This window comes from Acomys russatus, chromosome 21 (assembly GCF_903995435.1).
Source record: "Acomys russatus chromosome 21, mAcoRus1.1, whole genome shotgun sequence".
NCBI lineage: Eukaryota > Metazoa > Chordata > Mammalia > Rodentia > Muridae > Acomys > Acomys russatus.
The window spans coordinates 12,064,242-12,134,961 of NC_067157.1; the positions used below are offsets into that span (position 1 = coordinate 12,064,242).

General features: G+C 43.9%; 4 protein-coding genes across 4 annotated transcripts in view; 2 read left to right on the plus strand and 2 right to left on the minus strand.

Moving 5' to 3' along the window:
* Positions 1–11,883: 11,883 nt before the first annotated feature.
* Ccn6 (cellular communication network factor 6) lies at positions 11,884–24,825 on the plus strand. The gene is made up of 5 exons (XM_051164320.1): positions 11,884–12,083; positions 17,618–17,915; positions 20,059–20,295; positions 22,952–23,145; positions 24,544–24,825. The coding sequence occupies exons 1-5, from the start codon at positions 12,036–12,038 to the stop codon at positions 24,823–24,825; spliced, it is 1,059 nt and encodes a 352-aa protein (XP_051020277.1). The 5' UTR covers positions 11,884–12,035.
* Positions 24,826–25,780: 955 nt separating this feature from the next.
* Positions 25,781–41,309, minus strand: Tube1 (tubulin epsilon 1). The gene is made up of 12 exons (XM_051164175.1): positions 41,198–41,309; positions 41,022–41,095; positions 40,348–40,400; positions 39,675–39,732; positions 36,403–36,518; positions 34,900–35,021; positions 31,876–32,063; positions 31,519–31,694; positions 30,337–30,477; positions 27,751–27,891; positions 27,232–27,406; positions 25,781–26,464 (listed from the first exon to the last, which is right to left on the minus strand). The coding sequence occupies exons 1-12, from the start codon at positions 41,220–41,222 to the stop codon at positions 26,306–26,308; spliced, it is 1,428 nt and encodes a 475-aa protein (XP_051020132.1). The 5' UTR covers positions 41,223–41,309; the 3' UTR covers positions 25,781–26,305.
* Positions 41,310–52,158: 10,849 nt separating this feature from the next.
* Fam229b (family with sequence similarity 229 member B) lies at positions 52,159–55,973 on the plus strand. Its single transcript, XM_051164204.1, has 3 exons — positions 52,159–52,354; positions 53,998–54,136; positions 55,321–55,973. The coding sequence occupies exons 2-3, from the start codon at positions 54,012–54,014 to the stop codon at positions 55,436–55,438; spliced, it is 243 nt and encodes an 80-aa protein (XP_051020161.1). The 5' UTR covers positions 52,159–52,354; positions 53,998–54,011; the 3' UTR covers positions 55,439–55,973.
* Positions 55,974–63,122: 7,149 nt separating this feature from the next.
* Lama4 (laminin subunit alpha 4) overlaps positions 63,123–70,720 on the minus strand; it is a 152,599-nt gene continuing 145,001 nt past the window's right edge. The window contains exons 36-38 of the mRNA XM_051164581.1: positions 69,388–69,481; positions 68,858–68,977; positions 63,123–63,311 (exon numbers count right to left, since the gene is read on the minus strand). Coding sequence (XP_051020538.1) covers positions 63,166–63,311; positions 68,858–68,977; positions 69,388–69,481 — 360 coding nt within the window. The 3' untranslated portion in view covers positions 63,123–63,165. The remainder of the gene's footprint in view (positions 63,312–68,857; positions 68,978–69,387; positions 69,482–70,720) is intronic.

Below are 70,720 nucleotides of genomic sequence, written 5' to 3' on the forward strand. Positions count from 1 at the left end.
CTAAAGTTCAGTCCTTCAGAGGTAGGGCTGTGGCTAGGCACAGAGGTAGGCACAGAGGTAGGCAGCCTGTGTTTGGTGCTGCGGCTGACAGGTATGGTGTAAGCTCTCGGGGCTTCCTACAACAACGGTCATGGACTGACTCTCTGAAACTGCAAGCAAGCCCCCAGTTAAATGCTTTCTCTTGTCTGTTGCCTTGGTCATGGCATCTCTTCACAGCGATAGAGCAGTAACTAAGATGTTAGTGGACACACCCTGCTAACTGGGGAGATGGCGAGTGTGGGGCTCTGGAGGTAGCGCAGCTGTTTTCAGGGACTGATGTTGCCGGGAAGCCGAACAGTCTTTAACTGCATGTTGCAACCCGGCCTTTTCTGAGGGGCGTCTTGGTTTTCTTTGCAGAAATTTAGAGATGCGTTTAACTTTCAAAGGCAGCAGCACAGCCGTTTTAATGCATTGCGAGCATCTTTGATCACTGTAGTAGTCCTCTTCTCTCATGCTGTTTTTTGGTTTTTGTTTGTTTCTTTGTTGTTTTTGGTTTTGGCAGACTGTCTTAGAATAATCGTGCAGATAGGGGACATAGAAATCACTGGTTAAAAATGGAAGCCACTAGCCACATGTGGCTACTTAAATTTAGTTAATTAAATTAACTCTGATTACAGTGTTATTTCCTCATTCACACTAGTCACAGGTTCAGTGCTTAGGGGCACACTAGCATTATGCACTGTATGGAACATTCCGGCCACTTCACGTTGCTTTGCTGTCTAGGGCAGTTACTGATCCCAACAACAGTGCAGACAGCATGTGAAATGAGCTCGGTGGCGGAAGTGGCCCGTGACCAGGGGTGGCGGAAGTGACCCCATAACCGGGAGTGGCTCTTCTGCTCCCAGGGGGTGTGGCACCCAGCTTCTTTCCCACCACCACGCTTCCTGTTGACTGTTTCCTGACAAGCACCCACGTGCATTTTCTCAAGGCCAATATTTGCATCCTGTGACCTTAAGTTATTTCTTCACTAGCGCACGGAAGGCATACAGCTGTAATAGCAGTTTCTTGTACTTGCTTAACTAGAGGCGGGATCGAAGGACCCTTTAAACAGGAAGCGTTTAGAGGTGAAATGCTTCAAGATCCCCCAAAAGGGAGTTCCCGCGGTCTCCATGGTGGGAACCTTTCTGTCTCTCCTTTTACAGCTTTCCAGAAATGACAGGCTACTCACGACAGGGGAACTGTGATTCTGTACCCTTACCTTGTTATCCTCGCAGGGACAAAACTCACTTCACTGCACCGTCAACCCACAGACTCAGTTTCTGGAACCCTTTGGTTCTGCTGTGGACAGGAGGGGGTTCTGCAGTCTGACAGGCGACTCCTGTCCTAGCACAGGAAGAAAGGACGTCTTTCAGGGTCTTCGGGCTTCAAGGGAACCATGGGGGGCGGGGGGAGGACAATGTGACCTGCAGGCTGCAGAATCTGGAATCCGGATCCAGATCAGGATGGAGAAGGCGAAGCTGGGGCCACAGGGAACTTCAATGTAAAGGATTCTAAATGTATCTGACATTTCTTGGATACTTGGGCTTAAGAATGAAAATTCTTGGTTGCTGCAGTTGTATATACTAAGGTCGGATAAAAAGCCTTGAGACGCTCCCTGGTGGTCCCAAGCACCCAAATGACATTTCAGTGGCCGCATCCAGGACTGAAGCAATCTGCTTTCCACATTGAAATCTTTTTGTTTGCTTTTCAAGACAGGGTTTCTCACTGTGTAGACCACGCTGGCCTCGAACTCCCATTGCTCCACCTGCCTCTGCCTCCGTAGTGCTGGGATTAAAGGCCTGCGCCACCACATTGGGCTCCACTTGGAAATCTTGGCGTGGGCTTATTTGGGACAATCTTTTGTGGAAGGCTCTGTCAACTGATTGTCCGCTGTGTATAAACATGAGCTCAGTTAGGATCCGCTTCAAAGCAAAGGAAGGCGTGTTTCCAGTGAATGTCTGTGTAATGCTTTGGAAGATTCCAGGAAGTGAAGCCTCCCGAAGTTGGTGAGCTGTACTTGAAGGCTGTAAGTACCAAACCTCTAGAACTGGTGAGCTGACTTGCTCTGCGCTGCATTTAAAAGCTAGTTTCGTTTAGGAAAATTCAAATGAGACAACATAAAGACGCCTCCTAAGTCTGATTTGCAAACAAAGAGAACAATACAGCGTTCTAATCTGCAGGTCCATAGTCAAAAAGGAAACACTGACCAAATAAAAGGACTGCTGCGTTAACAGAATTCTGGCTTAGACGGAAATGTTGCGTGTTTGCATTGTCTGAGAGTCCCATTTGATCGATCGCCCTCTACTGGTCAGAAGGGTGAGTAGCCACCCAAGGGATCACGTGCAGGCCCCACCCACGGTTGAATGTCAGAGCATTTCTGTCTGTCCAATTGTGCAAATTTCCGGCGACAATGATGGGTGAACACATGTCTGTGGTTAAATCGACACAGCGAGACAATTTCATGTGGAGAGTACTTTCGTCTGTGTTTTGTGATTGGAAAACCAAAAGGATTGATGGGCACCCCGCCCCGCCCTACGATTTCATTGTCTTTCTCCTGCTGGTATAATATGTATCACCACTCCGTAGCATATTAAAACAGATGTGGCTCTAAAGGCAGCGGCTTCCAAATGCTCCAGCTGCTGTTCAGAGTGCAGTGTGAGATAAATATGATTCTCACTACAGAGGGATCTGCTCTTGGTATGGGGAATGAAAACAGTCGAATGCTTGCGGCAGAGAAAGCTCTCTCCCTATCCAACGGGGGCGGGGGGCTCTTTTGTAGGGATGGGAAAACCTCCTGCAGCCACCATCCTAGCTCTACTGCAGGAGACTTGGCGAGATGGCGGCGGGCTCCTCCCACCTCTGCGGCAGCCGAGATCAATAATTCAAGGCTCTGCGGCAAACACGCGCCTCCTTTCTTCCCTGGCAGCGGCCATCAAGAGCGTGCGGCTGCAACATTGATCCATTGCGCCATCTAGCGTCCTTCGGGGTCCAGTGCAGCTTTTTGAGCTGCAAAGTCCGGAAAACAGCTTGCAAGCTGCATGCATGGGGTGAAGGGAGTTTTCAACAGCTGATCTCATTTTAAAAAAGACAAAGGATATAAATAGTGCGTCTGTTTACCTGTGAAAATTAACGTGAAGGCAAGAAGCTCCTAATGCCAATAATCACACGAAGTAAAAGACTTGTTATGTTTTATGCCTCATGTCTTAGTCAGGGTTCCTATTGCTGTAATGAAACACCATGGCCAAAACAACTTGGTGAGGAAAGGGTTTACTTATCTTATTCGTCCACGTAGAAAGAAGTCAGGACAAAAATTCAGGCAGAGCAGAAACCCAGAGGCAGGAGCAGATGCAAAAAGCTGCTTACTGGCTTGTTTTTTCTTTCTTTTTTTTTCTTTCTTTCTTTCTTTCTTTCTTTCTTTCTTTCTTTCTTTCTAGACAAGGTGTCTCTGTGTTAGCCTTGACTTCCTGAACTGTCTTTGTAGACCAGCCTGGCTTCAAATTCACAGCGATCCACCTGCCTCTGCCTCCTGAGTGCTGGGATTAAAGGCACGTGCCACCACTGGCTTATTTCGTTGTTTGTTTGTTTTAAAATATATTTTATTAATTTATTCATATTACATCTCAATTGTTATCTGATCCCTTCTATCCTCCCATCCCCCCCTCCCTCCCATTCTCCCCTTACTCCCCTCCCCTATGACTGTGACTGAGGGGGACTTCCTCCCCCTGTATATGCTCATAGGGTATCAAGTCTTTTCTTTGTAGCCTGCTATCCTTCCTCTGAGTGCCACCAGGCCTCCCCATCCAGGGGACGTGGTCAAACATGGGGCACCAGAGTTCATGTGAAAGTCAGACCCCACTCTCGGCTTGTTTCTTGCTGGTTTGCTCTGCCTGCTTTCTTACAGCACGCAGGGTCCACAGCCCAAGGGTGGCACCACCTACAATGGGCTGGGCTCTCCCTCATCAATCACTAATTAAGCAAATATCCCGTAGGCTTGCCTACAGCCCCGTCTTTTATGTTGGCAGTTTTTCAATTGAGGTTCCCTCCTCTCCTGATGACCCTAATTAGTGTCAAATTGAGATAAAAGTTACTAGCATAAGACGAAGTAGTCTGTTTCCTATTATAATCCAGGCTAATAGGAAAACCCAGTACGAGCATATCTGGCCACATTTGAATTTCAGGTTAAAAACCAATAATTATTTAGCATAGGCATGTCATATATACATTAAAGCATTTCACTGGGCATCTGTCATGATCATTACCTTTGGTTTTATCAGCCAAGGCTGACAGCCCTCTCTATAAACATAATTGTCAGTACAGGTTTTTCAAGGGCTGGTAGCACGGCTAGACTACTTGAGGCATTTTGCTGTGGGTGCCCTCTTCTGGCTTTCATGGGTACTGCATTCAATAGACATGTTTGAAAAACTAAGTTAAAAAGAAAGCCAGAAACTAACTGCATTATGCATGCTTTTCTTTCCCTTTGACATTAGCTCCACCCAGGCTTGGGAGCATGGCTAATCTTTGGTCCTCTTCTTTCCTTCCTTTCTTTTCACGTGGTAGTTTTCTGTGCCTCTGTCTAATTAACTCAGCTCTCTTTCCCACTCAGAGCTCCCTCTGCAAACCAGACTAACCTAGGCAGGTGACAAAGTGAATTATCCTGTGCTTGCAGCTCGTGGCCCTGTTTTCCTTATGCCCTTGGAATGAAGGCGCAGGCTTATTTTCAAGAGGCTCTGACCCAGGGCCCACACGGGTGACAGGGAGGGGTTATCTTGTGGTTTGAGGGTTGTTAGGGACCTGGCTCACTAAAAGCCGAGCAGAATGTGGTAACTGTCCACTCCTCATGCATGGGGAGGGACACTGCAAGCCCTGGACCCTCTCGTGTTGGTTACCCAGGCCTCGTGCAGGTTAGTGGAGGAAGAGAGACCACGCCCTCTCTCATGCTTGTGACACTGCGGTCATGTTGGAATCTTGAAACTAGAGCTTGGCAAATTTTGGAGATGTATTTGAGAGAAGGACTTGACAATTCATCTCAGCAAGTGGACACAAAAGCAAACAACCAGTAAATGTATGCAAAATTATACACGTGGGGCTGGAGAGATGGCTCAGTGGTTAAGGAGAACACCCGCTGCCCTTCTAGAGGACCCGGGTCCAATTCCCAGCACTCACATGGCAGCTCGCAATTGTCTTTAACTCAAGTGCCAGTGGATCCAACTCCCTCACACAGACATACATGTTGACCAAACACAAAATGTACATAAAAATAATTAATTGATTGATTAAAAAATTATGCATGTGTTTAACATTGGTAGTTAAAATGTTAGTTCCAAAAAAAATTTGTTTTCAATTTCCAGAAAGTTTGTATTATGTTTCTACTATATGAATTCATACCTTCAGCATTGTTGGTCCTGTGGTATCAAACCTTGCTGAAAGAGTCATTGAATTAAAAAAAAAAAAAGAAAGAAAGAAAAAAAGAAAAGAAAGAAGAGGAAAAGGAAAGTCAGGCATGATGGTGCATTCCTTTAATCCCAGCACTTGGGAGGCAGACGCAGTGAGATCTCCTTGAGTTTGAGGCCAGCCTGGTCTACAAAGAGAGTCCAGGACAGCCAAGGCTACACAGAGAAACCCTGTCTTAAATCCGCCCTCCTCCCCCCCCCCAAAGAAAGAAAGAAAGAAAGAAAGAAAGAAAAGTTTATTATAGATATGTGGGAGAGCATAGCTAGAGGCAGGGACATCTGAAAGAGTCCAGAGTGGACATGACCCTGAGCTGTGCCATGTGGGGAGAAGGAGGAGGGGGAAGGCGAGGGAAGAAAGGGAAACCAGGTGCAGCAGTCTAGGAGGCTCAAAGGTTCAAGAAGAGCAGATATCCAAAATGGTTGGATTATACAGGGGAGATCCCAGTGTGTGTGTGTGTGTGTGTGTGTGTGGGGAGGGGTTGGTATATGCCAGCCAGGAGGGCCCAGTAACAGGCAAGGGTGAGGGATGCTGGGAGAACCCTTTGGCCAGGCCCAATTTGATATGTTAAATAGCCATTAATCTCAGGTTTGAACCCTAACAGTCGTCCAGCTGTGTAGGTCGCTGTCTGTATGAGTTGGTCTTCCTATTGCTCTGATAAAATGCACTGGAGCCGGGCGTGGTGGTGCACGCCTTTAATCCCAGCACTCGGGAGGCAGAGGCAGGCGTATCGCTGTGAGTTCAAGGCCAGCCTGGTCTACAAAGTGAGTCCAGGATGGCCAAGGCTACACAGAGAAACCCTGTCTCGAAAAACCAAAAAAAAAAAAAAAAAAAAAAAAAAAAAAAAAGCACTGGTACAGTAACTTAATTTTGGCTACAGCCTAAGGGTGGCTCACAGTCCTAGGGTGGCTCACAGTCTAGGATGGCTCACAGTCCCAGGGTGGCTCACAGTCCTAGGGTGGCTCACAGCCTAAGGATGGCTCACAGTCCTAGGGTGGCTCACAGCCTAAGCATGGCTCACAGTCCTAGGGTGGCTCACAGCCTAAGCATGGCTCACAGTCCTAGGGTGGCTCACAGTCTAGGATGGCTCACAGTCTAGGATGGCTCACAGTCCTAGGGTGGCTCACAGTCCCAGGGTGGCTCACAGTCCTAGGGTGGCTCACAGTCTAAGGGTGGCTCACAGCCTAAGCATGGCTCACAGTCCTAGGGTGGCTCACAGCCTAAGCATGGCTCACAGTCCTAGGGTGGCTCACAGCCTAAGCATGGCTCACAGTCCTAGGGTGGCTCACAGTCTAGGATGGCTCACAGTCCTAGGGTGGCTCACAGTCTAGGATGGCTCACAGTCCTAGGGTGGCTCACAGTCTAAGGGTGGCTCACAGCCTAAGCATGGCTCACAGTCCTAGGGTGGCTCACAGTCTAGGATGGCTCACAGTCCCAGGGTGGCTCACAGTCCTAGGGTGGCTCACAGTCTAGGATGGCTCACAGTCCTAGGGTGGCTCACAGTCTAGGATGGCTCACAGTCCTAGGGTGGCTCACAGTCCCAGGGTGGCTCACAGTCTAAGGGTGGCTCACAGTCCTAGGGTGGCTCACAGCCTAAGCATGGCTCACAGTCCTAGGGTGGCTCACAGTCTAGGATGGCTCACAGTCCCAGGGTGGCTCACAGTCCCAGGGTGGCTCACAGTCTAAGGATGGCTCACAGTCCTAGGGTGGCTCACAGCCTAAGCATGGCTCACAGTCCTAGGGTGGCTCACAGTCTAAGGGTGGCTCACAGTCCTAGGGTGGCTCACAGCCTAAGCGTGGCTCACAGTCCTAGGGTGGCTCACAGCCTAAGCATGGCTCACAGTCCTAGGGTGGCTCACAGCCTAAGCATGGCTCACAGTCCTAGGGTGGCTCACAGCCTAAGCATGGCTCACAGTCCTAGGGTGGCTCACAGCCTAAGCATGGCTCACAGTCCTAGGGTGGCTCACAGCCTAAGCATGGCTCACAGTCCTAGGGTGGCTCACAGTCTAAGAGTGCCCTCTATTGTGACGGGGAAAGTCCTGGGGGCAGGAGCTGAAGTGATAGCCAAGGAGCAAAAGGCCACAAAGGCTAGTGCTCAGCTACCTTCTTTTCACACACATGGTCTAAAGTCAGATGCCCTAGCGCTGGGTTTGATCCTGAGGCTTGAAGAGTTTCAAATTACAAGACATGGAATCATGCGTGTTCTTGGGATTTATAGAAACAACGAATATGGCCCTAATAAGTTCACTTGGCCCGATTCTAACACTCAAACCCCCACCAAAGCATTGATGGCTCCACAAGCTCTTTTTTTTTTTTTTCTTCTGTAAATCTCCTCCTTCACCCCTACTTAAGGATTGTTGGCTCCAGAAGCTCATTTCTCTGGCTCTAACTCTCCACCCTCACCCCTACCCGAGGATGAACTTTTTCTAATGGGTCAGTGGTGTACCTTCCCTCCTCATCTCCAACACCACCACCACCTACACTACTTCCACCGCTAGTAGAGGCTGAACACCCCTATGCTGGAGGCCTAGAGGATACCTTGACAAGAGACCAGGCCTATGAGCTTCACTCCCCAAGTTTGCTGACTACCCTTGCATTTTCCACCTCTGCAGGCAGGCACCTCAGGCCGTGCGCCCGTCCTTGTAAAGTTTTCCGTGGAAGTTTGCCGACACCGGCACCACTGGGATCATGTGACTCTCCTAACACACCACAGAAGCCAAGTCCTACCAGGCTTTTGCTCCCTCCCTGGGGTCACTCACTAGTGGGGGCCAGAACATCATGTCCTCACGCACACCTCAGACTTTGTTCCTCTCCTTCTCACCAACTCCCAACGTCACCTTCAATGAGATCAAGACAGGACTTCAAGTGACAGAATAAACCATTTCAGTGGCTTCTGTTTTCTTTTAGGGGTGTGTGCGTGTGGGGGCGGGGCTTGATGGAAAAGCCCGCCTCCCTGAGTTCTTGAAACCTAAGAGGAGACCAGGAGAAAGAAAAATACTGAAGAAAAAAAAAAAAAAAAAAAAAGCAAGGAAAAAATTAGCATGCTGTGGGCTTCTGTGTGTGGGCTTCTGTGTGATGTACAGTCTCTGTGGTGAGTCTGTGGGGTATGGCAAGCTGACAGAAAGCTTGTGGTCCTGGCCCCACCATTTGCTGTTATTATTATCCAGTCTACTTTTGCTGGCGGGAACATAGACCCTCCCTTTCCAGTAGATCACTTCACAGTAATCCCTGTCTCTCTTTCAGACATACAGCGATGTACTGCCCTCTCTATAAGCAAAGATACTGGAAAGGAAAGGAAAGAAGGAAGGAAGGAAGGAAGGGGCTTATCCTGCGCGAAGCTTGCTGACTAAGATGATGGTTTCTGATTTTTGTCTCCCCAGAAAGCTGATGGTGATGGACACGGGACTAGACTAGCTAGGAAGATGCCCTTAACAGAAGGACCAGCAATGGGATGTGTTCCTTGCTTATGGAGTTCTCATCAGTGGCGGCATGCATCCCGCCTGAGCACTGAGGCAAAAGCCCTCCCTTCGACTGACGTCATCCTTGAACTTTTGAAGCCAATTGCTCAGTGCTCCCCCACTCTGCCTACAATGCAAGTTAGCTCCTGCCCCTTGTGATTTCTGAGCTTCTTTTGTGTTATTAGCCTTTATTCAATTTTTCATGATGGATCTTTTGTGTGTTTATTTATTCAAGGTCTGCTCTGCCAGTGGATTGCATAGCTCTAGAGGGCAAGGCTTAAGAGTGCTTTATTGACCGAACACAACGACTTAGCTTTAACTTTTTAATCTGTTAACCGAGGACAGCAATACTGCTTTTGTCCACCTCACTGAGCTGTGAAATTAAAAGACATAATACATGGGAAGCGTCCTTGTAAGTCATGAAATGTGCTTCACACATTAGTTATGCTTACGGCTGTGTCTGTTTGAGGGGGCATCCCAGGCTGAGTCCTTATGAATGAGATAAAAGTGAGAGAGGTGAGGGCAATAATAGAAAGTGCTTGGAAATGGATACATGCTGTGACAGCTTTCACTGCATAAAGCTGAACGAAGCGCTTCCAACCTCTAAAAATACCCCGTTCTCTCAGTTCACCCAGTCGGGACTGAAATAGTTAAACAGCAGAGCCTGCTGGAGAAGGTGGGTGTGGGTGGCAGTGAGTGGGTGGCAGTGAGTAACCCCTGAAGCTAGTGGGGTCTCTTAACAGCACCAGCACGAGGCTTTGTTAGCTAGTTCTTCCTTTTCTACTGAGAGGCAAGGGCAGGCAGACAGTATGACATCCTCCCTGAGCCACAACGGGTGAAGAGGGCAGACTGAAGGAAGCCCGGTCCAGAAAAATGGCTGCCGATGGATGCCAGTTTCTCACAAAGATCAAGCAGGACAAGCGAGTGTGGCTCTCCGCAAGTCCAGTCGCTGCATTTGAAACAACAGGGAGCCAGAGAGCAGTAAATTACCTAGGCCCACGGTCAGTTTGGGGCAGGAATCACTGCGCTCGAGGATCCGAATGCTAAAGAATCATGAAGCCAGAAAAATCAAAAGAGAAAGATCGGACTGGACCAAAAGCAGATACTCAGCCATTCCGGGACTTTGTCTGTCGCTCAAGGAGCAAGATACCCAAGGGATAGTTAGTTCTGACTGACAACTCCGCAGGCTCTGGGATCAATTAAGAAATAAGAGTGGGGCTCGGTTGGTGGGGTGCATGACTTTAATCCCAGCACTCCGGGAGGCAGGCAGAGGCAGGTGGATCTCTGAGTTGGTGAGTTCCAGGACAGTCAAAGCTACCCAGTCTCAAAAAACAAAAAACAAACTAAAAAGAAATAATAAAAGAAATAAATCCTTCCTTGGATCTGTAGTGGTGTTCTAGAAAGGATTAGCTGAGGTGGGAAAACCTGCCCTGATATAAGCAGAACCAGTCCGTACACTGGAGTCCTGACCTGAATAAAAAGGGAAGGCATCTCCACTTCCAGGCTGTGAAACCAGTGTGAGCAGAGGTGTCACGCTCCTGCCATGACTTCCTCCCCTCCCTTCAAAGTGGGAACTAACATAAGCCCTTCTTCCTCTTTGTCAAGCATTTTATCACAATGCGGAGAGAAGTAATTGTTCCAAGGCCTCAGGGAGGCAGCTGTGTAGGGTGTCGTCTGGGTTGCCCGGTGTGCATATAGCTGCTTGTACACTTCCTTATGACACTACTGGCTCGGTGGGGACATCAGACTCCCGGTGGTCGCCTTCTTCTCCCTGCCTCACTTATGTGTAACTTCGCGATTATAGAGGTGAGAAAATGAGTTCAGGAGAAGAAAGACATCAGACTTGGTAGGGTAGGTGACAGGCCAAAGGGAGGCTAGGTGTAGGAAGGTAGCTTTTGCCTGCTTGATCGTCGAGAAAGCAAAGCTCTGATAGAGAAAGAACAAAGGGCCAGAAGGGTGCACGGAGGTCCCAGTGACAACACAGGAGGAGACAGGACGTGTGTGTGTGTGTGTGTGTGTGTGTGTGTGTGTGTGTGTGTGTGTATGTGTGTGTGTGCGTCTCGGGGGCAGGGATAAGGAGAAAAGGTACAAATTCATAATAACTTACTTTTTAGATTTTTAAAAGGTTGTTTTAACTGATACATAAAAACATAAAATTGTATATATTAATGGGTATCTTGCAGCATTTGATAAATTAAAAAACAATCACTATTTTTATGAATTTGAATGTTTGGCCCTAGACTGGGAAAATCTGGAGCTAACTTTTCTGTCATTTTCCATGACCCTGCTACGGCAGAAATGGGCCTAAGTTTAGGCACAATGCACTATGGGAGTCCACCCACACAGGCTAGGCCTACTCCTTAATGTCTCCCAGGGGTGAGATTCGCCTTGTACTACAAGACACCTGGCGTGGAGTGGGGGGCCGGGGGGTGGCTCAGAGACAGTGAACTGGGAGCTACCAGCTCAGGAAAGGCCTCTAGAAGCTGTTTTTGGTAGGGCATGAAACTCAGGTGGCGCCTAAAGGGGAGAGGCCAGACAGAGAAATCACACACACACACACACAGAGAGACAGAGAGAGAGAGAGACAGAGAGAGAGAGAGAGACACGGATGGACGGACAGAGAGAAAGAGAGAGAGAGAGAGAGAGAGAGAGAGAGAGACAGACAGACAGACAGACAGACAGACAGACAGACAGACAGACAGACACAGACACAGACACAGACACAGAGAGAAAGAGAGACTGAGAGAGACCAAGGCAGGGAGAAGAAGGTATAAAATGCTCCCCATCTCCTGGAAGACAGGCTCAGATCTCTGGAAGAGGGCGGGAGCCCTCCCTCAGAGAACCACCTCCGCTTGATCTTGCAGAGTCGCTGCAGGAAGGTGCTGGCCTCTCCTGACACTAGCTGTACAGACCAAAGGTGCTTCTAGATGTCCAATGAACTAAGCAGGGCACTGGAACGGATCCTCAGACGGAAAGTGCAGCCTGGGAGTTGGAAGCCCAGGAGGTGGAGACGTGGTTCCCTGGGCAGGAGACAGGGGAGCTTTGTGCCCTAAGCAAGGAGCTCGCGCCAGGGTTTCCCCGTCTCTCCATCCTCCCACGGGGTCGCCCATCATGCACGGGCTTTTCTTTTGCCCTCTGCTCCTTACTGGACTGGCACAGGTAAGGTCCTTGTTTCACTCTCAAGTCTCAGCTGTACTTTTTCTGGACTGAAATAAAACAGCAAGGTAGAGATGGGGAAGAGGTATGGGTAACTATTTAATGAGAAACGGGGAGCCATTTTTCCTTTCCAGAAAGTTCTGTTTTAGCTCAGTATCTTCGTAAGAAACGCTCTACATTTCCTCCTTTGAAGTGTACACTCTGAAGCTTTCTTGCGACGTGTGCACGTCTGTTTACAGAAGTCAGCCCCAGCCTTCGGGTAGTGCTGGTGACCACAGCCGTAAAGTTCTCATCGTGTGGGGTTAGAGGCGCCGGGCGGGCTCATCTTTCCACAGCTTGCAGTGTGCAAAGAGCCCTGTTAAAACGGGTTTTGGTAATATTTCTATTTCTTCTTCTTCTTCTTCTTCTTCTTCTTCTTCTTCTTCTTCTTCTTCTTCTTCTTCTTCTTCTTCTTCTTCTTCTTCTTCTTCTTCTTCTTCTTCTCCTCCTCCTCCTCTCCTCCTCCTCCTCCTCCTCCTCCTCCTCCTTATTATTATTATTATTATTGTTATTGTTATTATTATTATTATTCCTCTCCTCCTCCTGCTAAGCCTGTCCTTGTTTGAAAGGAGCATTTGGAAGGAACATTCAGCTTTTAAAAATGCACTATTTCTTTGTCTTTTCTCCAGCCTTGGTTCTCTTGCTTTTTGTGAGTGAATTTGCCTATGGGAGGTCAAAATATTTCAGAGGACAGACCAAAGGAAGTCTAATTTAATATAAGCAATTCATTGCCTTAGTGGTTTTTTTTTTTTCCTTAGTGTTTTTGATGTGTGTGGTTTGTTGTTGTTGTTGTTGTTTTGTTTGTTTGGTTTGGTTTGGTTTTTTGTTTTTTGAGACAGAGTTTCTCTGTGTAACAGCCCTGGTATCCTGGACTCACTTGGTAGACCAAGCTGGCCTGGAACTCACAGAAATCTGCTTGCCTTTCTGTCTCCCAAGTGCTGGGACTAAGGGCGTGCACCACCTTGCCCGGCTTGTCTTAGTGTTTTTGAATGGGAAGATTAAAGCAGGTAACTTGTTGATTTATTTACATGGTCAAGGTTACTGCTGGCACAGAGGACAGAGCCCTATCCTTTTCTGCTTATTTAGAAACTGTGGAAAGGTGTGGAGTTGAGAGCTAATCTTGGCCTGGGCAGCAGGGATATTTTAAACAATAAGGGAAGTTGTTATACTGTTTGGGGGTGCCAGGTTTCAAAAGGATCCTAAGGGGGACCTCAGTTATGGGATCTTCCTGCTGTGGCAGTTGAAATCCATTTCTTTAATAGATGTGCACCCTGTTCAAGATTCTAAGGAGAGGCAGGTGGTACTGTCAACTAAGGGCCAAGACATATAGTTTTTTGTTTGTTTGTTTTCTGTTTTGTTTTGTTTTTCCAGACAGGGTTTCTCCGTGTAACAGCTCTCGCTGTCCTGGGACAGACTCACTCTATAGACCAGGCTGGCCTCAAACTCACAGAGATCCACCAGCCTCTGCCTCCCGAGTGCTGGGATTAAAGGCGTGCATCACCACGCCTGTCTTACCAGGACATATTCTTAAACAGAAAAATGTACCCACACAGAGAGATATGAACAGATCACATTATAGACAGTTGTGAGCTACCATGTGGTTGTGGAAATTGAACTCAGAACCTCCAGAAGAACAGTCAGTGCTCTTAACCTCCGAGCCATCTAGGAAACAAGTGCACACACAAAAAGATAGTGCACTTAGAGCTGAAAGTATCATTTTGTGTTTAATTTTGCCTTGATGATGATTTTTTTTTTTAAATCACTGTGATAAAATACCTGAAAAACAATGGAAAGAAGGAAGCTGGGCGTGGTGGCGCACGCCTTTAATCCCAGCACTCGGGAGGCAGAGTCAGGTGGATCACTGTGAGTTCGAGGCCAGCCTGGTCTACAAAGTGAGTCCAGGACAGCCAAGGCTACACAGAGAAACCCTGTTTCGAAAAAAAAAAAAAAAAAAACAAAAAAAAAAAAAAAAAAAAAAAAAAAAAAAAAAAAAAAAACCAAGAAAAAAACCAAAAAAAACCAATGGAAAGAAGGGAAGGCTTTTGTCTCAGTTTCAGAGGCGTTGGTCCATGGTTCTTGTCTGGCTCATTTCAGCCTCTGGAGGCAGCAGAAGCATGTGATAGGGGAGGCAACTTAGCTCAGAAGCAGAGAGAAAACAATCAGAGGGAGAGGCAGGAGATAAGATGTCGTGGCACCCCCGCCCCAGTGATGCACATCAGAGTACCACCTTCCAGTTGTCCATTCAACTGAGAATCCACGAATGGGTGGATCTGTAGGTAAAGTCAGCATTCTCATGACACAGTCACGTCCTCAGAGTCCACTTGTGAGCAATGGTGACCCAGCTGGCGTGTGTGCATAAGACATACACATGTGTGCACATGTGTGCGGGTGCTTGCGTCTGTGTGTACGGTCAGAGTATGGCGTTGAGTGCTTGCGTCTGTAACTCTCCACCTTATTTTTTTGAGTCAGGGTTTCTCACTGAGACTGGGGCTTTGCAGTTTCATTTAGCCTGGCTGCCCGCAAGCCTGGGAGACTGAGTCTTCTGTCTCTACCAAGCTTTCCAAACATAACCAAGGGTTTGATGACGTCTCCCACATTGAAGAGCCAACAGATGCCAAACACCATGCCAGATGTTTAGTCCATATCTGTATCACCTGAACTGTCAAGACAGCCGCACCGAGTGTACACTCATCTCATTTCTCCAAGCACTGATGCTCAAAGCGAATAATAGGAAGTTATTGAAGACCACAGATCTATCCCAAGGCTCACATCTGTGTTTTAAAACATTCTCTTGTTTCATTCTTGTGATCTCAAGACTTGGCTTTTGAAGAAGAAAAATACGTAGAATTCCTTATATTCTCAACATATTTTCTTTTTCTGTGAGTCTTACTTTTTGTAATTTGCATTACAATCTATTACAATTTCCTTGGGTTTTTTTTAGGGGGGTGTTGGTGTGTGTGGGGAGTCTGCTAGAAAAAAAAAAAAAGACCACCACCACCACTACCACCACCACCACCACCAACAAAACCCCAAACCAAAACTCTGTTTTTACCTGGAATTTTTTATTTCTTCATTAAGTAAACCTTTGTGCACGTCACTTCGGGTGTCAGTGTTCACCTTCTACCTTGGCTGAGGCAGTTCTGTTTACTGTTGCTTACACTAGGTCAAGTGGCCTATGAGCTGCTGGGGCCTGTCCTGTTTGCCCCTCGCATCTGGCATGCTGGGAGTACAGACACATGCTCTGCATTGCGCCTGGCTTTCCAGGGGTTTTGAACTCCTGTCCTCATGTTTCCAGTAAGAGCTATCGATTGGGCCATCCCCTCAGCCCCATTTGCTTTCATTCGTGATAGCTTCACGAGATGTGGAATCTGGGGGGACAGTTTGGGGACCATTGTCTCTGGGCACCTTCAACCCTCCTTCTTGCTTCTGCTAAGTCTTCTCTCTTCTACAGCTGATAGTCCCCCCTTCTCGGGCTACTATTTCTCCTTTATTCACAGATTTTCCCCAGTGTTCCCCTTTAAATTCTGAGACGATCTAAAAATATTTCAAGACTGGAACAATAAACAACTCCAGGGGGACAGTTCCGAGAATGGACATTTCCTGAAGGGAGGGAATTAGTTACTTTTGCTTTGCTAAGGACAAAATGCCTGACAGAAACCATTTGGCTCGCGGTTTCATAGAACTCTGCCCTTCATGGTGGAGAAAGCGTGGGAGGGCATTTCAGATCTCGACAGCAGAGGCTACTCACATTACAGTGGACCAGGAAGCAGAAAGCCAGACAGGAAGCAGGCGGGGCTAACGGGATAAAAGATGCTCGTACTCCATGGTGGCATATTTTCTCTGACCAAATTTTCAAAACAGTCCACTGTTGATATTTCCGATTCAAACTGTAACAGGGAGCAACAGGAGGAGCAGGGGGACAGAATGGGGCACAGGAGATGTGGAGAGCTAGGCCCGGCCAGGACGGGCAGGGCTGGATGTCTCACAAGTTTGCACTGCAAGCTGCAGATATGAGGACCGCTGGAGGGACTTTATGGGGTAACATAACCAGTAACTGTGAAATGAGAAAAAGAGCAAAGAACATGAGGACAATTAAAAAAAAAAAAAAGCAAGATGAGCCATGGACAGACTGTGGTGTGAGGGAGAGGAGCTTGGATGACTCCAAGTTCTCTGACTCCAAACTCTAGGTGAAAGATGAGTTTTGAACCCCAGTTTTTTGATACAGGACATTTGGGAATCAATACCCACTGGGTAGTGAGCAATGTAGGCCTACAGGTTGGGGAGACGTCTCTGCTGGGGGTTCAGTTTTGCAGGTGCCATAGCATGGGAGAAAGCTGAAGATGAGGTGGTGAGTGAGACTGCCCGGGGTAGAAATATAGACATGAACATACGTCAAAGCAGCAAAGCTCGGGTGTCTGTCTAGGGTCCAGTCCAGCTCGGCTGTCTAGGGTCCAGTCCAGCATAGGCTAACAGGATGAGAGATCTGGGATGGTCAGGTGTAATGAAACTAAGGGAGAGGATTTTACACCAAAGCACAAGGGACTCATGCCAGACAGTGTGGAGTGACACGACTGATCTCAAACGTCATTCTGAATGCTGAGTAAAGATGACTGTGTTCAAGACTTTTCTGGCTTTTTTGTTTGTTTGTTTGTTTTTCGAGACAAGGTTTCTCTGTGTAGCCTTGGACTCACTTTGTAGACCAGGCTGGCCTCGAACTTAAAGCGATCCGCCTGCTTCTGCCTCCCGAGTGCTGGGATTAAAGGCGTGCGCCACCACTGCCCGTCCAAGGCTTTTCTAATCATGCAAGTGGGTTGGATCACAGTGCTAGGAGAGAGGATATGGAGGCAGGAGGTAGTGGTGGTATGTTTTAAAGATGTGATCAGAAAGATTTATTAATGCGATTGGATGTTAGAATGCGAGTCCAGGGGCTGGGGAAATGGCTCAGAGGTTAAGAGCACTGGCTGCTCTTCAAAGATCCTGCGTTCAAGTCCCAGCAGCCGTAGGATGGCTCACAACCACCTGTAATGAGATCTGGTGCCCTCTTCCTGAGTGCAGGTGTTACATGCACGCAGAACGGTGTATACATAATAAATAAATACATCTTTTAAAAATGTGAGTCCAGGGCAAGGTATTTTGGAAAAATACAAAACACATTTGCTCAAATGCGGGGGAAAATGACTGGAGGAGAACTGAGGGTCTGCTCCAGCTAAGTGGAGCAGCCAAGCAGGTACTTTCGGTTCTGTCGGAAGAGTGGAGCTGGTTGGGGGGAGAGATAAAGAGAGGGAAGGGAGCGAAGTAAGGGACTTCAATGCAGACACTGGGAGGATGAAAACAAAGCAACGCTGGAGACCGAGGGGCAGCGTGGAAGAGGAAGAGGGGAGACTGATGGATTGGAAACTGAGTGAAGTCAGGACTGATGGTGTTGGGCACATGTCTCCTACAGACCTAGGAGTAGTCTCAGGAATCTTTTCTAATGTCGCCTTTATCACCAGATGGAGCTCTGCTGCAGGGCACAGGCCAGTGTGCCCCCAGACACGACCCCTGGAAGAGAGCCCCGAGAAGCAGTGGAAGTGTACCACCGTAAACAGGTCTGTCACTGGCCTTGCAGATGCCCTCCTCAGAAGCCCAGTTGTCCTCCCGGCGTGAGCTTGGTGAGAGACGGCTGTGGATGCTGCAAAATCTGCGCCAAGCAACCAGGAGACATCTGTAACGAGGCGGACCTCTGCGACCCCCACAAAGGGCTGTATTGTGACTACTCCGCAGACAAGCCTAGGTACGAGACAGGAGTGTGTGCATGTAAGTGTCTTTTGGGCCCACTGGAAAAGGCTGAATCGAGACACCCCCCCCCCAACTGTTAATTCAGAGTGATTAATTTAGTTTAGCTAAATACAAGATGGATTTAGATTTTGTGCACCAGTGGGCTAGCTTAGTTTTACTGGATAACATATGAAGTTCATAGATACATGCTTGAAAGCCTATTATTTTTAATGTATTAAAGTTACCTGGCAGTTCTCAGGTAGCTGGGCTTTTTATTTAATTAATTAAAAAAATTTTTTTTTGAGACAGGGTCTCTCTACATGGCTCTTCCGGAACTCGATACGTAGACCAGGCTGGCCTAGAATTCATAGAAATCCACCTGCCTTTGCCTTGAGTGCTGGGATGATAGACATGTGCCACCAAGCCTGGCTCAGGTAGTTGCTTTTCATGATAGAATATAGGGAAAAATATGTATGTAGTATCTGACTTCAAAATGGTAGCTTTTGTCAATACTTTTGTTAATACTTTAATTATTTTATTAAAAATAAATCTGAATCCAGCCTTTCCTGTAAGGAGAAAATAACCCCCTTTAAAAAACGTATGATGTAAAACTTGAGGGCATAGGCGTGGTATTGACTTCCTGTTGTGTTCTCCGTCTGACTAGCTATTGGGTCCTTGTACTCATCACTGAGCATTTGAAAAACAGAACCTGACCCTGGGCTCAGTGGGTCACAGTTCATGTCTGACTCAGGCCATCTGTATGATGGCATCCCAGCAACAGTCCAGAATGCCATAGTATTCAGGACACACACACACTTTCTAAGGAAATCCAAGCCCTCATGTCAGCAGAGAAGTCTGGCCACTGCAGGGAAAGGCAGGTGGGAGCCAGTCTTCATGAGCCTGGGAAGAGAATCCATTTTTGTGTTAGTCTTGTGTGTAGCTACTCAAGTCTGACAACGGATGCTCCGTTAGCACTGTACACTCTAGTAGTTAATAATGTGGGATCTGAGGCGGGCGCCGTGGTGCACACCTTTAACCCCAGCACTCGGGAGGCAGAGGCAGGTGATCTCCAGAAGTTAGAGGCCAGCCTGGTCTGCATGGTGAGTTCCAGGTCAGCCAAGGGTACATCACGAGACCCTACTTAAAAGGAAGAAAAACATGGGATCTGGGTCAAGTTTTCTGCTATTTGTGATTTGTTTACATCATCCATACTTCCTGTTTTTATAAATATGTGGCTGGGAAGATTTTTATAAAACTAAATGCTATGAACCCTAAAGTCCCTAATGGAGTGTGATGGTTGGTGGTGACTGTCAACTTGACAGGCTCCATACTGGGGACAAGCCTCTGGCCATGACAGTGAGGTATCATTTTAATTAGATTAACTGAGGTAGGAAGAAGCACTCCCCCCTCCCCCACCCACCCACCCCCCAACAAGAAAAGAGAACCAAACCAAACCAAACACCAGGCTGCACCTTTCCCAGCTCCAGCCCTGGACTGTTTGCAAAGGATACCATGCCACTGAGCTTCGTTTTCCTTCTGGCTGCCCCAAGCTTGTGCCACCAGGGCTTCACTGTCACCATTGACTGGTGTCCCCCAAACCCCTCCAAAAGGAGCCCTTCCATCCTTAAATCGCTTTTATCACAGCAAGAGGGAACATAACACTCCAGCCATTCCTAAGGGGTTGGTGGAATGTATAAACTGCTGATCCTGAAAGGGAAGAACAGTCCCTGGAGGTCGTCAAAGCCTCCTCCAATTTTTAGTGACCTTGCTGTACTACAGTGACACCCTGGTCCCTCCAGACCTGCTATTGATGCACTCTGGCCTGCATGTATGTGTGTGTGTGCAGGCTTGTCTCACCAGGCACCAACCATTTATTCATAACCACCTCGCTGCCAAGCGTGTTTTGCTTTTTGACACAGGGTTTCTCTGTGCAGCCCTGGCTGTCCTGGTACTCACTCAAGGCTGGCCTTGAGATCTGCAGACCTCCTGAGTGCTGTGTGCCACCACATGATAAACCTTTCTATAGATGCTCTGTGAAGGAGACTCCAAAGGAAGCGTGAGGGATTCAGAGCTACATTCCTAAAGGAGACAGCTACAATGGGAGTGGGTCCAACTAACCCAAGCTATAATAATATATGATTTTATTTCTTTTTTTGACAATCTGTTGCTTTTTTCTTCTCAGATCTTATGGCTGTTGGATGTGAGTTCAACAGAGTCTATTATCAGAATGGGCAAGCATTTCAGCCCCACCCACTGTTCAGCTGTCTGTGCTCGAGTGGAACGATTGGGTGCACACCCCTCTTCATACCCAAGCTGGCTGGCAGCAAGTGCCCTGCAGCTAAAGGAGAAAGGAAGACTGGTTCACCGCAATGTGGCCTGGGGCCGCGGCAGCAGGGGCGCGCGGCAGGCTACAAAGCAGGTGCTTCCTCAGTAGACATGGTTTCCACGGATGGCTCTCTGGGTTCTTTCCTGATTCCTTTACACTCCGCAGGCAGGCTGCTGGCTAGAGCTCTACAGAGAGTACAGCACTGTAGTGTTTGCCTCAGGCAGGACTATTCCGAGTGTCTGAAAAGAAAACTTTCTATTTTGGTTTCGAGAATAAAATATTCTGGTATTTAAAAATATTTTTAAAAACTTACTAGATCAGGAAACTTCTAAAATCTTACACTCTGCTTATTGCTGCCCCTTCTTAGGAAAACTGAACAAATGCTGTTTATATGTACCGTAAAAACCTTTCATTTATAATCTACTATGGGCAAGAAGCTTGACCATCCAGTTCCTAAATTTTCAACGTTTTTAAATATGGTCCCAGAGGAGATTAAAAAGTTGATTTAACCACTTTTTTTTTTGTTTTTTTTGGAGGACTAACACATTTTGAGGTTGAAAACATTATTTTCAAAACTAGGAACAGCTACAGTCTCTCAAAAGCAGGACACCTGTGTATATAGTCAAGAATACTTCCTGATTGCAGCCGGGCACAGTGGCGCACACCTGTAATCTCAGCACCCAGGGAGGCAGAGACAGGTGGATCTCTGAGTTCGAGGCTAGCCTGGTCTATAGAGTCCAGGACAGTCAATGCTACGCAGAGAAACCCTGTTTCGGGGGCGGGGGGGAACAAACAAACAAACAAACAAAACCAAAAAAAAAAAAAAAAAAAAAAAAAAAAGGAAAAAGAAAAGAAAAGAAAAATCCTCAGGAACCATCACCTCATTTGACAAAACAGATTATCAGGTTGCTTCTGTGCTGACTCAGCTAACAGCGTGCCATCACTAAATGCTCCCGAGCACACTCCAAGGGCAGGCCTCAGTGTCCTTTCCTCTGCTCACCTGCAGAAACGCATTTATGACCACAGGAACTTGACTCTCACAGCTAGCATCAACGGAAACATATTCCTCTAAAATGTATGTATGTGTGATGGTAACTAACACGGTCTGTTGTGGGAATCTAGCGTTTGCTGGGTCAGGACAAAGCATAGTGGCGTAACCCCTCGCTCTTTCCCAAGTTCTCACAAACACGGAACTTTTGTTTCATTAAACCCGTAATTTCTTTGCTTTCTAATGAATGTTGAGCAAATTCCTTGCTTTAACCGCAAGCAGGGTTATTAGTAATGTGATAATCTAAGCTTGTATTTGTTGCCAACGTGTATCAGGCTTCTAACCTGCTTCCTGCATTGGGGTCTTTAACTGTTGTCTGCCGTGCAGGGATCTGTTTCCGCTTCCGGTTGTGACTCTCACCGTCACAGCGCAGGCAGCAGTGCGCTACCACTTGTATCAGTCAACATGCGCTTCAAAGTGACTGATATTTTCTGTTGACTTTTTTGTTTTTAATCGTTTTTTCAGCTTTAAGTTGCTATTCTGAATGTAGAACTGTGCTATGTTAACTGCGGACTGAAATTGGCACCTTACTCCCCAAATATCAACTTTAGGGTGTACATTAACTTTAGAGAAATGCATTGAGATAACAAGGTGATACGAGGTTTACTTAATGTGAACCAAGGGTCTGAGTCACTGGGCTATATACCAGTCTCCTAATGGTTTTTATTTTTATTTTTTTTTTTGTTTTTTGAGACAGGGTTTCTCTGTGTAGCCTTGGCTCTCCTAGACTTGCTTTGTAGACCAGGCTGGCCTCCAACTCACAGCAATCCCCCTGCCTCCCCAGAGTGCTGGGATTAAAGGCATGTGCCACCACGCCTGTCTCCTACTGGTTTTTCATAGAGATGGGAGAATTATCTTTTTTCTTTCCCGATTCTTCTATGCAGCAGGCGGTGGGGGGGGGGGGGGGGGGGGCGTTCATCCACAGCTGCACAGCTTCCCTAAGGACTTGATAGGTGATTTTAAGTGGCCAGCTTATCGTGAATACTGTGGGCCTGGCCACAGAGGATGTGCCAAGCTGGATGAAACAGAAATTTGCAGTGATTTAGTATATAAAACTAACTTAGTACAACAGTATTAATCCAGTTTGTTACAATTTTCTAAGATAGGCTGGCAAGATGTGCTGTGCAAGCCGGGGAGCCTGAATTTAAACTCCATATAAAGGGGAAAGGAGAAAAGAGAGCTGTAGTGACCTCCACCGCCACACTGACATCCTGACTAAGATTTTCTAAGACTAGATTTTTAAAAGTGGAAAAGAACCGATTTTAATCATCTCATTCTTAAGGTCGGGAGTTGGGGGGCTGTCTGAGCTACACAGCAAAACTATATCTTGAGGAAAGAAAACCCACACTATTCTGATTTATGTCCTGAATTCCCTAAACCTACCGATGTTGATTTTGGTATCTCCTGGAAACAACAGGCATGAGGCAAAACCAAACAACAGACAGACACTGACTGGACCGTGAGGCCCATCAAGGTGAACAATGCAAGTGGGTAAAGATGAAAACCACTGGCTCCTCTAGGAAACCACGCGGCTCCCCTGGAGGGAAAGGGGATTCAGATAGTGGGGAAAGAGTGAGGCCTTAGAATGTGTGTCTATCCTTTCATGCAAACGGCCTTACAACTTTTACTTCCTGACTGAATGTTTACCAGTCCAGGTAAGCACACACACACGTACTTATGCGCTTCTACCGTGTATTTTAGCTTACAGGAATCTCCCACTTACTTGGAAGAAAAAATGTCTCGTGCAAGCAACCAAGTGGACTCCTTGCTCTAGAACGTGTGGAATGGGGATTTCTAACCGGGTGACCAACGACAACAGCAAGTGTGAGATGAGGAAAGAGAAGAGGCTGTGCTATATCCAGCCGTGCAGCAGTAACTTGTCAGCGACAGTGAAGGTAAAGGGCAACCAGACTTAACTGAGTTATGATTCAGTGTTACAAAGTCCCCGAAAAGCAAGGGTGTGCAGACAGACATTCTGGAGGGAGCAACTGTGTTCAGGGACCATCAAACCACCTCTCGGTGCCTCTTCAAGTCAGACTGCCTCAGAGGACAACAGATAGTCATCTAGCTCAACTCGGCAAGGAAACCAGTACCCAGCAGTGACGTCAGCCTGCTGATTGCACATGTTCCTGTCAGTTTAATGGTGTGGGTCTTGAGCAGCCCAGGCTTTTGTAACCCTTCATGCACACTGTTCCTTCAGAGCAGATCTTTCTTGCTCATAGTAATTAATTACAGAAGGGGAACCAAAGTAGTGAGTGTAAAATTTCGGTTGTTACACCATAGCCGTGAAAAGAGAAGATGTGTGACTGTAGTTATGTATGACCGGTTATCTTGGAGGACCACACCAAAATGCTGTGTGTAAGTCAACTTGCCAAAGGACCATGTTATCCTAAAACTAACATAAAAACATAGAGCTGGTCTTATCTCTTGATTGAGGCAATATAATTATTTTATTTTTGAGGCAGGGTTTCTCTCTATAGCCCTAGGTAAAACGGAACTCACTACATAGATCAGGTTGGCATTAAACTCAGATCCACCTGCCTCTGCCACCAGACTGCTGGGATTAAAAAGGTGCAACATCATGTCTGGTGCTTCAAGAGGACTGGTGTTCACTTACTTGTGTGTGTGCACTTATGCACTCAGCACAGATTTTTAGCAATGATATAAACTGTCTTCTTTTCAAGTTAGTCCCGATCATATTATCAAGTTGACACCCCAACTTTAAGAAGATTAAGATACCCACACGTGGGGCTGGAGAGATGGCTCAGCAGTTAAGAACACTGGCACACAGTCATCTGTAACTCCAGTTCCAGTGGATTTGATGCCTTCTTCTGGCCACTGTGGGCTCTAGGCACACATGCAGGTAAAGCACCCACACACATAAAATAGAAATAAACAAAACTTTAAAATTAAATGAAAGATATTCATTCATTTATCTAGCACCCACCCCAAACTGTGTGACATGTGTTAGGGAATTTGCTACATCTTAGGCGAATAAACATTTAACAAGACACAGCTCTGAAAATTTAACAGAAAAAGAAAGTTCCCATTTATTATGGAATTGAGTAGATGACAAACAAGAAACATCAGACAGAGGATTTGACAGTATGATGGAGCAAGAGCAGGAAGGCGAGGGCATTTCACAGAGGAGAGGGTCTCAGACATGCCAAACAGCAACTATCATTAGTGCCCAAGAAATAACTATCTAATATCTGTTATAAGGTATTCTAATTCTTAAAAGTTATTGTAATGAAATTTACAGAATTATCTTTTAACTTTTTGCATCTTTTCAGGTCCCCAGAGGAAAAACATGCCAACCCACTTTCCAGCTCTCCAAAGCCGAAAAGTTTGTTTTTTCTGGATGCTCAAGCACTCAAAGATACAGACCCACTTTCTGTGGGATTTGCCTGGATAAGAGATGCTGCGTCCCCAACAAGTCTAAAATGATCACTGTTCAGTTTGACTGCCCCAGTGAAGGGTCCTTTAAGTGGCAGATGCTTTGGGTCACATCTTGTGTGTGTCAGAGAGACTGCAGAGAGCCAGGAGACGTCTTTTCTGAGCTCAGGATTCTATAGAGCTATGCCTACGGCCATGTCAATCATGTCACACAACCCAAACACTGGAGTGGATATTAAAGGGTAAACCGTTTCTTCAATGGATTCAAAACAGAAAGACCGACTACTGGAAGTTATTCTTTGGCAGTTCTATTTGTGCCTTTAGACGTTTCTAAAAAATAATTCTAACAAAACAAAAATGAACGCTTGAAAGATTTTAAATAGAGCTCATTTCTCAAGTATGTCCTATAATTATGTTATATACAGATACATGGGACCATGTAAGGATCTCATACATAGTGGAAAAAATACAATTTACAAGAAAAAAGTTTACATAGATACAAAAAGACATAATTTAAAATTTTATTCTGTACTTGCTAATTAAATGGTAACAGTCTATCAGATCCTATCATATGGTAATTATTAGGGGGACAGCAAGATTACTAGATAAGTTCTGAGTATCAGTTAAGGTTCTTCTAGGAAGGAGAAAAATGGAATGTCTGTGACTACTATTGATAACTGTATTATTGCAGTCTTTATTCCACATACTATAAAAAAACTAAACTTTCAAGATAAAACCAAAGCCAGAACACTTATTTAGAAAAGGAGTCACATTAATAAGGGAAGCATATACTATTTTTGCTTGAAAAGAGTTTTTGTCCTAAAACTATTTCCTTGAAAGATAAGCTAACCAATGGACTGAAACGTATATTATGACTAAAAACAACATTAAAAATTCAAAAAAGAGAGCTATGGGGACTGGAATAATTTCAGTAGATAATAACCATTTACTACACAGTTCAGACGAAGACATGAAACTCAGTAATGTTCTGTTCAGTATGCAAATGGGGCATGGTGAACAATGCTCAGTGCCCTGCTTAAACTATTTATTCTGAAAGCCACTAGGTGTCTAAGCTGTCATTCCTGAGTATGAACACCCATTACTAAGAAAACAACAACAACAACCACAACAACAACAAAAAAAACAAGACAAAGTCTTCATAACAAACATTACCCTGAGAAGTCCATAGACCCCTAGGACCTACTTTTCCGGCACTTAAACCGAGTATGAAAACATAAAGTGTACATATAAAAATGATATGCACAGTCTTTCCTGAGGCGTCATCCCTGGACAGGTCTGCAAAGGAGGCTATGAATGAGCAAAGTGAAAAAGAACTGCTCTCTCCCACTACCTGGGCTCTCGCTGCACAGCCCAGGCTGGCCTGAACACAGTCCTCCTGCATGTCAGCCACAGTGGGGCTACAAATGTACACCACCATGCTGGCTTGCTCTTAAGTTTGACAAATTGCTAGAAGTGGTATCACACACTGGTATTTTTAAAAATGTAATAAACCAGAAACTACCACTTTAGACAAGATACTTTGATACCACGAACAACAAATTGGGCTTTCTGAGCCACAGGAAATACTAAAATGGAAAGGGGACAAAACTCAGTATGAATCAGAAAAAAAGTAGCAATTGCATATTTTAGCTTCTTCCTTCACAAGGCCACGCGCAGCCTGGGCACATCACACACAGGCATGCTCTTTGTGGCGTCGAGGTCACTGTACTCCTGTATGAGTGCTGACAGAGAGGACACAGCTTCTGAAAAGGTGCTTTCCTCCATCCCGTCAACTTGCAGGTAGTGGTGGAGGTGAGCCTGCAATGGGAAAGTCGTAAGGTTGATTACCTTCCAGTGGACAGACAGAGACTCATAACTGGTTAAAATGTGGAGACTAAGCAATCACTGAGCACTTTAATCCCTCTGCTTACATGCCTGCCTTCCAAGGCTCAGGGAACACTGAAGAAGATAACGCAGAAAGGATAAGAGAGCCGGAGCATGAGAAAGAGTGACGTGAGCGTGTGTTGTAGACATGGCATAGGTGTTGTGCTCATGAACTCACAACAGCTACGGACAGCTGCACAAGATACAGCCTGTCAACAGTATGCCATGGGCTTGGAGGGGCTCACGAGGTCCCACCCCTGGCGCAGAGCTACTGTGAGTTCCTGTTTGCTAGGGAAGGGGGAGCTGTTCCCGCCCAGCGATGCAGCCACTGGTTAAGCTGCCCGTGCTTCAGCAAGATGCAGCCCCACTCAAAGTCCGTGTACCACCAGAGGGGAGACACGGAAGTAGGACTTGTCAGGGAGGAAGGCCAAAGGGAAGCGGAAGATGAGAGGGCAGTGTGGTGCGAGTATATTCAAAGTACATTATATACTCATGGAAAATTGTCAAAGAATAAACGATGTTTTAAAACAAAATTAGTGTATAGCCTAAATCCTATGAATCCACGGAATTTCTCATTTAGATTTAAATCAGTATAGGTAAACATCTCCTTGGCTACAACTACTACAACAAATGTCAGACGGCTTTATTTGCAATGGGTAACACACCTTTGCCACAAGTGCAGTGACAAAGCGTGCAATTACCTTCTTCTTGTAGAGCCTCATGAACCTTTCTCTCAGCTCCATGAAGGTGGGCTTCACACACGTGTTATTTGCTAAAGCTAACAACGAGTGCGAGTGACCCACAGGTGGGACTGAACACAGGCTGGTCTTCCAGCCTTCTTGATTCCAGGAGACAAACTGCAGCGCAGGTTTTAACCTGAGATACAGAAACCCAAAGGTAAGAACTGAGGTGTTAACGGTGCCACATTCCAGCAGCTCAGTCCACATAAGCTAAGCAGACATCAGCGGAAGCATCGCTCGTTCCAACTGTGCCGTGAGGAATCTGCCATTAGTTTTTAGAACTGGCAGCGTCGTGTGACAATATGGTAAAGCGCCCTGTATTTCATTTAGCGCTTGCAAACCAAGGCTTTGTACTTAAAGAGCAGAGCCACTTACATAAGGTCACACTTTATTGGAATTTGAGCAAAGGCTTTCTTAACTACTGTGTAGTACACTGTCCCAAACTGTGCACATAAGTTATCATAAAAGTAAAAACCAAACCTTTCTATATTTCTGCGAAGATCTGAAATCTGTACATTCCCGCGAACGATGAGGGCACAGGCGAGGTAGAGATTGTGTCTGGGGTCGGCTTGAATGAGCTGGTGGTCTTTACTAAAGGCATCTGAGAACATCTGATCCAATCTACAAGGAAAGCAACGCCACTTAAAGAAAATGGATCTTTCTTCGAAACGTATATTAAAATATAGACTGGTCTGGTGACTGTGGGTTACCTACAGTACAGAAGACGTGGAAAAACAAGCAAACCCACTGAGCCATCAACAGAAAAGGACGCCACGACATGTTAGCGAAACACGTAAGAAGTTCTTGTGAATCTTTACTCAACACATTTTAATGAAAAACAGCCAAAACAAATTATCACGGTTAGAATAAAAAATGTTGACACAGTATTATTTTTATCTAATTATACAAAGCAGATTACAGAAGACTTCACTGAATTTGAAATAGTCCAGATCAAATTAAGCATGTTCCTTTCTTATTATGCTGAACTTAGAAATAAGGATTAACTTTAACTATAAAAATTCCATTACATAATCGTTCACTACTGTGGGGCGGTGGTGCTGCACACCTTTAATCCCAGAACTCAGGAGGCAGAGGCCAGCCCGGTCTACAAAGCAAGTTCCAAGACAGCTGGGTCTATACAGGGAAACTCTGTCTCCAAAAAAGAAAGTTTACTACCAAATCACACTGGGTATGCCCACATTAAAAACGCCAGTTTTAGCTGGGTGGTGCTGACGCATGCCTTTAATCTCAGTACTCGGGAGGCAGAGGCAGATGGATCCCTGTGAGTTCGAGGCCAGCCTGGTCTATGATACAAGTCCAAGACAGCCAAGGCTACACAGAGAAAGCCTGTCTTGAAAAACAAAAACAAAACCAAAACCAAACAAAAGCGCACATTTTTCTGAAGCCCAGTGAGCTCTGATGACAGTGAGCCATCGGGGATCACCATCTATGCTCACCACACACCGCTTCCCTTGTTGAGACCCCTGTAGGATCGTTGGTTGATAAGGAGTCCTATTTACTGCCTGGCACAACTGGCATTTTGCTATTAGCTTAAATTAATATCACTTGTAATAGTCTTGCCAAATTTTTAACTATAAAAATTTTTTTTTTTTGAGGGCTAGAGAGATGGCTCAGTGGTTAGGAGCATGTGTTGTCCCTACAGAGAAGATGTGAGTTCAATTCCCAGCAACCACACAGGGCAGCTTACAACTGGGGGCCTGGGGGCAGTCTGCTGCCTCTGGCCTCTGCAGGCAGCTGTACTCACTCTACATACATACCCATGACACACACACAATTAAAAAAAGAAAAAGAACTTAAAACAAACAAAAATGTCTTCAGGCCCACAAGATGGCTTAGCAGATAAAGGTGCATGCTGTCAAGCCTGATGACCTGGGTTCGATTCCTGGGACCCACATGATGGAGAGCACTCAATCCCACAAGTTGTTCTCTGCCCTTCAAAGATACCACAGCACACACAAAATAAAGTTTAAAAATGTAATAAAGTCTTTAATTTCCCCTTTGTCACTCACAGTCTCCCACTGGAGTCTGGCACAGCCTTTCTAGTTCTTTCACCAGTGAACACCAGTGTGAGCTTCTCAAGTTCCCCATCACTGGATAAGCCACAAGTATCTTCTTTTGAAAAAAGATTGATTTATTTTTATTTTTTATGTGTATGTGTTTTACCTGTGTGTCTGTGCACCACCACCTTGATGCCTGGTGATCTTGAAGGCCAGAAGAGGGCATCAGAACCCCCTGGAACTGGGGTTACAGATGGTTGCGAGGCATCATGTGGGCCCTGGGTGTTCTCAGTCTTCATGAATGCAAACACCCCACCAACTGAGCGACACCCCCACACAGGTTTTGTATTTTGAGACAGTCTGACTGTGTGTATTGCAGGCTGCCCTGGAACCCGTGAACACCCTTCCTCACACGCTCACATGGGAGGTGTACACCACCATACTCAGCCAGCCTAAGAGCATTTTTTCTTTTTTTCTTTCCTTTTCTTGGGGGTGGGGGTGGGGGGGCAGGATCTCACCATGTGGACCTGGCTGGTCACTTGCTATGTAGGCCAGGCTGGCCTCTAGATCTGCCTGTCTCAGGCTCCTGAGATCTGGGATTAAGGTGTGTTACTGTGCTGGCCCTAAGAGCATCTTCAAAAGTCATCTGGAATGATACGCAGTAGGTACCAGAAAAGCCTTCCATGGTGCTCGGCTGTGGTAAGAACTTGAAACATACCACTTTCTCTACCCCCCCACACAGGAAGATGAAGAATTTAAGACACCTGCCCAAGATCCTATAGCTGGCAACAGAGTCAGGACTCATGTCTGCCAGATTCTATTAATCTTCAAAAGTCTAAAAATTTAGTTACCAGCTTAATTTCATTTTAATACTGACATTTTAAAACAACTTACTTCTAAATAAATATTTGACTAATGGAAAATGTCACCAGCTGTATTTTGTGATTCTCATCAATAAAAAGATGTAAATAACGTGAGCTAATCTAAACTTTCACTGAAATGAACACTTTTTAAGTTCTTGGGAAAATAGGTCCCAATCCTGCCTTACCTTCGAGGGGGAATGTTAACATCTGCCAGCGTGTACAGCGGTGTTAGGCTCGACACAAGATAATGAAGCTGAGGGAAAGGAACCAGGTTCATGCTGATCTCATTCAGGTCCATGTTAAGGGATCCCTCAAATCTTGCAGAGCTGAAAGGCCAAGGTTAGAACAGTGAGAAACATTTTCACTTGACAAGAGTAATCCTGCGGGCTACTTTCTCTGATCAGAGCTGAATGGAGCCCTTGCTTCTGAGTCACTAGAATTTACTATCGTGATGTATACGGCTGATTAAAATACCACATAATGCCTAGCAATTCCTATTTCTAGATTTCTAAAGTGCAAGCAACACCTATTACACTTGCTCATCATATATGTAAAAGTATCTTATTTAAACAGACTTCAAATTGAGTTAAACACACAGGTCAATTATTTACTGTGGAAATTTTATTAAACTTATTAAAGGCATGCTTAATATAGTTATAATCATAGAATCACAATCTTAAATGCCTGAGAAATTGAGACGCAAGCCATGGAAATGCTTTGGAACAGGTGATAAAGGCGTACAGATTAGCTGGCCTACAGCAGAGGCCGCATGTCTGCCATGAGACTGCTTCTCATGGCACGCCCACTCACGGCGCGTCCACTTACGGCACGCCCACTCACGGCACGCCCACTCATGTTCCAAGTGGAGAAAAGCTGGCTTATCACTCCAACACAGAATGAGCATTTGGGCAACACAAACTGGCCTCAGTGGGGATAAAAACAGACACAACGTTGGGTAGGAAGAGGGGAAGGAGGGTGAGTATGTTCTAATATGTTGTAAGAAATTCTCAAAGGACAAATTTTTAAAAAAATCTGAAGAAAAACAAAGAATAAAGAAAGCTGGATGTTTGGGCGTGGTGGCGCATGCCTTTGATCCCAGCACAGGCAGAGGCGGGTGAATCTCTATGAGTTCAAGGCCAGCCTGGTCTACAAAGTCTAGGACAGCCAGAGCGATTACACAGAGAAGCCGTCTTGAAAAACCAAAAGAAAAAAGAAAAAAAAAAAGAGCTCCTACAACTTAGAACAACTAAATAAACGCTCTTGGGCTGGGCCTATAGCTCAGTGGCTGTCTTAGAATAGATAAAGGAATAAAACAACCATTAAGTGTGACTATCACAGTGAGTGTGCAAGTGTCCTGAGAGGGCTACCTTGTCAGGCTGAGGAGCAGATTCGCCACAATGTTGTTCATGGCGTCAAAGGGCTTCTTGTGGCGCTTTTTAACAGCCCCCGCATTCGAGGTAACGAGACTCTTAGGCTTCACAGTGGTACCCAACTTTCCAGAATTGACCACAAGATCAATTTTGCTAATGATGTCAAATAAAGACTTGAGAAAAAAAATAATTGGGTGAGAAACTGTTAATGAGTTGACTCAGGTGATATTTTACTAGGCAAGAAAAGAAAAACAATTTAAACTTATTTTTTTTTCCTCTTAGATGGAGGTTAAAAACTGAAGAGAATACTGAACAAACACAAAGGCATATAACAGAATTCGGACCGTTTCTTACTTGGTTATCAACGGGCAGCACACAGTCTGCGTGCTCACTGAGCTCCTTCATGGCCAACATGCTGTTATAAGGTGAGGTGATTACATCGTCCTCGCTGGAAGGATAAACTGCTGTTACAAATCTGTACACTTCCGGGAATTCATCTTCAAGCACCTTTAACAGAAAGGTGCCCAGTCCAGATCCTGTTCCTGAGGATTAACATTTCAAGAAGAAAATCCAAATGGCTAGAAGTGTAACTCTGAAGAACCCAGAATGTTTTGTTTGTCAGCAGAATTTTCAGAGGGGAGAGAGCATAAGCAAGACAGGCAGGGTCCTAGTCTGGAGTTCCAGCTCAGGCTCTGAGCTGAGTCTGTGATGTCTTTCTCTAATATTTTTTATATTTAAGTCAATCAATACCAAAAAACCCCTGAATATGAAAAGTTCAACTAGGAGGTGAGTGCAGTGGCGCACGCCTTTAATCCCAGCACTCGGGAGGCAGAGGCAGGTGGATTGCTGTGAGTTTGAGGCCAGCCTGGTCTACAAAGTGAGTCCAGGACAGCCAAAGCTACACAGAGAAACCCTGTCTCGAAAAACCAAAAGAAAAAAAAAAGAAGTTCAACTAAGATAGCACCCAGTACTCCTGACAGCAAGCAACTTGAAAAACAGAACAACAATACATTGACACCTTTGGTCTCAAGATACACACTGTCTCAACAACATAGAAAACTATCATGTCATCAAGCAACTTGCAACACACAATAAAACATGTCTGCCTTGGACTTGGTAAGTTTCAAACACAACATATTATCACTACTTTTTTAAAAGCAGGAACTCTGGAGATCTTGTTAGTAACCTTTTGATGTTTAAAGTCACATTTATGCAAATTCAGAAAATTTTAAGAACTTAAAAAGAAAAAACCGGATCCCACGACTTAATTCTATGAAACAAGTGATGAAGTTGGTAAGAGTGACTTTAGTTGAAAGAGTAGAAAGAAGCAATGTGGCAAGTGCAGTATGGATAAGTAGTTTCCAGAATCTTGTTTCAGTGTGCATGCATGCTATGTTATTACACAACAATTAAAAGTATATATATGTATACATATACGTGTGTTGTGTGTGTGTGTGTGTGTGTGTGTGTGTGTGTGTATGCATGCGCATGTGCACATTCATTATTTATTGTGGTTAAATGTAAAGCCAAGGCCAACAAAAAAATCCAGCAATCTAAAACCTAAGACATGATCTATCTATCTATCTATCTATCTATCTATCTATCTATCTATCTATCTATCTATCTTTGAAACTCCATTACTGGGTTCTTGATTATGAACTTTGTATATGACAATGTCATCTTGTTCACCCTAGAATGTAAAATCTTAATCTGTTTTTAGAAAGAATAATGTTATTTTATTCTTCCAAACCCTACTGATATTACTATTTTAAAATCAGCACATCATCTTGTTTCTGTTTTATGAATAGGAGAGCAAAATACACCCATTCCAAATTACAGTCTTACCTGGGGGAACAAGGCAATGTAGATCATACTTCAAGTTTGGGCTATTAAGTTCCATGTACTGAGTGATTTTTGTTTTTGTAGACAAGGTTTCTCTGTGTAGCCATGGCTGTCCTGGACTCCCTTTTTAGACCAGGTTGGCCTCGAACTCACAGCGATCCGTCTGCCTCCGCCTCCCAAGTGCTGGGATTAAAGGCGTGCACCACCACTCCTGGCCTGTACTGGGTGATTTTTAAGGAACTGACTGACATAATTTATCTTCACTATCATCATTATTATTATTATTATTATTATTATTATAATTATTATTGTTACCGTTACTACTACTACTACTACAGACTTCATTATTCAGACTACTCCTCCATCCCCTGCTTGGCTATCCAGTACTAATACTTTTAATGAAAGACATTCTATGGGACACGACTTAATTTATGAGCTGTAACAACATGGACTAACACTACTGATCCACTGAAACACAGCCTATTAAAATGAGTGCAGTGGGATACATGCTTGTACATTTTCGGAAGAGAACAATGCCTGCGGAGTATGACATCGAGTACACATAAGTAAAATAACACTAACAACTTTGACAGGAAATAAGGATTTATAAGTAAATTCAAAGTATCTCATAAAAATCAGCAATATTTTATATATTTTAAAAGAAACCTAGCATGTGAGAGGTAAAATAATTTTAAAAATTTGTGTAATAAGGTAGCATTATGTTTGGATATCTTCACTTTTCTTACTGGAGGGAGGTTGGGAAGATCTGAAGATGGTAAATAAAAGAGTGTTAGTGTCCTTATAATGGCAAGCCTCGTAAGAACACGCCAGAAAAGCTCAACTTTCCTTGGGATAGAGGAAAAAGCAAGCACAGATGCTACTAAGCATGTTTCAAAAGTGCACACATACTGGAGTGTGGGTGAAAATACCACAAAAGAATCTCAACGAAAAAGAAAACAATTCAAAACAAACAAGAAAAATTGGACAATAGTGATAATTTCAGTTTTTTCCTATGTGTTTTACAAAGGCTCCACTGTGTGAGTGAGTGCTCAAGCACTGTATAAGCATGTGTCTATGGAGGCCGAAAGACAACATGAGGGGTTATTTAAGTGCTAGCCACCTTTTTGCTTGAGGCAGGCAGGCAGGCAGGCTCCTGCTGGCCTGGAGCTGGCTTCCCAGTGCGCCCAGGGCCATCTGTCTCTGGCTCCCCATGCTGGACTTATAAACATACGCTCTACACCCAGGCACTCCATCAGGCAAATCTAATCTGCATCTCATGGGTCATATGTATCCTAGGCTAGCCATGAATGTGGCCCAACAAAACACACGAAACATCCTAAGACTGGATTTTCATTTGGTTTTGGTGCGTTATCCTTGAGCATGAACTCTGTGGCTGACACTGTCTCATTGTGAAAAGGCGGGACATGCCTGCCAATTCTGTTTAGCAAGTATCAGAAACATGGAAATAAGAGTTATGACTGCAAAATGAATTGCCACTAGCATGTAGCTTTATTCCAGGCAAACGAGTGACTCTACCTCCTCCCATGGAGTGTAGGATGAAGAAACACTGCAGGCAGTCACAGTGCTCTGCTGACTTCCGGAGTTTCTCTACGATCTGTTCCCGGTAAAGGCTTCCAAAAACGTTGTGACCCACAGCCCTGAAAGTAAGAATACAGATTTAAAAACATCGTTGATTTATTACTTTGATTTTATTATTTCTGCTCTAAATAAAAGAGATGGAAGAAAAATAGAAAAACTATTTAAATCATACTAAGAAATCTGTTCTTTTATGTAATAAACCCTACTTATGTTATATAACAGCGATTCTCAAATATCCTTATAAGCAAACAATGGGTATTAACTGTAGTTTTTAAAAAATTTATCTTACATCCAGATAAGATGTAAGAATTCAGACTAGAGAGATGGCTCAGAGGTTGAGCACTGTTTGCTTTCCCACGGGTTCTGAGTTCAATTCCTAGCTATGATATGGTGGCTCACAACCATCTATAATGAGATCTGGTGCCCTCTTCAGCTGATCAGGCACACAAGTAGGCAAAATGTTGTATACATAATAAATAAATCTTTTTAAAAAATGTAAGAATTCAGGTTTTTTTTTTGTTTCCATTGAAACTGTGAACTGCAGTGAATTTACATATTAAAATGCAGATGAGGTCAATGCAACAGATAATTAAAATGAAAAATTTCAAACTAATTTATCTGGTTTAAAATACGAAAAACTGGTTATATTCACCTTATTAGATAAAATGACAAATGGTTGAAAATGATACTGAAGAGACTAAGTTGTCTTAGCTGATCAAATCTTGGAGTCTCACTATGATAACACCACAAAGTAAAAGTGACCTCCACGCTATATGCAGCTTTAGCACAATGCAAACAAGACTTGAGTTATATACAACCAGAGGGAAGCTTGGTAGGTGGGCTCGTAGGCTCATTTCTTAAGTGACTGGTTGTTCCTGGTCTCCTGACACATGGAATTCAAATAAAAAACCCAAAGCAAAGCAAACCAAACAAACAACCTGTCCGCCCCCCTCCCAAAAAAAAAAAAAAAAAACCAACTGAACGAAAAGTTCAATGTGAATTCTTTAACTGTTGGGGTGTTTTTCTCCCCATTGAAGAGATTGTATATTTCAGAGTTAAAACAGCTTCCAACTCAGGCTATGTAGGAGGATACTGGTTTGGCCTACATCTGTCTGTTAATCCGATTGATTTAGATAAACAAGTTGAGCAGTCGAATAATAAGTTTTTAAAAGTACTTAAAACCTTTGAGAATTTAGCTCAATCAGTTTCTCATGGTTTATTTTCTGCAATAAAAAAATAAAAAGGTAGTAGAAGTGGGAGTGAAAGTAACCCCGGGCTGCTCCTGGGCACCCTAAGCATCCTCCTGGTCAACTGGTTACTTCAGATGAGGAGCGGGGGCTGGAGCTTTGTGTGGCCATTGCACTTGGCTTTCACCCAGCAGGACCTATGAGGACAAGGTAAGGGCGACTCGCTTTCAAATGGCATCCAGTACACTCTCACCAATTATTTCCTGAGCCAGAAATGTCCGTGATGAGCTGCTTGCTGTCAAACACATCTCTCAGTGGTCCTTGGAGAAGTTCATTCACCACTCCTTCTTCCATGTCAATCAAAACAGCCTGAAAAGAGAATTTAAACCCGGCTTACTTTCTTTAGCACAGTTTACTCTATACATCTGAGAATTCATGAGCTAAAAGTTACTATTCTTTTTCACAATTTAAGATTAACATTTTTCTTTATGTAATCTAGTATAAGAATTAAAATGGTAATTTTATACAGCTCAAAAAGATGGAACCCAATTAAAAAGTGGATTCTAAATTTTTAATTCTATTCCAAAAGGGGCCAGTAGGGGACAAAGGAACTCAATAATCCTTTCAACCAAATTCTAACATGAGTCTTAGAAATCTAGAAGGTAATCCTGACCAACATACTTTTTCAATAAATGTAGGATGTATTAATGCATTGCATACTAGGAGTAGAAATAGAACAATTACAGGCAAGAAATGTCCAGTTCAAGTGAGTTAACGTCTAGCCAAAGCACCAGGCAGATGCTAAAGATGACAAGGCCCCTTCATTCAAGTAACACAAAGTGAAATTTATTAACTCTGACAATAACGACATAGAGATAATCTACACTAAGAAAACAAGAGGACAAAAGATAAACTTAAAGGAGATTAGCAAATGTGAGGAGGAATGGTTTGCCAACAGCACCATGTGCTCCCTCATCCTACTTTTCTTTTTTTACTTTCCAAAGGAAAGTTGCCAGAGGATTTAATGTGGATCATGCAATGGCCATTTACACTTACACACACACACACACACACACACACACACACACACACACACACACACACACACGAGTCACTACTGTTGGTCAGCTTCTGGTCTAATCAACAAAGTCTTTCTGAATCCCAGAGAAACTATTACAGCTCAGCAAACTGATGGGAAGTCCTGAACCTGCAATGCCTGAAGCTGCCTTAGTCAACAGAAGTGGTCCACTCTTTTCTATGATAAAGCCTAGCCAGATGTCCAAAGTTGAGTGAACTGGGCCATTAAATGTTGCTGTATCCATTATATTTGCCAACCACCTTCCACTTCTTCCAGTATCTGAAACACCTTTATATGGGGAAAATGGTTTCACAACTAGAAAGACGCAGAAAATGCTTTCCGAGAGTTTGTTAAGCCCCAAAACATGGATTTTACATTAGAAAAAAATAACAAACTTACTTATCATTGGCAAAAATGTGTTGATTTAATGGGCCTAGTTATTCAAAATTCATGGTCTAAAATAGCAATTCCTTTTTGCTCCGGCTAGCCTGTGACATTGTTTAAACAACTTACTGACTTAATCTACTGAACCCGGTTTACTTTAGGCGCTGTCGGCCCCAGGCAGGCGGCCCTGGGTGGTGTAAGACAGCAGGCTGGGCAACTTCAGCTCCTGCTTCTGGATTCCTCCCTGGAGTCCCTGTCCTGATGGCCTCCGATGATGAGCTGTGATATGGACATGTAAGTAAAACAGATCGCTTCCCCCCCGCATTACTTTTGGTCATTGTATTTTATCACAGCAATAGAGACCCTAAGACAAGGGAGATACAATGGACATACCATATTCCAAAGACTGCAACTGCTTTTAAATTTTTTCAAAGATGCTGGGTGTGGAGGCACATGCCTGTAACCTCAGCACTCAGGAGGCTGAAAGCGGACTACTGGAAGGCTGCCTTTTAATTTGCTATTGTGTCTTTCGTGTATGGGTGTTTCCCCTCCATAGATCATGTCTGTGCACCATGCTCAAGCCTAGAGCCCGCGAAGGCCAGAACAGAGCACTGAATGCCCGTAACAGAGCGCCTATGTAAATCCTGGGAGTCAAACCCCGAGTCCTCTCGAAGAGGAGCTTTGCAGCCATCTCCCAGCCACACAGAACTATGTATTAAAGATTTATTGTCATTTTTTAAGTGTGTGTATGTGTGTGTTTGTGTACACACTACTGCAGGTATCAGAGGAGGCCAGAGGTGTGGGATTCTCCCTGGAGCTGGAGCAGCGAGCAGTTATTAACTGCCAGACCTAGGTGCTGTACTCTGGTCTTCTCCAATAGCAGTAAGCACTGCTAATGTTGACATCTCTCTAGTCCCTACAACCATGTTTATAAATGTGTTCCATTTTTTTTTTTTTTTTTTAAACATAAGCAACACTATCTAGGAGTATGTATTGGTTAATCTTAGGGATTTTCAAGGATATATTCAACAATATGCAATTTTTACCTTAAATACAGACACTGCCCAACAAGAGAGTGTCAACTGAAGAGACTGTATGTACGATTACAAACTGTGTAAGATTATTAAAAAATTACACTGATTTGATATGGGGCATGGCCGTTTACAGCTAAGGGAGCCCTGCCACCTCTGACTGGCTTGCTGTTTGAGGCCACCGGCACAGCATACACTGCAGTTTGGGTCCCACATCAAGTGAGTTCTGATAGGAGGGTCAGCACTGCCCCAGTATCTTCCTCCGCTCTTCTGATCTCTCCTCAGACATATCAAGCCCTCGGTTTCTTCTTCCTTTGGGAACTAACTAGACGTTGAGAGTACGTTCCATTCTTCAGTCAGGCACCCCCAGTCTGCAGTCAAAACTGTTCTAGGAATACAGACGTCTCTAGTCCCTTCCAGAGCTACATGATGACAAGGACTCGTTCACAGCCTTGTGTGTGACTAGCCCAAGATGCAACATACAATCAGTAGTTGAGGAGATGTCAAAGTGCCTTTCTCTCTGAAGTGCGGGATGCCAGCTCTCTGCATTCGTGATTGGCTCTTTCTTACTGTCACATCAGGGAGCCGGGTGGAAGGCGATGGGAACACTAGTAGGAGAGGGTAAAAGGCCACTCCTGTAGTCTTTGACCGTCGCTGAGAAAGCACTTACAAAGCACCTGCGTCTCTCCTTAGGAACTGCTGGTGCTGCGTGATCTCTCAGGCTTCCCGGCGGCTCCCTCCACCGATCACTGTGTCCACCAACCGTCCTGTCCTACCTTGCATACACAGTCTCGCTTTCCAGGGACATCGAGATCACGGAGACAAAGAAACAGTTCTAGAAGCCGCCCTACTGCTCTGGTCCTTAGAGGCCTGACCCTTAGCACCTCAGGTCCCTACACAACATTAAACCGATTTCTTTTTCTAATAGCCAAAGACTAAGTTAACAACCGGAAGCAACAAACTGCAGGGAAATAATGAACTCAAATTCCACTGCCCCTTTTCAAAATAAGAGTCCCAGACTATGGGTCTTACTCGGGCTTTTAAAGAAGATATTCTTCCTCTGGAAATACTGCCGCCATCACCAGCCACTCTGAAAGACAAAGTGAGACAGGGTCATGAGCTTTTCCAGGACTGGTAGTGTCAGTTTCATCTACACAGTAAGGCAGCTCTCTCCTTCTATCATATTGCTCCAGGGCAGTCAAACCCAAGTCCTTGCTAAGCGCCTTAGACAGTTGAGCCATCTTGCCAGTCCTGGTATCGGTCTTTGAGGCATCTCTCTGAACCTAAAACACCAGATTCCAGTTTTGTGAGATAAGTGGATAATCTATGTTGTGACAGTTCCCACTTTTCTTTCTTTTTAGCATATTTGAAGAGCAAATAATACGCAAAATAATCTTTCAAATCCTGGCCACGACTAGACCCATAACATGGTCCCCTCAGTGAAAACTTCAGGTTTCTCAGAAGGGGCGGGTCCTCTTTAAAGGTTCTTTTTGTTTTGTTTTTTCCCCTGAAGCCCATCAAGGAAGCCTGCTGTTCTGCAGAATAGAATGAAAATGTGATGGGAGAATATGCTTCCGGTCAGAACAGCAGGTAAAGCAGACACCAGCACACTGTGGGCTGTTTCCACTATCCTCTCAGGAACCCCTCCATTCTGCCGACAGGAAAAGAAGAAAGCCTGACACCCAAGAGCCTTCCATCCCCTTACCTGGTATCCACGTTCCTGAAGAAGCTGCTGATCGCATCATCATAAATCCCTTTCTGGAAACAAAGCAAACTGAAGCATTTAAGTTTATTTTCTCTCTCATTTTAGTAATTCTACAACACTAAAAGGGCTTTTCGAAAAAGAGACCTAGGTTGATCCTGCCAACTGTGCGGGAAGAGTAAAACGCCAGGAGGACCCTTGATTGATTAAGTTTGACGGAGAGCAAGGCAAGAAGTAAGCCTTGCAGGAGTATACAGCTGGTACACCAAGTGAGCATGTCTTGGGATTCTCACGCCGATCATTTGATGTGGAACCTATTTTATTGTGTGCACCTACAGCCTTTTGAAACTAGTGGAGGGAGGGAAAGAGGAAGGGGAGGACTGCTAAGGATTAGAGACACTTAAGACCAACAGCCTTCTGCCTGTGACTTGGAGCAACGTGGGTTTAAAAAGACACTCGCCACATTCGCCCACATGCATCTTACGGTACAGGCAAAAAGCTCAAGTGAGCTGTGCATGACAGTGGTAATTCTGGGGGAAGCAGAGGCAAAAGGATCGCTGCAAGTTCGAGACCAGCCTGATTTACACAGTGAGTTCCAGTTCACCCAGGACCCTCAGTGAGACCGGGTGACAGGCAAAGGGTTCCGGGCGAGAACCGCGGGGGACGGGCACGGGTACCTGGTTGACCGCAGCGTGCTCCCTCAGCGCCAGGTCCCAGAAGCAGCAGCCGATCTGGTTCCCGCACTGGCCGACTGCAGCCAGCGGGGAGGAAGAGAGAGAAGGACATTAAGTAGGTGGTAACCAGGTGACTGGGCTCCGCAGCGACCCTGTTCCCGCGGATCGGGGTAGCTCACCCTGTATGACCACCGACTGGGTCATCCCGCCCCACAGACCAGCAGGAGAAGCCCAGGCCGCGCTCCCGCCCTTGCATTTGAGCTCAAAGACACGATCGGGGAGGCGGCCGTATGTCACGTCGCTGCCGCAAGTAGTCACCATCGTAAAGCCTGCGTTTCTTCAGGACGCAGGGCTTCTGCGCAAGCGCATTTGCGGCTAACCGTTACCATAGCGACTGGGCCTCGGCCGGTAAATCCTAGCTGCGTTGTCAACATCCTTGAGAGTCTGCAGCTCCGGAGGCCCTGGTAACGTAGCTAGGTTTCGCGGTGGCATTTTAAATACGGGCGTTGAACACTGATGAAAGGCTCACAGTCTTAGCAGGCAGGGCAGTGGGTCCGATTCCTTGGGATGTTGCCCTAGTGTCGCTCTCTAACAGAAAACGAATGTCGAAGAGCGCAGAGAAAGCCCAAATAGGCTTATCCGCGGTCAACCGAAACTAGGGACACTCTGAACAAATGGCACAGCTGAGTTCCGAGGCCAAAGCGGTATCCTCTCCAAACTAACTTTTAAGGGTTCTGGATAATTCAAAAATAAATTAAGATAGAGATCCAGCTTCATACAGCCGGCGATGTCATTAAACACATACACTATGTACTCAAAAGACATGTGGCGCTGACAGGGAGAGCAGTTACAGTCAGTGGACAAGGGTCTAAGATACAGACAAGATGGGTTCAAAGTTAGGACATTTGATGAATGTACAATAGGGATGGGATAAAAAGGGGGCACAACATTTGAAAAGTCAGTTATTTTCAGACATTGAATTTTTACTGAACAAATTACACGAGATTTCAGTTAAGAACTAAATTAAGAATTTAGGACAGAGAGATGGCTCAATCAGTAAAATGCCTGCCACAGAAGCATCGGGACCCTAAATGTAGTCCTCCAGCACTTACAAAAACAAAAACAAAATCAAAAAACAAAAAATGGGGCGCCTGTAACCCTGGGCTTGGCAGGGTGGAGAAGGGCGGTTCCCCAGAGTTTAGCTGAATCTGTGAGCACCAGAGCTTGGTTAATTGTAGAAAAAGTCTTTAAAGTGAGATGAAGAATGATTAAGAAAAACGGTTCACGTTTCACATCTTGCTTCCGCACACGTGCACACACACAAATCCTCAAGAACTCCAGTACATTAGCCAAATTAGTTTTCACAAAAATTCTGAGAAACTACAAAGCCTTCAGTCTTCATTTAATGAAAGCTGAGTTATACTTGCTATTAATGTGCTGTGATATGTGATACGTATACAATGTGACGTGAGCCACAACATTTGATTGTTTAGACAACTTAATTCTGCCACCAGGATAAATAATAGTTTTGTTATTATACACGTTTGAAAGATTTGAAGTTTGACGCTGTAGTGGTTGTTTATATCGCTGAGGCCCTTTTATATTTCTGTTTGAGTGTCTTATACCTTTGTTCTTATATCTTTTGTAATTAAGGGGCAGATTTTAGATAGGAAAAAGTTGAAATTGCTGGCTTTACTCTTACCTGCTTATTGGTAAGCATACCATCATTGGTGAAGGTACAGTCAGATACTTTGGATCCCCAAATCTGGGGCTTCCAAAGTTTGCCAAGCTTAGACAAATATGCAGGTTGCGGTGGGGATCAGGTTGGACCAATAGGGTTCTGGTACCAACTCACTTGGTGTTCTGGCCTTTGCAGAGCTTGGCCCATGCTCTAGCTCCCGCCATTCTCCACAAGCCACCCACAGCACGGAGTTACAAGAAGGCCCTTACGAGTGTCACCATAACTTCAGTCTGGAGTGAATCAGATGTGTCTGCTTCATAGCCAGGTGAGGTGGAACCTTCTACATTGCGCACACCAGGACCTTAGGGTAGGCACGGGTAGGCTAGCCAAGATGGAAGCAGCTTAGCCAGGTTGTCTCTAGCCTTACAAGCAAGAGAATGTGTGTGTGTGTGTGTGTGTGTGTGTGTGTGTGTGTGTGTGTGTGTATAAAATCATTGAGATTTTGGGGTGCAATTGTATTAGAGTAATAACAGATTAATATATGAAATAGATTCACAGGATTTTGCCGGGTGTGGTGCTGCACACCTTTAATGCCAGCATTTGGGAGGCAGAGGCAGGCAGATCTCTATGAGTTCAAGGCCAGCCTGATCCACAAAGTGAGTCCAGGACAGCCATGGCTACATGGAGAAACCCTGTCTCAACAAAACAAAACAAAACATATTTTTGCGTGCTAAAGAGAAGCAAAAGAAAAAAGCCAGTGATGGTTAGGTAGACCATTACTATAAAAGGAAGGAATGCGGAGTGGAAGGAGGAGGAGGAGGGAAGAGGCCATTGAAGATGGACAAAGCATGTGATGGATATAAGGAGAATTACATACGTGCCCTGCACTGTGGAGCAGTGCGGGACTCTGGACCCAGTCACAGGGGGTAGAACGGAGACAGACTCATTAGGCACGTGATGTTGGTCTGTAGCAGAGTCCACCTTTAGTGTCATGTAGCGTCTCAGCAGTTGTTGGAAGTTCTCTCCTAATCCCAAGGCAAAATTCATAAACTAGGGCTGGAGAGACGGCTCAGCAAGAGCACTGGCTGCTTGTCCAAAGGCCCCGAGTTCAATTCCTAGCACCCACATAGTGGCTTACAACCATTCATAATGGGATCTGATGCCCTCTTCTGTCATGCAGACGCACATGCAAATAGAGTGCTCATATATATAAATGAATAACTCTTACTAATTAATTTCATAATTGAAAAATGAAATTAAAGTCAGCAACTGAAACATCAAGTTTAGAAGTCAAACATTCTGACGCGGTACCATCGAAAAATAAATTTATTTGACCCATGCTGAGGGATGGCAATAGGAAAATATTTAAAATCGCTGTTTTGTATAACTAAACCGTTATGATTCTGTAAGAAGCAGAAAATTTTGCACAGACAGTAAAGAAACTGCAGTTAATAGACTACCATCTCATTCCTGAGCTGTGTCTAGCATTGTGTGTCTTGATGGTGTATGTGGTGCAAAGTGGGCTCAGAACCAAGGCTACAGGGTAATTAATTACCTGGTACAAGAGATGCCAGCCCTGCCATGTGGGACTCTGCTGGGTAAGGCTGAAGTACAACCTGTCTGGATAGTCACTGTGCACTCGCTCTGTGAAGGTGGACTCCCTTTTCTCAGTGGGGTTCCCATTCCACCTGACCTGGTAACCCCAGATTTTATAAGGAGTGTCACATAGCCCTCAAGGAAGATAACAGGCCAGACCCTTTCCTGATAAGGAACCTGTTCAGCCAGCACAGGGAATCCCTGAAAGTACCCCACTCTATGCTAAGGCGATCCTCGCCTCCAGAAAATGACTTCTAATCATACTTAGAAGTTATTCCCTCATCTATAGCATAATGCAGTACTGTTTTCTCCTTGTGGTAGGGCCCCCTGTTAGTGCATGTTAATGATCTACCACTCTGTGTAGATTAAGTATCCTGGCACCCTTAGCCCCATCGAATCAGACACATTCACCCTCAGGCCCCATCCCTGCTGCCCAAGGTTTATAAATAAGGGCTGGCTGGCTTGCTCCCGTGCTCCCTCTCTTGCTCACCAGTCCTCCACCATGACTGTCTGAGACTCCATTTGTTTGGGTATGAGGGGTGGTGGTGGTGGGGGGGAACTGCTGCTGGATTCTGGGTGGTCAGGCAGCAGTGGTGGACCTGGGGCCTGCTCCACCAGCACTGCTGGCTTGGTATTGGCCCCTGGCGAAGCACCACTGGCCACCAGACCTGCCTACCAGCAGGTTTCTGACATCTGCCTGCTTCCGCTGCAGTGCTTCGCACAGCAGCTCAGACAAGGCGCTGTCACTTTGCACCTCCCCTGGAGAGACTGGGAACCTGGCCTAGTGCCTGATGAGCCTTACCCTAAAGTGCTCTGGTCTCCCCTGAGAGCGAAACGGCATCTTGGGACCTTTGATCTCAAGGTTTATCCATTTTCTTCTGGGAGCAAGCAGTGCCTGGACCAACACACCGGACATGGAAACCAGCCAGCCCACTGGATGCAGAATGATGCTTTCTGATACGTGTCAAAGTTATTATGTGGTTGATTTGAGATTAATTCTGATTATTGTGTGTTGAGAAACTTTTGACGGCTGTTAAATATTTCATTTGGTTACATGGCCCTACAGTTTAAGAAGCCACAGTCTCTTGTCACATTCAGTCCTGGATGTCACTGAACAACCTCTACAGGGATGTGAGAGAACTTCTGTGGCTTTCCAGGTTGTCATTTAGATACACTTTGTTTTCGTGTTGTACGCCATCATCTCTGAAGCCATCTCTGGTCTACAAGCAAGTTCCAGGACACCCAAGGCTACACAGAGAAACCCTGTCTCAAAAAACAAACAAACAAACCAAAATTAAGGAAAAAATTAGCTGAAGGAAAAGTACAAAATTTTTATATTTATGAATGTAAGTAAAGTAGTTCTTGGTTCAAATTGAGCCCAGGGCTTTGTGCACACCAGCACTGTGCCACTAAGTTACATTCCCAATTCAGGATTTCTTCTTCTTCTTTTTTTTTTTTTTTATAATGCTGATTAATATTCTATATAGTAAATTAATTCACAGGGTTGGATCTAGTTCATGTTCACAACATCTTGAGCAAAGACTCCTTATAATCCATAGATCATTGAGTTAAGTAACAAAGACGGATTAGTCCTAAGTGAAAGGTTCAGGTGGGCTGTGAGTTCAACAACACCCAAGGCTGCACAGGGAAACTGGGTCTCCAAAAACAAAACAACAACAAAAAAACCCCACAAAAGCCAAGATGTTTCTGTGTTCTAGAACAAAATTCAAAAGCACTTTGAAGACTTAAAAGTAAAGTTATTCAGCAATATAAAATTTTCATTGGCATTCAGATAAACACTTCTAGCAAAGGGACCCAACCCCAGGGACCCCAAACACCCCAAAGACCCCAGTTGTTTGACTAGACCAGCTCCATGACTGGCTTCGGGTTTTCACTCTGCCTAACTAGGCCAACTTTTTAACAATTCCTGAAAAAAACCACAAGTTATGGATAGCTCATGGACAGCTAATCAGCTAATAGAACAAATTGACTAGGTACCATGTTTTTATTCACGGCCTTGGTAAAGAACACAGCTGGCCCCATCCAATCAAATTAAAGGCCATCTCCTGAGTAAGAACCAAAACTTCAGTGACTCAAAAGTCCCCAATAACCAAACAGCCAGTCCTACATCCCCTTGTACACTCTGACTCAATTCTGTCGTCACAGATCCCTCTAACTGTCTATAAATTGAGCTTGCGTGCTCATTTAGGGGTCACTCTCCAGAGACAGGTGATCCTAGCATGCTAGAATAAAAAACAGTCTTTGTTTTTGCATACTGCCTGGGGGGGTCTTTCTTCAGCAGATAACCCAAACCTAACACTAGGTATGTAAAAATGACATCCATAACCAGAAGAAAATTCAGTCAGTTAAAACATACCAAGAATGGGGCACAAATGAAAGAATTAATAAACAAGAACATTAATACTTTTATTATAAATATACCATGTGTTCAAGAAGCCAAAAGGAAGAATGGACAGGTTAAGAGATGTAGAGAAATTTTAATTCATAACTGGCTGGCAAAATCACATCCAAAGACCTAGGTTGTGTGATCAGGCTGGAATGTAAACATGCCTTTAATTCAGGAGACAGAGGCAAGCAGATCTGAGTTCAAGGCCAACCTGGTATAAAGCAAGTTTCAGGTAAAGAAATATTTAGGTCCAGGCGTGGTGGTACACACCTTTAATCCCAAACAATGAAAGTAAAGTTAGTTTGTAGAAGGAAGCACCCATGTTTGTTAAGTGATATCTAATTGAGTGGAAAAAAAAAAAGAAGTGATGAATCAGAGATTTGACAGACTTAAGGGCCAATGCAGAGAGGGCTGGGGGTGGGGGAGGGTGCAGGCCAGGGTAGGGGGGTTGGGGAGGCAGTTTTACTGGGAGACAGCAGATTAGAGCAGATTGCTGGAGTTAATTTGAGGCCAAGCAGAGCAATTCAGAGGCCAGATTGAATAAGTCAGCTTCGAGAGAGTTTGAGCTAGAACAGCTGAGTTTGAACCAGCCAGCTATGAGCTCAGAAAGAAAGTAAGTGTGAGCTAATTAAGCAGTAAGTCTCGTCTCAGAGGCTGAGAACATTCTAGGCATAGGTTACATTGTAAGGAGGCTAGAAGCTTCCAGGATTAGGCCTAGGTTAGCAGTCAGAGACAGTAAACCTCTGAGGCAATAATTGTAACAGGCAAATAAAAGTTCCTTTTACAAAGAGATGACAGATAAGAAAAATCAAACTGGACTTCAAGAGATAAAAACAATGTCTAAGGAAAAATGAATGAAGAACAGATTAAAGTATTGCAAAACCCAAAGAGTAAAGGCAGCAATGGAAACTAAAATACAATGGAGAACAAAACAGCCCTGTAATAGGAGAGACCAGTGGGCAGTGGACAAATTCAGACAGTTTAATAGTCAAGGAATTGGAGTTCCAGAAGGGGGCAGCAAAAAGCACTTGCAGAAAAAATGGCCGAAAAGGTTCCAAATGTGATAAACATTTTGTCGGTACAGATTTAAGAGGGTCAAAGTATTTTAGCGGAAAAGCAAGAAGAACATGACACCATATGCCCTACAATCTACTTGCTTAATATCCCTGAAAAAAGATAAACCAGCAGAGAGAAAAGACTCGCTATAGAGAGAAGAAAAGGAATAATACCTGACCCCCTGCCACTCTTCTTTCCTTCAGAGACGATCTGATTCTATAGCCCTGACTTGCCTGGAACTCACTATGTAGATCAGACTGGCCTGGAACTCAAAGATCTGCCTCCCAAATGCTGGGATTAAAGGTGTGTGAACTCCTCTCCCAGCTCACTTAGTCCATCTGGCTTCTCAATTGCTCTGCTTGGCCTCAAACTAACTCCAGCAATCGTTTCTCATATTCTGGTTCCTTCTCGTCCTCTGGCTCGTTCCGTCTTCACCGGTCTTCTTTCTCTGGCCACATCAGACTTCTTATTAGAAGAAACAAAAGCCAGGAAATAGTGGAACAAGCTCTGGAAAGCACTTAAAGCAATCAAAGGAAAATAAAACGGTCAACTTTGGATTCTATACCCAGTGGAAATACTGTGCAAAAATTAAAGAGATACAAAACCTAATTTAATATAACATATTAGCCCTGTTCAATGAAAACCTATAGGCAGAAGGGAAAAAACAGATGAAAACCTGGACCTACTCAATGTAATACTGAAGAAGGCGAGTATATAATAAATAAGTTTAAACTATGTCTATTGTATTAAAAGTCCCCCCAGAAGATAATTGCTAAGGCAAGCATTGACTTGTCACATCAGCACTGACATGTCACATCATTCACAGCATAGATGCAAATAAAATATAAGCTAATAAAACTACCAGATTTTAATTTTATTTTTGTATTTATATTGTATTATTAATGGCAATAGAAGACAAGTAAAATATACTTTATTAGATTCTTTTACAATAAAGTGGTATATAAAGTCATTTGAAGGAAGACCTTAAAAATATACAAATATCTACTGTAAATCCTAGAGCAATATATAAAATAGACCACAAGAAATAATATAGAGAACACACATGAAATTAAACCAAGGGCGGAGATAAATTTATAAATATACTCAGTTTATCCAAAAGAACAGAAAAATAGCCAAAAAAGTAAAAAACAGAAGACAGACATTGTATACAGATAACAGCATGACAGCTTTATATTAGACTGCATTGACCAGGGTAATTTAAAAGATAGAGATCAGCATGAATAAAATAAACAAGATGCAACCATATATTACTTATAAGAAACACACCTGGAAGCTGGCTGTGGTGACACACACTTTTAATCCCAGCACTCAGGGAGGCACAGGCAGGTGGATCTCTGTGAGTTCAAGGCCAGCCTGGTCTACAAAGTGAGTCCAGGACAGCCAAGGCTATGCAGCGAAATTCTATCTCAAAGAATCAACAAAAACAAACCCCCAAACTTTAATGGAAAAAAGTAACTGAAGGAAAAGTACACAATTTTAATATTTGTGAAGGCAGATAAAGTAGTTCTTTGTTTGAAATTTGTAGACTTATTTGTGCTGGAACGGGCATAAGGACAAAAGCCGATGACTGGATTTCCATCTTTAGTATATAGAACAGGAAAGTAAATTATTCCAGACATGGTGGCACAAACCTTTAACCTCAGCACTCCCAAGGTACAGACTGGCAATCTCTGAGTTCTAGGCCAGCCTTGTATACATAGGAAGTGCTAAGGCAGCCAGGGCTACATAGAGACTCTGTCTGAAAACAAAACAAAACAAAACAAAACAAAATGAAAGGAAGGAAAGAAAGAAAGAAAAGCAGGAAGAGAAGAAAATTAAGCCTAAAGACACCAGGAAAAAGGAAATCATAAAACAAAGTAAAGATCAAATGTATAGAAAGAACAAAATTTATAAGCAGGCTACTAATATGAGACTTGATAGCCTATGACCATAAAGTGGGAGAGGAGGTCCCCCTCGGTCATAGACCTAGGGGAGGGGAATAGGGTGAAAGTGGGAGGGAGGGAGGAATGGGAGGATACAAGGGATGGGATAACAATTGAGTTGTAATCTGAATAAATTAATTAAAAAAAGAAAGAACAAAATTTGCAATGAAAAATCAATAAAATTTGTGACTGTAGAAATTCCTTCAATAGTTTCTGTCCATAAGACAGACTCTAAAGTCTTTAACTTGGTTCCATTCTTCTCAGTGACAGAGCCTATACTTATCTCCTGGACCACATTTCAGTGCTGCATTTTTACTAGCCTTTCAGATCGATTGTTTTACTGACAAAAGACCTTTGCCTGTGCTATTGTTTTCTATATCCCTAACCAATCAAATGTCTTTGCCCTACCCGTTTCTATGTAGATAATTTCTATTTATTGTTTACATAAAGATTGACAATTCTTATCTAGAATTTATCCTAATCTGTAAACTTCACCAGGGCCGAAATTGTTTTTACTCAGGCTTTTCAACATTAAACATAGATGAGGCTCATGGTAGAGTCTCAGGAAAAAAATTGTTGGATGAATGAAGTATGCTTTCTTAGGATACTTAGGATGCTTTGAAGATACTTTACTTTGTGCTTTTAATGCCACTTACAGATAAACTTTTGGTGCTCTGCTTAGATTGCTGTTAGATTGCTAACATCCTGTCAGAAATGCACACCCATCATCTTTCCACTGTTATCTTTTCTCAAACGCACCAACTTAAGCTTTTGTGCAATCTTAAAAAAATTCTTTGCTGTTAAGCCATGTGTTAGGTAACAATGGGCAGCAATTATTTCAGTTGTCTGACTGTGACATAGTAAGTTAAACTCAGTTTTGTGATCAATATATTTACAGGTAACCCGAAGGAGAGAAGACAAGAGGTAAGTTTTTACCCACCATAAACTTCATTCCTAGATAAGATCCCAGTTTTCTGTAGCTCAAATTTTGACACCTAACAGTGGGGACCGTGTGTGATGTGGTGAAGTTACAAAGCCTTTCATGAAGTTAAAATGCTCTTTAAGTCATTAGTGATGAAAACTGAACAGATCGTTTGTTGAAGATTATTGTCTGGCTCCTGGGTTAAACTAAACTAAAGCTCTACAAAGCAGAGTGAAATAAGATGTGACCGCAGAAGCGCAGGAAGACTACAGACTACAGGAAGGGCTCCGAAGGGTAGGATCAGCAGAGAAGAGACTCTAGGACGAGGAAACAGAATGACAGGAGCATATAAACTGTAGCCCTCCTTTTACAGCTTTCATTTCCTCTGTTTGGGAACTGCAAGGCTGTCTGGGAGAAACAGGAAATAGAGGTGGACCAGGCATGACAAGAAATAGCCCAGGACCTGGAAGAATTCCACGTAAGACCAGGAGGTATAGAATCTCGTCTCAGCCTTTTAGCTAAGATCGAGTTCAGAGACACAGAGAACCTCATCGGAATTGTCGAGACTGACTGAGAGAATGGTGTAGGCAAGCTGGGTTACTTGCTGTTAATAGGAGGAAGTCTGGGAGGTGATGAGAAACAGGAAACTGACGTATTCGGTGGGAAGATTCAGGAGTGTGATTTTATGCAGATTGACTACTTATAAAGGTTAAGTTATGTAATGTTGAAAATATAGCAAGGATGCCGGGCGTGGTGGTGCACGCCTGTAATCCCAGTACTCAGGAGGCAGAGGAGGTGGATCTCTGAATTTGAGGCCAGCCTGGTCTACAAAGTGAGTCCAGGACAGCCAAGGCTACACGGAGAAACCCTTTCTCAGAAACAAACAAAGAAAAAACAAACAAACAAACAAACAAAGGCACTGAGAAGAATAAACTCTAAAAGAGTTAGTTTTGTTGCAGGATATTTGATCTTTGATCCCACTGTGATCCCTGAGATTACAAATTGTAAAAACCCGTCTATTGTTAGGTGTGTTTGAGCCCTAACACACACCTTTAATCTAAGAACTTTGTTTATTGTAAACGGGTGATTAAGGGGTGGTTCAGTCAGCCCTAACACACCTTTAATCCAAGAGTTTTCTGTACACAGGAGTTAATAAAATTAACCCTAGGTCAAGAGGTGGAGCAAGAGACCAGCTGACAGGGCTTAAAGAGTAGGCAGGACTTTGAGTGGAGGGTGTTCAAGACAGCGTGAGAGGTAGAAGGAGCACTTTGGCCTTTGGCTTTTGAGGCTTTGAGCTAGAGAACCTTTGGCCTTGGGTTTTTAAGACTTTTCCTCCTGGGCTGTCAGCTGAGCTAGTGAGCCATTTAGGCCTTCTCCACTGGGATGTGACCTGAGTAGGAAGGCCACCTGGGTGCTTTCTCTGCCTCTGACTAGCAGATTTTCACCCCAGCATCTGACTCCTGAGCCTTTATTGATAAAATAGGACATTTGGGATTTTTCATTTAAAACATAATTTTATTGAACATTCATCTTGTTATGAGAATTATGAACTGAGATGCTTGATTCATTAGCAGGCAGGAAGCTATGGAACAGAATCTTCTGATGTCATAATTCTGGGTGTCACGGGAACACTTGGTCATCATTCCTTTGGCAAGTCTAGCCTTCTATGGAAAGTCAGTAGAAGCAATTGATTTATTCACCTCTACAGGAATCAGACTCGGCCTATATTTGGTAAGTCCATGTTTCCTTAAACAAGGTAGCAAAAGCTTAATTTTCTACAGATAGTTATAGTAAACCACAGGCAACTATAAGAAATGCCCCTTTCTTGATAATGGTCAGTCTACTAACCAAACTCTTGGAATTTAAAAATGTAGTTTTATAATTGCTTCCATAAGTACTTATTATGAACAGAATACTAGATAGAAGAAATACTTTAAAGACATTTTTCATGTTTCCTATTCCCTGTGTATGAATAGTTGAAGATAGGTACATTTATTCAAGATAGAGATATTAAATGTCTATTGTGTACCCAAACTCTTCCAGCTATAGAGGATTAAATGGTGAGGAAGATGGAGCAGGAATGGTTAAGGCTATTTCAAACATTTGTTAAAAATAATTAGGATACCGCTTCTCAACAGGGAGAGTTTTTGCTTTTCTCTCCTACCTGGGGGTGCTTGGCAATGTATGGGAACGGTTAAAAAAGAAACCAGTGAAGACCCTGGGGGAAGGCCCGCTGTTGGCGTCTAGTGGTGGACACGGAAGAGCACTTTACATCGCCTGTGACAGTCTGCTGCTCTCCAGTGTCCACAGCGCCCTGCCTGAGAAATCCTGAATGAGAATGATAACTATTACAACCCAAAAAGACAGATGCTGGGAAGACTTAGATAATAAGAGGTGTGGGGGAGTTCTTCCTCTAAGAAAGGGAAATGTGAATTCAAACTTGGATGGATTCACTCTAGCAAGTAAAAGGTGGGATCAGTGGCTGGGGAGAGGTCCAGGCACGGGAAAGAGTGGATGGCAATGAATTTATGTGTGTACGTGCATCGTGTATGCTAATGTCTCCGATTCACATGTGTGCTGCTAATGCTCAGCACAGACTGAAGAATACTAGTTCTCACTGGCAGAACACTTACTGTGTGTTTCACATTTATTTCCATTAAACCTACTGTTGCTTGATCCTTTTGTTTTGTTTTGTTTTTGTTTTTCTGAGACAGGGCTTCTCTGTGTGTAGCCTCGGCTGTCCTAGACTGCCCTGTAGACCAGGCTGGCCTTGAACTCCCAGAGATCTGCCTGCCTCTGCCTCCGGAGTGCTGGGATTAAAGGCATGCACCATGGCAACCAGCTTCTGAAACCAATTTGTTTGTTTGTCTTTTTTAGACAGGGTTTCTCTGTGTAGCCTTAGCTGTCTAAAACCAACTGCTTAACTAATGCACTGTGACATAGGGGGAGGGCAGACTGGGTATTAATGGGAACAAAGCAATTATCTAAAGGTATCTGGATGGGCATGAAATTCTATTCAGAGGAAGAGCCTACATTCGTGAAGAGGCATGGAAGGCTAGGGAACAAAGACTCAGATTTTAATAATCATAGGAAGACCATTCGAGCTTTTCTTCCCCACAGTATTGGCATCACTGTTAGGCACAGGCTAGCCACAACATTGGTACAATTTTGTTATACTACTTGGGGGCCATCTTGAATTTGTTATAAGACTCTAAATTGTTTGTAAGGAATAGTTGCAGAGTTAACTATTGTCAATTTTTCAGGTGTCACCTTCTGAACAATTTTTGGACACATGCAGCAAGATTGCTGCATTAAAATAATGCCAACTTATCTTTGACAATAAGCACCCTCCTTGTTTTAATTTTGTATTGTAGGATTTCAGTGAATTATGCCTTTTCGGTTTGGGACCCAGCCAAGGGGGTTTCCAGTGGAAGGAGGAGATTCTTCAGTTGGGCCGGAATCAGGCCTGAGCTCCAGTGCTGCCTCTAATGGGAAAGAAGCATCACCCAATAGGTGACTATCTTGCCAGCTGAGGATATGCATAATCGATATGAACACTGACACTTAATAGTAAGAAAAAAAAAATTAAACCTGGGAATGCAAACATTAAGTTAGTATGAACAGCCCAGATTGTAACAGTCTGTATTTTGTGACTTTGTAAGCCTAGACCAATCGTTTCCCCTGCACCTGTAAATTTTTATCTAGATTGTGTCTGTAGTCTCAAGACCGACATCAAACCACCAGTATAATTATTTTTAGAGTATCGTTCGAGGTACAAGAGTACAAATGCTGTCACTTGGCTTGGATTAGACCATTGGCTGAGCTGATAATATTGTAGAGAAAGAAAGGCTATGAGAGAAACCACTTTTACAAAACGGAAGCAAACTGTTATCAGTAGTATGGGCTTCGTTTTTCTCTTGTTTCTCATAACACAACAGTAAACATTACACTGCTAATTCTCTCAGTGGATTAGAATTTTTGGGTCCCAGAGTTAAGCTTAGTAAGGTCGACACTTTAAACGCTAGACTAACTTATGGGAGGAATAGGTTAGAATATCCAGGGTTGATGATTTGGGGGGAGTGTGAGACAAGAACCCAGACTCCAGATGCTTTAAGGGTATTTTAACTCAGAGATTCTACCAGCATTTCAGCATTAGCCTGCTAGTTTTCACCTCACACATGTTCTAGTTTTGAAATTACTCAGCCAAAGTGATTGAAGGTTCATGTCTGAATTAATTTACATACTATTATCACTTCTTTTTATATTTATGCATTTTTGCCGCTTAATAATTGCTGCATATCCTTGAAAATGAAGATCTGGGACATTAATTTTATTTTTATGAATTTCCTACAATATGGTGATAAGCATATGTTGTTAGGTAAGTGTAGACTTTTTTTTTTCCGAGACAAAGTTTCTCTGTGTAACCATTGCTGTCCTGGACTCACTTTGTAGACCAGGCTGGCCTCAAACTCTCAGAGATCCACCTGCCTCTGCCTCCCGTGCTGGGATTAAAGGTGTGTGCCTCCACGCCCGGCTTCCAAGTGTAGACTCTTATCAGAACCTCTGATTATACATTTCTATGTGTGACATTAAAAGGCTTCAGAAAGATTTTAAACAGTTGAAAAGATAATGACTATTTTTCTTAAAAAATAATTTCATATTTAGTAACTTAACTACGTATTTGTCCTTTCAATTAGGCAACTCCGAAGATGCCCTGGAAGTCATTGCCTGACAATAACTGATGTTCCCATCACTGTCTATGCAGCAATGAGAAAGCCACCTGGGCAAAGCAGCAAGGAAATGCATCCCAAATAGCATCATTAAGTCTTCTGTCGAGGGTTGACTAGGTCAAGGGTAATGGGCCAGTATCATCTTATGGTCTGTCTGGTAAACAAATAAAGGTGGTGGCATTGGCTGAATATTTGGGTGATGACAATTGCTGAATATTCGATTTTAATAAGAACAAAACATGTCAGTAGAGCACACAGGATGACAAACCGTTGGCTGTGTCTGACAAGATGGACTGCTTCACACTTAGTACCTTAGAGATCATCCTGGCACAGATGACAAGCTTCAAAGACTCAAGGTAAAGCCTGATCCATGATGATCATAATGCCAGGTTCTCGGAGCTTGTACACATCTCACAGCCATTTGAATTTTCATTAGCTAAAGAGAAAAGACCATGCAAAGATGTGGCCACTGAGTCCTGCCTGTATAGGTCTAAAGTACCTCTGTGAAGAGAGATTAATATGCATTAATCTAACAAAACTTGAAAGTAAGATGAGCGAGTTGAATGCTATTTCAGTCCTACTGTTTGTGTACCTGTTCTGCTTGCTATTTAGAGACAGTTCTAAACGGCTTACACATTTATCACAATCTTCAAATGCTATGATGCTTTTTCAAATAACTTTAAGATATTTACAAACCCAAACTTTTTCCTCCTCTTGCCTTTAAAAAAAAAATCGTGTGAAAAAAAAAATGATGTGTGTACACTACGGGGAGAGGCATGTGCATGCATGATGCACGTGTGGAGGTCCGAGGACAACTTTGTTGTAGAGGAATGTTAATTCAGAATGTGGCTGTTCTGGCAAAAGTTCACATGTGTGATCTGGCTGGCGAGCAGATCTGAGTTCGAGGCCAGCCTGGTTATAGAGCAAGTATCAGGTGAAGAGATGCTTAGGTCCAGGCGTGGTGCTACAAGTCTTTAATCCCAAATGAAGGTAAAGTTAGTTTGTAGAAGGAAGCACCCATGTTTGAAAGTGATGTATCAGAGAAGATTTGACAGAATAGGATATACCCAACTCTCATGAGAAGAAAGGAAAGGAATGCTGCTTAAGAGACAGGTCTTTCTTTCTTTCTTTCTTTCTTTCTTTCTTTCTTTCTTTCTTTCTTTCTTTCTTTCTTTCTTTTCAGATAGGGTTTCTCTGTGTAATAGCCCTGGCTGTCCTTAAACTCACAGAGATCCGCCTGCCTCTGCCTCCCAATTACTGGGATAACAAAAGGTGTGCACCACCATGCTTGGCTCTTAAGAGACAGTTTTACAGAAAGAGGAGGCAGTTTTACCAGGACAGTAATGGAGAGATAGTTTGCAGAGAGTGAGAACTCAGGTGAGGATAGAATGAGCCAGAAAATGAGAAGCCAGAAGATTAGAAAAGATTTCTGAATTAGTTTGAGGCCAAGTAGAGCAATTCCAGGCTGAGAGAGAAGCCAGATTGAATAAATCAGCTGGGAGAAGAGTTTGAGCCAGAACATCTGAGTTGAGTCAGCCAGCCCAGAGCTCAGACAGGACAAGTAAGGATGAGCTTATTATGCAGTAAGTTTCAGAAGCTGAAAACATTCTAGGCCCTAGGTTAGATTGTGTGGAGGCTAGAAGCTCCCAGGGTTAGGCCTAGGTTAGCAAAAAGAAGCTGTTAGATTCCCAGATAACAACTGAGCCAGGAGAATAAAAGTTACTTTTACACTTTGTGGAATTAGTTCCCTCCATCCACAGTTGACACAGTTGTCTATCAAAGATGCAACACTCTTTAGAGAAAGAATAGATTGAAAGTTGCCTAAGGATAGGAAAAGAACCAGAGGAAAAACATCATGAAAAACCCTGCGACCTCATCCAAGGGTGGGAATAATTGGTGGCTTCAGCCACAGGGAAGTCCTTTCCTTCCTCCCTTCCCTCCCTCGTGTCCTCCCTCCCTCTCTTCTTCTCTCTTTTCTTCCTTTCTTCTCCTAGGAGCCCAACTCAGGGCCTCCCACATGCTAGGAGAGTGCTCTGCCACTGAGTTACACCTTAAGCTAAGACTCTTTTTTAACACATGGGCCTTGAGTCCTTAGTCCTGCCCCAGTGAGGATGGGTGGACTAGATAAATGGTGAAGGCTGCCAGAAGGTACAACTGATTTCAGGGAACTTGACTGTGACCAAGTGTGAGGAGAAGTCATAAAGACAATAATGACATCATGAGAAATATGACTTAACAATCATGGTAGTAAATAACACAGTCATTCAGAGGAACAAAACTAACGAGAGCAGTTTTCACCAAAAACCATGTACGAAGACAGTAAAGCCCCGTTCTCTGCCCCCGCCCCCCTTTGCCGCCCTGAGACAGTGTATGTAGGTTGGGCTGGAAGTCTTTCTGCCTCTGCCTCCTGAGAGCTGAGATTAAAGATGTGTTCCACCATGCCCGACTTAAAGCATTATCTCTAAAGCACCTTTCCACAATGTAAATCAAGAAGAGATGCTTTGACCAGACATGCTCTAAGAATTCATCCCCAGCAAAACTGCACCATGTTCAAGGAAATGGTACTAGAAGGGAAACTGAATGTGTAGAAAGGGACAGCACAAAAAATAGAAAGTCAGTGGATAGATGAATAAACCAATTCTTAATTTGTAAACATCAAGTAGGCTGTACAAAGCAAGAAGAGAGCAGTGATAACATGTCAAAGAACAACATAACATAGGAACAGCAACAGAGGAGGTACAGACAGGATGCTCAGGAGCAAAGTGCATGTCACACAGCCTGACCTGAGTTTGTGTCACACAGCCTGACCTGAGTTTGTGACATGGAACCCATGTAAAGGAGGAAGGAGGAAGGAGGGAACCAGTTACACAGAGCTGTCCTCTGGCCACCACACGTGCATCATGGCATGCATGTGCCTCTCCCTGTAGTGTACACACATTTTTTTTAAGGCAAGGGGAGGAAAAGAGTTCTTTTTTTAATAAAAATATTTTATTTATGTATATGTATATGAGTGCTCTATTGGTTGTGAGGCACCATGTGGTTGCTGGGAATTGAACTCAGGACCTCTAGAAGTGCAGCCAGTGCTCTTAACCTCTGAACCATCTCTCCAGCTCTGCAAATATCTTAAAACTATGAAATAGCATCATAGTACTTGAAGATTGTGATAAATGTGTAAGTTGTAAAGTTTAGAATTACCTCTAAATAGCACGTAGAACAGACATGCAAACAGTAGGACTGAAATAACACTCTAAAAGCAGGAAAAAGGGGTAAAAAGAAATGCATGTAATAGATTTAAATTCTATCACTTGGACAGTTGTATCAGTTACAAAAGCTCAACTTCGATTGCATGGCAAAGATTGTCATAAAAACTGGTTAGAGAAAAGAATGTTAGCACAAGCTGTTTGCATGAATTTGCTTTAATTTTGAGACTCATAAATGAAAAGTCTTAAAAGACTGGGGCTGGAGAGATGGCTCAGTGGTTCAGAGCACTGGCTGCTCTTCTAGAGGGCCTGGGTTCAATTCCCAGCTCATGACATGGTGGGTGGCTCACGACCATCTGTAACAGCAGTTCTAAGGGATCTGATATTCTCTTCTGACATCTGTGGGCTCTGAATCTGTTTGCTGCAGACGAAATATCCACACATTAAACAGAATTTTTTATAAAGAGTAAAAAGATATACATAAAATACCATGCAAACATTAATTTATAAAGGTTGGAATAACTATGTTGAGTTTCAAGGTGCAGTGAACCACAGAAACTGATCTGACTGAAAAACTTGCTATACAGACCACATTGTGGGCCACCAAACCTTAGAAAATTAAAAAGCATTACGTATGCAGAATATTCAAAATATATTCAACAACATAATTCAATTAGAAATAACAAAAACACCCAGAGAATTTCAAAATACCAGAATATAAAATGATGTAATTCGAAATCATCCTTGGATAAAGAGGCAATGAGAGAAATCACTCTGAGTTAAAATACATATCAAAATCTATGAGTCTTAGTAATTGTAGATCTTAGAATTAGAGCCTTAAATTATTTCATTAGAAAGGGGTGAGCGGCGTGTGATGGTACATGCCTATAATCTCAGCAGACCAGCAGAGAGGATTGCCACAACTTCTAGGTCATTCTGGGCTGTACAGTAAGACCCTCAAGACAGAAAAAAAAAAAAAAAAAAAAGACAATGACAACAGCAACAACAACAAAAAATCCCCCAAACAAAATGAGAAGCTGGGGGTGGGCGGGATGTAATCAAACCTCACTCTCAAAAAATAGGCAGAGAGAAAGCTGGTGAGGTGCTCAGGAGGGTAATATGCTCCTAAGGCTTGAGATGACTTGAGACGGTGGAAGGAGAGAATTGACTCCCACAAGTCATCCTCTGCCCCCCTCACATGCACTCCCGTCCACACACACACAACATGTTCCCAAATAAATGTAATAAAAAATAAGCAGAGAAATAATAAAGGAAACACAGTGGAACCCAAAACTTTTTCTTCAACATGATTAATAAGACTGATAAACTTGTTTACAGAATTGTCAGGGCTAATAAAAGACACAAATTCTTGATGCCAGGATTGACAGGAAAGCATCACTACTGATCTTACGGCATGGATAGACACCTTCTTGCCACTATATTGAATGGCTCTCCCTACATTCCCTTACATTACTGGGTGTGTGCTCTCTCAGAGTGCATCATAGTAACACAGATTGATAACTTGCCTCCCGGTTGACATTAGCTCATGATCATTTGGAAGGATATTCTGTTGAGGCTGTGGGTGAATGTTGGTCCTGTGAACTCAGTGTGGTCTGCCTAAGTTGACAAGAATACATTCTGAGCTCTCTCACCGCCACACAGAGTTGTGTGTCTGACTGGCACTGTTGTGTCTGACTGGCAGTGTTGTGTCTACTGGCAGTGTCATCTTACAGCTTTATGTTTGTGCTTTTCTGTCCCATGATTACATAGACCACTGGGATATCATCCTTTGATCTTACTACCGTCCCTTCTGCTCTCTTATGGGCTGGTTTTGGGAACTTCTTGCCTTTCTGACAGCTGTCCATCCTTTAGTCTTATCACACCCTCAGGCAAGTCTCTGGGGACTCAGTGGAATAAAAAGTTTTTCCTCTTCTCAGACTCCCAGGATCTTTATTATTGCCTTGGAAGGTGAGATGAGGGGAGTAACCTTTGTGGAAACTCTGCTTTCCTGAAATTCACTTAATATTAACTATATTCCGATACATGCCAGACACAGCTCTGAGATCTTACAACAGATTTGTGAGCAATCTAGAAATTCACATAGTTCATATTAAAAATATTATTTTCTATGTGTATGAATACTTTGTTTGTATGTATGTACCTGCAGTGCCCTAGGAGGTCAGAAGAGAGTGGCAGAGGCCCTGGAATTGGAGTTGCAGGCAGCTGTGAGCTACCAAGTGGGTGGTAGGAGCTGAGTCATGGTCCTCTGGAAGAACAGTACTTGCTCTTAATCCCCGAGGCATCTTTCCAGGGCCTAGCTTACATTCCTGAAATTGCCTGGGCCATCAGGCCTCCCCATCCAGGGGACGTGGTCAAATATGGGGGACCAGAGTTCATGTGAAAGTCAGATCCCACTCTCCACTCAACTGTGGAGAATGTCCTGTCCATTGGCTAGATCTGGGTAGGGGTTCGAAGTTTACTGCGCGTATTGTCCTTGGCTGGGCACTCAGAGGAAGGATAGCAGGCTACCAAGAAGAGACTTGATACCCTGTGAGCATATACATGGGGAGGTGGTCCCCCTCAGTCATAGTCATAGGGGAGGGGGAGTAAGGGGAAAATGAGAGGGAGGAATGGGAGGATACAAGGGATGGGATGACAATTGAGATGTAATATGAATAAATTAATAAAATATATTTTAAAAGAAGATCGCCTGGCCCTTTTCTAGGGAGATGTGAACAGATGTTTATTAACAGGTCATCGATGACAGAAGTGACTCCACCCAAATGTAGCATGGCAATCCAATGAGTTTAATTGAACTTAGAGAGGGATGGGGGAGGGGTTACTTCGAGGGATACCTGCAACTTATGGGTGGCTACGCCACTGAAAAAAAAAAAAAGCTATCGACCTTTAATTGCCCATTTTCAGGGGCAGTGGAGGTTCATGTACCTACCACCCAGCAACTGCCAAGGCCTATGGGAAAGGCCGGAAGCGTTGAAGCTGCTTCATTAGTGGGCCCAGTTCCTAGCTGAGGACTGAGGTGATCAGTTACTGCACAAAGGAGGGTAGGGGGGCGTGTCATTATGTACAGACTGTCAACGCGTGGATTTACACGCCTGTGAATGTGTGTGCTGAGCTGCTAAGTTACATTCCGGTCGACTGCTCTTTGGCTTCAAGTGCTTCTACCAGGTGCCCGATTTTCTTGTTTTATAATCCATACTCACAAGAGGAAACATTCAGTTGTTCACCCTCCTCTTCCATAGCGTGCAGCGTCCTGTTGTGGCCGTGAGGGAGGAAGTGGAACACAGGTGCCCAGAGGGCCTCCTCCACACAAGGGGCTCCGAGCTGGCAGGGCTCATGAATAATTGATTAAGAGCTCATAACTCATTTTTATATTTTTGTGTAAAGTATTGGTAATACTATGCTTAGAAGAAGAAAGGAAGAAGAAGAAGAAGAAGAAGAAGAAGAAGAAGAAAAAGAAGAAGAAGAAGAAGAAGAAGAAAAAGGAGAAGAAGAAGAAGAAGAAGAAGAAGAAGAAGAATTAGAAGAACCTTTTCATTTTGAGGCTAGGGGAGAAAAGTCTCATCTAAGAATGGATTCAACGTCACATAAGTGTTGAGGCTTCGGTCTCAGAAGATCATTGTGGTTTTTTGTTTTTGTTTTTTTGAGACAGGGTTTCTCTGTGTAGCCTTGGCTGTCCTGGACTTGCTTTGTAGACCAGGCTGGCCTCGAACTCACAAGAGATCTGCCTGCCTCTGCCTCTGCCTCGCGCGCGCGCCACCACGCCTGGCTCAGGTCAGTATGTTTGAAGTTGCAGGCAAGTCGGGGAATTTTCATTTTCTCAGCATTAAGAATGTGAAGTACTACCCTTGTAAAAAGGTGGCCTCCCTTTGATCCAGAAAAATATTAAATTATACTACAAATTTCCTTTTCTTAAAAAAAAAAAAAAAAAACTGGTGTGCATATCCACGTGTGCACACAGACATGTGCTCATGAGTGTCGATGCACATGTGGCATTTGTTGGGAGGTCAAAGGTTAACTCTCTTGAAGCCTTGTGCGGGCTGAGGATCTAACTCAGTTCATTTGGCTTGAAGTCAAGCACTTCTTCCCTCTCTTAGAGCTGCTCACTAATCCAGGTACTCCTGCTGTGAATGGAAAGCACTCTTGTAAAGGTGAAAAAAAAAAAAAAACCTAATTGAGGTTGTGAACAAGTCAGTAATTCTAAGGTAGTGAAGGGCAAACATAATTCGGTATCAGTTGAACGATTTTTCCCGAAAGACTGCTGACACACTTTGCTTGCACACCATGGTTGCTTTAGAACCTCCTTCACTTTATTAGAGACAGGGGAGGCAGCTGACGTACACGGGCTCTCGGAATAAGGAAATCTGCCATTTTTTTGAATTGCTGTCCTCTGCAGACGTTTTGGGACCATTACTATGAATTCAAATAAGAAATAGGAAGCACTCAATTTCTGATTTATTGAAATCCCCTTCAACCAGGTTAGAGCTTCTGTAGGGAGGGGGAGTTCCGGTTCCCGACTTCCACCCCACCCCCCTCCATTCTGTGTTATTTCAGTGCTAGAAAGAATTCTCCTCAGCGGCTGTGTCCTGCTGTGTCAGGCGGTGGGACAGGAGTTGATGCTCACCGCACCACTGACCAGGGCTGCTTTACTGAAGCTTACTGGACGCCCGTCAATCACAAAGTGGCGGATGCAGCCTGTGAAAGGTTTGCCGGGAGCCATGTGCGGTGTCAGTAGAGACTCTGAAAAAAAGGAAAAAAGAAAACAACCAAACATTTCAACGGTGGGGAATTCCAAGCTCCAGCCTCCAGGTATAAACTGGAGACTCGCTCCGACTGTCAAAATGATTTCCACGCCGGCAGTGGCACGCAGTTCTCCAGCGGACTCCCAGGACCCACACTGGTTTTTGAAGAATGGAAATACACAGGGATTTTTACGCTTGCCATGTCTTCTGCGATCACACACACTCCTGTGCATACCCTGGCTGTTTGCCCTCTCCCTGTGAACCCTCAGCAGTGCGTTTTCACCATCTCCCTGTGCTGTGGAGTTAATTTCCCCCCAGGCTTCATTTGTTTACCCTGCTTTGCTGAGAAGGGGGGAAGGAACTTGAGCGTCCATGTGATTTTTGCACTGAATTAATGTTTCTGTTTAATCCCTATCTTCATTTAATCCTTTACCCTTAAGCGTCTACATTTTTGCCAAGCCTATAGACTATAATGAGAAAATAATGAATTCAAATGAGGTAAAATTTATTTTTTCTGAGCTGAAGGCTTAAGAGCTATAAATAGGGAAGTGGTGAAGAGGCATAGATTTTACAGGTGCTTTGTGGCATGCCAGGGAACCTTCTTTACCTACTGTAATTAGGCATCAAGAAGAAGCCTGGTGTTCATTACTGTACAGACACAGTTAGGCGTGTTGGGATGATAGAAGCAATATAATTTAAAGCAACGTAGTTTATAAATATTATGAAATTAAACCGGGCGATGGTGGCACACGCCTTTCATCCTAGCGCTCGGGAGGCAGAGACAGGTGGATCCCTGTGAGTTCGAGGCCAGCCTGGTCAACAATGCGAGTCCAGGACAGCCAAGGCTACACAGAGAAACCCTGTCTCGAAAAAAAAAAATGTGAAATTAAAATCCATTTAGTCAAAGCCCATTGCTATAAATACACAGCTGTGTGAGCAGTGGCAGACAAAAGGGGACAAACACTTGGCAATCTGTGAGGAAACAAAAAGTAGGGTACCAAACGAACACCAGCGAGGGGCTGCCATCACACATCTTCTTTGTAATGTAGAGTAAGGGTGCAAAGAGCCTGTGTACTGAAAATTGCAGGTAAAAGGCTATTTTTGTGGCTTTTGTTTTGCTTTGTTTTGTTTGAGACAGGGATTCTCTGTGTAACAGCCCTGGCCATGTAAACCAGGTTGGCCTGGAAGTCTCAGCGATCCACCTGCCTCTGTCTCCTGAGTGCTGGGATTAAAGGCGTTGGTTACTGTGTAGTTCAAATTCTGATTTCCTCTGATTTCCAGAGTTGTGTAAACTCTGCTCCCCAGTTGTCCCCCTGGTATGTCACTAAAGCAGCTTACAGCCAATCGATGAGCAGGGGAGAGACTAGGGCTGGATTTCCTGCCAGCCAGGGAGGCGGGGTTAGGGAATTGAGCCGCTTGGGGAGGCCCATGGAGGAAGGAGCTGGAAAGCTACAAAATGCAGCTATTGCTGGGATGTTGGCTGGGAGTGAGACAAAATAGCATAGGCGGTTAAGAACAGACAAACTGCTCAGATTGCGTTGTGAAACCTTGTATTATAAAAGGGTTTCAATTATTTGTGCGATAGCCTGCTTAAGAAATGAGCGAAGCGAAACAAACACTGGTTTATAAAAATAATTTCAACAGAAAATAAAGACAGGAAACAGCGTTTCCTCTTTACAATGGTAATCATTAAGCTTTAGACTCCAGTCGGGCCGTGGTAGCGTAGGGTTTTAATCCTAGTACGCGGGAGGGAGAGGCAGGCGGATCTCTGAGATTGAGGCCAGCCTGAACTACCGAGTGAGTTCCAGGATAGCCAGGGCTACACAGAAAAGCCTTGTCTTGAAAAACCCAAAGAAAAACAAAGTAAAGTTTTAGATTTGAACGGAGCCCCAGAGATGAGTTCTTTTTTGTTTGTATCTAATTTACATGTTTGTAAAGCCTGCCCAGTGTACATCAGCCTCAGAATTAAAACGGAGTAAAAGCTTGAGAAGAGCAATCTTCTCAACCTTCAGCCACGCCCTGCCATCCCATGACAGTGAGACAGCTTCCACTCTGCCTACGTTCATGCAGAAAATCATCTGGAGGAAGTAATTAATATAGCAATTATGGTCTGCATGAGGTACCATAAAATTAATTATATGTAGTGACAGAAGAGTACCCTAGGGTCCTAAGTAATTGGTTAACAAACTTAACACATTTGCTTTTGTGTTTGTGTGTGAGTGAGTGTGTGATATCTGTGCTTATGTGTGTAGTGCATGCACCTATGTGTTCAGAAGTCAGAAGAGTGTGTTAAGTGTGCTTCATTCTCTCTCTGCCTTATTTCTTGGGGTACCCTGGGTACACTATTTTGTTTCCAGCGATGATAATGAGCTATTGAGGCCCAATGATCCTCCTGTCTCTGCTGCCATCATTGTTGGGGTTACATGCATGCCGTGTGGGTCCTGGGACCTGAACTCTGGTCCTCATGCTTAAGCATCAAGCACTTTTAGTGTTGAGCCATTTTCCCATCCCCTAACACATAGTTTTAAGAGAGAATGTTTCCAAGATTGAGTGAAAGTTTGACTATATTTTACAGAAAATAATGTTTCCAATAGTCATTGGCTAGACTTAGGAATGGGCTACACTAACCTCAAAGATTCTTTAGCTCCTAAATTATCATATAGAAAAGTGTGTGTGTGTGTGTGTGTGTGTAAAATAGTTGAACAAATTTTGTTTATTAGTTTTTTTGGGGAGGTGGTGTTGAGATAGGGTTTCTGTGTAGCCCTGGCTGCCCTGGAACTCACTCTGGACCAGTATGGCCTCTAACTCAGAGCTCCACCTGCCTCTGCCTCCTAAGTGGTGGCTATTTATTAACTATTTGTAGTGAGATGTGATAGCTAATTTTTGGTCATCTTGACACAAGCTGGAGCCATGCTGGTTTTGCCACCAAGAGCTTGGACCGATGCTTAGCAGTGGTCCTGGATGGGGAGTGAAGTCTTGTTCCCCTCCAGAAGGTCACGTGCCATTTAGCTTCAGCTGTGCTCTAGGGTAAATTCCTGGGCTGGCTTGGATGAGAAATGTCTTCCGTAGTCTCAGGTATTTGAACACATGGTCCCCAGGCGATGGTGCTGTTTGGGAGGTTTAGGAAGTGTGGCTTTGTTGGCGAAGGTATGTCACTGGAGGCAAGCTTTGAGAGCTCAAGGACATATGCTATTTTAATTTGCTTCTCTGCCCTGTGTCTGCCATTTATGATATGATCAGCTCACGTTCAATCCCAGCACTCGAGAGGCAGAGGCTGGTGGATCTTTGAGTTCTAGGACAGTCATGGCTACACGGAGAAGCCCTGTCTCAGCCCCCTACCTCTCCCCAAATGGATGTGGTTAGCTTCCTGATCCCGCAGCCATGCCTTCCCTTTGCCACCATAGACTGCAACCCCTTAGAACGTAAGCCTAAATAAACCCCTTCTACTATAAACTGTAACACCTTATAATGTAAGCCTAAAAAAAAACCCTTCTACTATAAACTGCCTTGGCCGTGTCTCACAACAGTGGTATGTGTCCTCGGGAGATAGGATGGAAGGGAACGCCAAGCCCAAGTCAATAAGGTACTAGGTTGGAGGACTAGAAGAAGGTGTTCCTTGGGAAGGTACTAGAAGAAAAAAGGGAGAACAATATTTACTAGGAATTGACTTCCTGAGTACTTGTGGGAAGGCTTGGAGCATCCGTGAGTATTGAGGAACCCCAATCTCAGATGGTACCGACAGACCAGAGGCAAGGGCAGCTGGAACAAGTGCATGCTTTGTTTCAGTTAATCCTGTGTGTACTGAGAACCTGGGAAGTAGCTAGAAGCTATACCATGATTTCGAGGAAGGAAGCAGTGTGGAGAAATAGAACTGACATGAGACAGTTTTCACAGAGTACTGACATGGTGCAGTAGTGGCCTTTACTAGGGTCCCTTTCAGAATCAAAGCCAGAGCAGAGGCAGAAGACTGGGGAGCGCTGTGTTTGAGTATCTGTGTGAAATCCAAGAGGGCGGTTTGGTTTTTGAGTTTTGTTTTTTCTTTCTAGACAGGGTTTCTCTATGTAGCCTTGGCTGTCCTGGACTCACTTTGTAGACCAGGCTGACCTCGAACTCACAGAGATCCACCTGCCTCTGCCTCCTGAGTGCTGGGATTAAAGACATGAGCCACAACGCCCAGCGTGCTTTTTGAGGATCTTAACTATGCTTTTTGGCTCCTGAGTTACCATTGTTGGTAATACTGGTATCTTTGGAGCATTGATGTAGGCATGGTGCTGAAGTAGCTGAGAGCTTTACATCCTGATCCTTATGCAGCCGGAAGTGGGGGAAAGAGAGAGAGAGAGAGAGAGAGAGAGAGAGAGAGAGAGAGAGAGAGAGAGAGAGAGAGAGAGAGACACGGACGGACGGACGGACGGACAGACAGACACAGAGACAGACTGGGCCTGGCATGAGCTTTTGAAAACTCTTAGAGTCTACGCTTAGTGGCACACTTCCTCCAACAAAGCCACACCTCCTTCTCAAAGAGTGCCACTTCCTGGTGACTAAGCATTCAAATATACGAGCCTATGGGGGCGATTCTTACCCAAACCACCACAGCTGGTGTCGGAAAACATCAGCATGGAGAGAAGAGGAGAGTTACTTGGTTACTACTATTTTGAGGGGACACAAGGTGAGATGCTCGATTTTATCTGTAGATTCTTCTTTTTTAAATTGTTGGCTACCTTTATATGACACAGTAAAAAAAAAAAAATCTACTTAGGAGATTATTAAGATTCTTACAAAATTCCAGGTGAAAAGATTAACTGTCTCCATCATTTTATTCTATTTTATTTTTTTTAATGTCTCCATCTTATAACTCCCTCTCCAGCTCTCACTTTCAACTTGTCCAACTTAGAGAAACACATGAATACAGTTGTGAGCAACGTAAGATAACAGCCATTGTTCTAGGGGTATAAAGGAATTGTAGGGGGCCCATAAGTGTCTTCCCACTATCCTGAATTAGATGCCATTTTGGAGCTGGAGCTGGAGACGTCTCTTAGGGAGTGCCGCCCCACGAGAGCAACGTACCTTATGGCTGCAGCTGTTTTCAGAGTTCAGACTAATTCTATGCAATTCTTTCCTATTGTGTGAGGTTCCCAGGTCCAATCATGCTATCATTCATAAATGAGAGAGAGTTTTTCTCTGTAGCATTTGTGTATTTGTAGAAGATACTTAAAGAGGAAGGAAAGGAGGAAGAAGAGAAGTAAACCACAAGATAGAATTGTATCTCCTGGTGAGCATGCTGATTTTATGTGTAAACAGTCCTGAATGAGGAGTTAAAGGGTTTTGGTGTATTACTCTTTGTGTGTGTGTGTGTGTGTGTGTGTGTGTGTAGGATCAAATTCAGCACTTTGCTGCTCCTTCCTATTAAGAACCATTGCATATAAAAGCCTTTGAATTATTAGGCGAGTCATGAAAATACACGCTCAAGTCTTAATATAACAGCCATTAGGAGATTTTGCCGGGTTCTATGGATTTGGAAGCTTGCACCTTCTCAGGAGTGCTTACCTGGAACACCTCCAACAAACACAGGCTCCCTGTGGTCCACTGGCTTTGGATTCAGTGGTCCAACCACATGGTTCACTTCTGAATCTACATCCAACTGAACCACATTCGAATCTCTAATAACTGAAAAACAGTACAAAGACCGGTCATACGTGGCACTGGGGTAATTTTTACAGGAAATAAAATAATTTATCACAACACCAAGACATCCCAGAATAAAAATCCCCACACTTCTCTGTCACTGGAAGCAGCAACAATAATATCTGAGCATAACTAATGGAGCAATTGTGGTGACATTTCCCTTAGAAAAGGGGTCTATAGGCTGCACACTATTTGTTTTTTGCTCTAAAAATTTCATGTCTTGTAGTTTGACGCCATTTTGGCAGCATTTATATTCGTGGATTCAATGTACACATTGTACACAGTGTATACATGGATCCTATAAGGTCTAAGTTTTTCCAGGCATCACCCCCTTATGTGCTGTGCAGGCTCAGGCTAATACAGGATGCACAGGACACTGCCAAGTTTCTCACCTGTAATTCTGTGCCATCTGCCATCACAGAGATTCTGCTTCGGGTTTACTGAGGTAGAAAAGTCTCTGACACCATCGTTGACTTTCACTATGACCTGCCAAGGCATGTTAGGTAGGTAGTTTAGTTTCTCATCATCAGGGTAGAACTGAGTTCCATGACTAATTTACCACAGAGAAGCACTGCTTTGCATAAATACCCATGCATGATCACATTTACAGTGTGATCACAAGAGGTTTAAACAAATCTTTGGAGAGAGAACAAAATAACCCTACTGAAGAGAAAATAGAGGATTGGTAAGAACTGTAGATGAACAAATTTGTTTAGTTTACAGAGTATGTTCTGTTTACACAAAGTGAGTTGAGACCCCAGAGGCATTCCGGGGGAAGCCCGGTGCCCAAGAGTATTTGGCCAGTGTAAAACGAACTCAATGTATGTTTGTGGACTTTTTGTCTTATTTTGCCTTATTTATTTATTTATTTTTCTTTCTTTCTTTCTTTCTTCTTTTTTTTTTAGAGAGAGAGAGAGAGAGAGAACATAAAATTAGGTTGGTAGGTAGATTGGAAGGATCTGGGAGAAGAAAGTAAGGAAAAACATGATCAAAATATATTGAATGAAAAAAATTTTGATTCAGAAATGGAAGAAATGAAAGGTCCTCTTGAAGAGGATGAACTTTCAAGCTGAACTGCCGAACTACAGCCTCCCTTTTATCTACTTCCTGCCCCCCCCCCCTTTTTCAGATGTAAAACAAGAGTGATAGGCCAGGCCTGGTGGTGCACACCTTTAGTCCCAGCACTGGGGAGGCAGAGGCAGGCAGATCTCTGTGAGTTCAAGGCCAGCCTGGTCTACAGAGTGAGTTCCAGGGCAGCCAATGCTACACAGAGAAATTCTGTCTCTAGTGATAATAATATATACAACCTTGGGGGCTGGAGAGATGGCTCAGAGGTTAAGCACCGGGCTGCTCTTCCAGAGTTCCTGAGTTCGATTCCCAGCAACCACATGGTTGCTCACAACCATGTATAATGTGATCTGATGCCATCTTCTGGCGTGCAGGCACATATGCAGGCAGAACACTGTATACATAATAGTAAATAAATAAATCTTAAAAAAAAAAACTATACACATCCTCGAGATGATAGGAAGGCTAAGTCATTTTACTTGCATAAATCTTTTAGAATAGAACCCAATACCCAGTATATACATATAATATGGCATATGTTATATACTAATATATGTTAAATAATATAATACTAATATATAATATGTTATATATAATATACATAATTATACATATAAAAATACACACATACATAAATATGCTGGAGGACTCATTCCA

What these genes read in the sequence shown, in the direction of transcription:
- Fam229b (XM_051164204.1), top strand. Translation starts at nt 54,012, where the DNA reads ATGCCTTTTCGGTTTGGGACCCAGCCAAGGGGGTTTCCAGTGGAAGGA. An exon ending in AAAGAAGCATCACCCAATAG is followed by an intron (nt 54,137 to 55,320) that starts GTGACTATCTTG and finishes CCTTTCAATTAG; the next exon opens with GCAACTCCGAAGATGCCCTG.
- Ccn6 (XM_051164320.1), top strand. Translation starts at nt 12,036, where the DNA reads ATGCACGGGCTTTTCTTTTGCCCTCTGCTCCTTACTGGACTGGCACAG. An exon ending in TCCTTACTGGACTGGCACAG is followed by an intron (nt 12,084 to 17,617) that starts GTAAGGTCCTTG and finishes CACCAGATGGAG; the next exon opens with CTCTGCTGCAGGGCACAGGC. An exon ending in ACTTGTCAGCGACAGTGAAG is followed by an intron (nt 23,146 to 24,543) that starts GTAAAGGGCAAC and finishes GCATCTTTTCAG; the next exon opens with GTCCCCAGAGGAAAAACATG.
- Tube1 (XM_051164175.1), bottom strand. Translation starts at nt 41,222, where the DNA reads ATGACCCAGTCGGTGGTCATACAGG. An exon ending in TGCTGCCCGTTGATAACCAA is followed by an intron (nt 31,695 to 31,875) that starts GTAAGAAACGGT and finishes TTTTTTCTCAAG; the next exon opens with TCTTTATTTGACATCATTAG. An exon ending in CTGCTCCTCAGCCTGACAAG is followed by an intron (nt 30,478 to 31,518) that starts GTAGCCCTCTCA and finishes TTGGCCTTTCAG; the next exon opens with CTCTGCAAGATTTGAGGGAT.